This window comes from Asterias rubens, chromosome 1 (genome assembly GCF_902459465.1).
Source record: "Asterias rubens chromosome 1, eAstRub1.3, whole genome shotgun sequence".
Classification (NCBI taxonomy): Eukaryota; Metazoa; Echinodermata; class Asteroidea; order Forcipulatida; family Asteriidae; genus Asterias; species Asterias rubens.
The window spans coordinates 3,844,733-3,916,821 of record NC_047062.1 but is presented as its reverse complement, the minus strand read 5'-3'; the positions used below and the strand labels follow the sequence as shown (position 1 = coordinate 3,916,821).

At 37.2% G+C, this 72,089-nt stretch overlaps 1 protein-coding gene across 1 annotated transcript; it reads left to right on the top strand.

Annotated features, from left to right (window-relative positions):
- The first annotated feature begins 27,622 nt into the window (after positions 1 to 27,622).
- LOC117293909 (DNA repair protein RAD51 homolog 2-like) lies at positions 27,623 to 66,889 on the top strand. The gene is made up of 6 exons (XM_033776391.1): positions 27,623 to 27,687; positions 35,781 to 35,838; positions 40,828 to 40,921; positions 45,301 to 45,413; positions 64,641 to 64,719; positions 66,837 to 66,889. The coding sequence occupies exons 1-6, from the start codon at positions 27,623 to 27,625 to the stop codon at positions 66,887 to 66,889; spliced, it is 462 nt and encodes a 153-aa protein (XP_033632282.1).
- Positions 66,890 to 72,089: the final 5,200 nt, after the last annotated feature.

Here is a 72,089-nt window from a genome sequence, read left to right as displayed (position 1 = left end):
ATGTGATATATTTGAGTAGTGTTATGTTATCATGTTGAAGCAGATTTAGCAAGAAAAATTGCAATATTAACTGATAAAGAATATGTTAAATATTAAGATGCCATAAACCCATTTTCTGTAAGCCCGATTGAATGTTATTTGGCAGAAAATTTTATTTAAAAGCCGGTTCGATAAAAAGTCATCTTAAAACTGATAACATTTAGTTTCTCAAAAGCCACCTTTTGAAGTTTTATGTTTTCTTTGAAGTTAAAATTAGAAGCTAAGTTCCAGGGTCCAATTTCATTGAGCTGCTTAAAGACACTGGGCACCTTTGGTAATTGTCAAAGACCAGTCTTCTCACTTGCTGTATCTCAACATTGTGCATAAAATAACAAACCTGTGACAACGTAGCTCAACTGGTCGTCGAAGTTGCGAGATAATAATGAAAGAAAAAACACCTTGTCGCACGTAGTTGTGTGCTTTTTTGGATGCTTGATTTGGAGACCTTAAATTCTAAATCTGGAGGTCTCGAAATCATAAGTGGAAAACTACGTTACTTAAGAGGGAGCCGTTTCTCACAATGATTTATACTGTCAACAGCTCCCCATTACTCCTAACCAAAGTAAGGTTCTATGCTGATAATTATGTGGAGTAATTACCAATAGTGTCCTCTGCTTTTAAAGGTACTCAAGTGCATCATTTTGGGCTGTTTAGATACAAAATAAACCCAAACATGACACCGAAGGTTTCCAGAAGTAGAGCCCGTTTCATAAAAGAAACCAATAAACTTTTCCATTTTGAGACAAAACAAATAAAAATTGAGGTCACATAATTTATCCAAACCAGAATTTTTGTTTCTGATAGATTTTCTGATCTTTGGAACTATTTTTTTCCTTTTTTAAATTTTTTACCGCCTTTTGGTTTTTCTTTCTTTGTGGTGTTTTTTGGATGATCATTGCATGTTGAAGGACTGTTCACCATGGCATTGGGCTGTTATAGCTCTCTTGCATGGCTATACAAACCTGATAAAAAAGAGCGCCGTAACAGCCCAATATCCAATAAAGTGGGCTAACCTTCGCTGGACAAAAGAAAAATCGCTTTGTATAGATTGGACTGATGTGTGTATATGGTGGTTGTTTATACATGACTTTCTGCTGGATGGATATTTGCAGACTGGATCATTATACCTCGCCATAGTTATAATATTTACATTTAAACAAAGCACCAGTCTACTTGCATCATTGTGCAACATTGCCTTGTAAATGTGACCCTCGCAAACAGATGGTCAAGCGTACATGTTGACCTTTGCTTTTGTTGTTTCGAACATCTCTCATTTTATGATTTATTTTTTATTTTTTACAAAAACCATCTAAAAATTATTGTCTTTGATTCTGCATCACTAAATTATGTAAACGTTAAATCGGTATGCTCCTTCAAGCAGCAAATACTGCTTAACAATATTTACTTAATGAAATATTAGCAGGATACCAGTCGCAATGTGGTATTTTCTCAGGTAACCTTATTCTGGTAAGCAAAATGTTTTTGTTCTTAGCTATAATTTGTTGTGCCTGAAGCGACTCTATCCTATTAAAGACGCTAGACACTATTGGTAATTGTCAAAGACCAGTCTTCTCACTTGCTGTATCTCAACATATGCATTAAATAACAAACCTGTGAAAATTTGAACTCAATCGGTCATCGAAGTTGCGAGATATTAAATATAGAAAAAACACCCTTGTCATACGAAGTTGTGCGCATTCAGATTCTTGATTTCGAGACCTCAAATTCTAAATCTGAGGTCTTGAAATCAAATTCAATGAAAATTACTTCTCTCTCGAAAACTACGTTACTTCAGAGGGAGCCGTTTCTCACAATGTTTTATACTATCAACCTCTCCCCATTACTCGTTACAAAGTAATGTTTTGTGCTATTAATTATTTTGAGTAATTACCAATAGTGTCCACTGCCTTTAAATTGGGCCCAGAAACTGAAAAGAGTATATCTTAACACAAAAATCTTTGTCCATCCGCTGGTAGTCCGCTGCACTTTATATTTCCTCGCTACTTTAAAAAACTGGGAAATGTTTTTTCTCAAAGCACTATATGGTGTCCAACGTTCATTACACGATGCTACTCCTGTTGCCAGTAAGTTGTGTGCTTCAATTGGAATTTAATTAAAACGAGCTCCCAAGCAGAGTAATGAAATTGCTACCCAGCTTGATTAATGCAAATTGCCCTTGACTTTCATTGACTATGTACATATTCAGAGATTTAATGGAGAATCCATATATATTTGATCTGTATGTAATCTTTGAATGCAAACTAGGACTCCTGCATTCCTCTGACATCAACATGGAATGCAAATCCGGAAGGATTTGCTCTCCGCTTTTTTTTTGTTTTCCTTTCTCAGAAGAAATAAATCTGAATTAAGGAATGCATTTAAGGAAGATATGCCATGTAGTTTTATAGTAGTTGTACATGTATGTGTATGTGTGTACATGTACCTATATTTTCTATTTAAAAATAACTGAAATGTTACTGTATTATTTGCCGGTATGCCATGAAATATGTCATGTCCTATGTCTTTAATGTGAAGCTAAATGGTACATAAAAACTCTTTATGCCGGAGTATGAACGGAATTTCAACATACTTTGGAATGTTTGGAACCTGCATCAGTATTAAAAGCAGATTTTTTACTAGTTTCGGATGACTGCATAGGGAAACTACTTTTATTACCATGTTGCTCTCACATGCTGGTTTCAGTGTCACAATAATAAAATGGATACAAAACTACAATATCAAAAGATGTTACAATGACACAAGTTAATTAAAGTTGCATTGTCAGATTTTTGGCCGATTTACCCGCAAATTTTGATTTAAATTTCGAATAGCTATTTTAAAAGATTATAAAAAGTTCTTAACTTTCATTTGATGTATTGCACGAAAAAATCCACCAATGATTATTGATAGTTAATTAAAAACTAAAATGAATTATTGTCGGGATCCCGACAATAATTCATGTCACTGCTGAAAAATGCATTATTCATAAGAAAAGTTAGTTGTTATGCATATTCATAAGTTGCAGTGTATGTACTATAATACATGTACATATGTACATTTGATAAGCCCACGCCATTATGTACGCGCGTTGAATATGAAACACACGTTGGTGTTTGTGTTTATTGAACGCTACGCGATGCTGTTTTGTTCAACTTACAAAATGCCAGTTTTGTCAACTAAGAAAATGGCCGCCTGCGCGCATGCCGGAGCGTGTTTATAGGCCAGTGCGCCCTCTAGTTCTTATATATAACTCTATGGTGTATATCGCGATCGCTGTGTGTCATGTGAAAAATGAGTATTCATCATGAATATTCATTAACATGCTTATCCTTCTGATTGGCCGCCAGATTTGCCAGCAGTCAGCCAATCAGAATGAAGTCCTCGGAATGCAGAATTTAAAAGTGTTATTACTATCGTTCCTAACGTCACAAATCTTCACTTTTTATATTTTTCGTTACACAAATATATATCCTTTCTAAATTCGTTCACTATTCAAAATTGATTTTTGACTCCAAGTCGGCAAAAAATCTGACAATGCAACTTTAAACAAGCTAATCAATATGTATATATTTTCAAGGGTTTTTGCGCAAACCCTTTCTACAGCCCTGGCCTCAATATTTTGAATCAGCAAGTCAAAGTAAAGAATTGTATTTGACAATTTCAGGAATTACATCACCGAATTCTAAAGGAGGTGTACTGTTTTAATGAGACTCAAAAGAGTTACGCAAAACCAATCCAAGGACACGTCTGCTCATTGAAGTGGAAACAAAATTAAAATAACGGAAAGGTACCCTCATATTTTTGTCACCAGCAAGTCATTTTTTATATGCTTTTTAATGTATTCTCGAAAGAATTTTTGACATAAAGCACTACAGTATTTGCTAATAACTCTCATTCGTCCTTCTGTGACCTTGTCCATATGTTTTTCATGTATAGATGTACTGGTTCTGTACATGTGGGTATACACTTGTTTACTGTCTTTCATTGCTGTTTATTTGTTGTATATAAAAACAAGTGTTTGTATATAAGTGGAAATACATGCTGGATTCTATTGCTGCGTTATTTATTCTGTATAAAATAAACCTTATATCGGTTTCGATGAGAAGTATTCTCATTCAGACATGCCCGACAAAGACGCAAACCAATTGTACCTTTAATACTAACACGGGAACCGTGGTCTTATTTTGCTTGCCTTGTATGCCTAAGTTACAAATCTAAGGGGGAACTTAAAAGCAATGTTTTGTCAAAGTAACTTAGGTCTTTAGCGCAGTACTTGATTAAAGCCAGTACTGGCCTTTAGATTACTAAAGAAGTCTCGGTTTCTGATGGGGTTCATCACTAAACCTATACCTCATCTTCAAGACACCAGTCCTACTATAACTGACTCCACAAGCATCTGAAAACATACCTCATGAAGGAATCCAGCGATTAACTGTCATTTCCATACTTGTCATTATTTCGCTAATTACTGTTTCTAGTGTTTTTTTTTTTTTTTTTTTGCACCTTGGGTGCCATTTTAGGGCAGATACGTGCGCTTTATAAATCTCGAATTATTATTATTATTACTCCAACTGACTATTCAAATGTAATAGCTGTTTGTGTCTTCTTATGTCTTCATTTTCTCTTGGATGGAGCACAGACACTATGGCCCTTTTTGAAACCTTGGCTTTGGATTTGGCTTCAGGCTTCGTCCTCTCATCTGAAGCCTGCAATTGTCAACCGAAAAAGGCCATAGTTTGAATTTTTAATGTACAGCTGCTGCTATAAGAAGACATTAGCACTGAGATGTAAGGGACGACTTTTATGAAGCTCAACAATCAACGAGCTGATGGAATAAACTTCATGGCAATCATGCCGCAATGGGAATGGTATGTTTCAAGGGTCACTAGTAGGTGTCAAGGGTCACGAGCGAGTGTCAAGGTTCTGAATTTCCAGAGTGTTTGGGATTTTCCTTTAATACTGCAATCATGTATTTAGTATTACATGTACATGTAGATGTCGATGCCAACCTGTGGGTGCCAACATTGAGTGAGGGGTTTGGTTGGAAATGGTCAGACGGTCCCATAACAACCTTCCTTGAGCATTTAATGCATGGGATTTGATTTCACATTTGAATGTTGCAGTGGCTATGATGTCGTTTTTAAATTTTTTGAAAAAATCATAACTTTTACTGTTTATTCAAACTAAAATTTTACAACCCTAACTTCTTAATGACCTCAATGACCTTAATGTTATGACCTATTTGAACTGACACGATGACGATCAAGTACATTCCTGTATCACGGGTCCTCGGTTTTAGTGTAATTTCACTGCGGCCATGAACCAATCCTATAGATCATCACTGGCTCACTCACACCGTACAACAGCTGGACAGAAAAATTAATTCAACAGAAACATCTTTAAGATCTAGGAAAGGTCAGAAACTTGCTATACAGAGCATCAAAATACGTCAAATTTCGCCTCCTAAATAGACAGGTTCCGTTGACAAGGAGAGCCACAAAAATAACATCACCCTAGCGGTTGAATTCATGAATAGTTTTACTGCTTCCAATACATGAAGCTAGAATTGACTACATGAATGAATGCAAAGCCAAACATGATTAACATGAATCTATTAAACCCCATCGATTTACAACAACAATGTGGTATACATTGAATGGATGTAGGCTAATCCTGTCAGTGGATAAGGATTTTATTATGGGGGGTGATGAAAAGGGTATTTTAAAAACAGTTTGGATCAGTCTGGTTCCATATTATAGCTCTCTGCCCATATGGCATTACAGAAGTCAGGTTAGCAGAAAATGTTATGTTTGCGTTAGATGCTGGGCGAGGACTTTTAAGTAACCAAGGGTTGGCTGCTTAAAGATGCTATGTCAGATTTTTGGCCCCAAACATTAAAACAAAATTTTGTTTTGGAGTGGACGGTATTTCAAAGAGTATCACCCGCTCTAACGAAAAAAAGTTTAACTTTTACTTTTAATGGTCAGGAACCATGACAAAACGTTTCTTATAAACACATAAGATATGGTCACGTGATATATTGTCGGGATCCCGACAAGAACTTATTTTGAGCACTTTATTTCACTGCTACTAATAATTGCAGACTTTTTCGAGCAATGGCTAAAATGAAAGCTTGTAACTTTCTCGACCCCCATCAAAATACCTGTTGAATTTTAAATCAAAATTTTTGGGTCAAATCGGCCAAAAAACTGACATAGCATCTTTAATGTGGCTTGTGCACTTATTTTAAGGAGATGGTTTTGTAAGAAGGAAAATACAGATGTCAGATTATGTGAATTGTGATCCAAATGGGTTGATTGAAAAACAACACTGAAAATTATCCTCTTTTTATTTGTGTTCAAAGTTTGCTGCATATAAATTACCTGGCATAATAATAGTAATTGGTACCCAATCGCAATCACCTTGGTAAACACATGCACACTGGTTACCGAGTCCTGTTTTAATAGGGTTTGTCACACTGCATTGTTGCTATGTGACATGTTGTTAGAAAAGAATAATCGTGACAAGCTTGTGTTTACACACTGTGTGCATACAAAATATGCCCGAATCCTCGTAACATATTCAGATAAATGAGTGAGACTGGTGCATGTTTGGGTTGTCGAGGATCAATTTGTGTCATTGCGGAAGTACTTGACTTCCTGCAAGAACTCACGGTCATCTGTGTCAGGGAAAGGAAGGTTATCTTGAATGGCCGTAATTGGAGGAAGAAACCAATGTCCTCCTTCGGACGTCCTTTGGAGAGGACTGGTCCTTGTGTTGTCCCTTTGTTTCTAAATTATGATTGAGGACAATTTTTGAAATGGGGCAGATGAAATTGGCTTGTTAACAAATATTGATCATCCATTTGCGTGTCTTGGCCGAGCGGTCAAGTGCACTAGAGCTTTGGTGTTTCTGATAAGCAGAGCGTGGGTTCGAGTCCCTACAGGGGTAGAGGTCTTGATAATTGTGTCCTTAAGCGAGAGGCACTTTACCATCATTGCTTCGTCTGGTGGATGGGATGTAAAAGCGTAGGTCTCGTGTGTTGTGTAGTGCCCGTTAATAAAAATAGTTACACTTTTTGCTCAGTTTATGGCAGTGGGGGGTTGAGTGCACCGCAGCACCTTGAAGACATTTATAATCGATCTCATGATTCAAAAGTTCAAAGATCTGTCTTAAACATATTTCTCTTTGTTCCAGTACTTTGAGAACATTTTTGTTAGATGCGCTATATCCATATCCGGTATCATTTAAAGGACTTTTGTCTTTTACCTCCAGTCTTACTTAAATTTACATTTTGTGTATACAGATCCCAAACTCTGGTTTGTATAGACCATGTAACCTTATTTACAAAAAGAGTGAACTTGTACATTCCTGGTCCTTTTTGGTAGGCGAGATACAACACTGGTCATATTATAGTTTCCACATAAATTCAACAGGTAAAAAACAACAACAGGTGAACAAGTTTTGAGTTTCTCTGTCTTCATAAAAAAAATTTGATACAAATCTTCGTAAAAAATATATACAAATTTTCAATGTTTTCTGCAGGAAGTCCAGGCTGTATGTCACAGCTTTTTAAGGCCTATAACAGTCATTGTTTCCTGAATTAAGGTGTGAAAATATGTGTCATGTTTTGATGTTATTTTATATTTGTAATATATTTTGTGTCTAGACTGGTGGGGATGGGTTGAATAGATTAAATGGCCACAAGCAATGTTGGGGTCAAGGGTCCAGACCCCAAGAACAACATCCTATTCCTCTCGTCTCCTCCAAGCACTGGACTCATGGTCAAAAAGGTTCATTGTCGAGAATTGATGCTGTTTTACATCTGCAGTTTACAATTACAATTGAAACCTTTTGGGGGCAAGAGCAGGGGAGGGGGATATTTTGTATCAAAAGCGACGATTAATGGAGACTGACTTGTATTAAAGAAAGAACACACAATTGAAAACTGACAAACGGTGTTACCATAAATGCTAAAATTGCTCTTTTAAAGTCCAAATCTGCTTGTAACCTTGAGGATGTGAAATGACACTCTTATCAACAGTTATAATCTTGGAGAAATTCTCTTGGGGAAGGTAAAAAATGAATCTCCATTAGTACATGGTATTAAACACACCTGTATAATTACGAACCAGGTTCAAGGCCAGTATAGGCAATGGGTGTTCACCCCAACCTGCAACCTTTATTTGCATAAATATGCATACAAAACATAATTATGCTTGGATTAACATGATATGCATAATTATGCAAATATATGCATAATTACACCAGATTATGCTAATAAATGAGCACAATGTAAATGATGACAATCACTCTCAACCCATAAAAAGTCCCATTAAATATCAATGAGCCATAATTTAACTCGAGCAAATTCATGTAATTTATGCTAATTTCAAAAGTTCAAAATCGGCGTCTGCTAGCTAGGAAACTGGCATACGATCTGAATCGTCTAATGGCAAGAACATCATCGTTAAATACAAGGCAGAAAATATCATGTCTAGTATAATAAGCTGTCTATAGTTTAATATCATATGTCTGACAATTTTAATAACACCCAGAAAAAACTGAAAAATTTCACATTTTTTGTATTAATTGTTTTTTAAACATTACTAATAGTACTTTGTTCAATAATTCACTGAGAAAATTGTCTTAAAGCAAGTAACAACGTACATATTATCATAAAATGAAAAACAAACTAAAAATTGCACAATGATATTTTTTTTTACCTTTTTTTGTTTTTCTCGTTCTTACCAAATCTCACCCAAAGAGTTAAAAAAAAATATATATGAAAAAAATAAAAAAAATAAATAAATAAATAAATAAACAAACAAAAAGAGAGATGGCTGCATTCTTTTTATACAGTTTTTGCATGCGGGGGGTGGTAAAAAAAGGAATAGTAACTGCAACCTTATTAACTAGTCCTGAACTCAACTTTGAACTAAAGCACTCGCTATACTTCAGCTATTTGGCATTTCCAGTTAAAATTTAACCGAACAACAATAATGGACGATGTTTTATTCTTCAGTTGGCTGGATAAAGTTTGTATAGTTCCTTTTCAAATTATGTGTTGACTTTTCTTAATATTTAATTGAAGTAATTATCTGGTGACATTTACCACTTGAAAATCACATGTGGACGGGAATGGGAAATTTAATGTACACACTTTTGGTAAATACTATACAATATCTGATAAAATATTTATGTTTAGATTTAAAAAAAATATTTGTTGAGGCAGTGTGAAAAAAAACAATGCTAACCAGGGCACAATGCATTCACTGACTGACTCATGAACAAAATTTCATGCGTGGTAATTATGTATTTTTGTACACAATTATGTTCTCTTTCTGTTACTTTTTCCACCTGGCTGAAAATTTTACATTTGAGTTTGTAAACTGGACTTGAGAGTAAGAACTGAAACATATTGCAAGGTTGCACCATAGAATTATTAGTCTTTAGCAATATGCCTAATTTGTATAGGCTCTACCTGCAATTATTCTCTTTGTCTTTTTGTGTGGCATAATTAGGAGTCTCAGTAGCATGTAAGAGGATGACTAGTGTCCAGCTAACAATTTACTCACACAAAAATTATACTAATGCTGGAAAATTGTCACATCAAACATTTTGTGTAAAGATTTTATGTCTCCCCTAAAAGAAAATAATAAATAATAAAAATGCTTGACAATGATATGAGTTTGTTTCAAATCGTTGTCTTGCAGGGAAAATAGATATTGCAGTGTGTATCTCTGTCGTGGTGAAAGCCTTGTCATGATAACGTTATGTATACACGTTATGCTTGCGGCTCCTACATAGTTAGTTGTATTATGCACGATCAGTGCCCTATGGTTCAGTACCCAATCTAGCCGCTTCTGCTTACCAATTATCAGGAATTTTCAGACGTGAAGTATCTTTGAAAAAACAAAAAAAAATAATACAAAATTGAGATCCCTCGCCTTCTGGTTGTAAAGGCTTATTACAGAGTCACGTATTCACCAGGCCACAGAGCGGTCATGCGTGACAAGAAAATTATTTGTTTTTATTTTATGTGGAGGGTAATCCCTTGATTCGTTTTTAATCAGAGTTGATTAATCATGTAAACGAGTCTCATATCGCCATCAATTTTCCTCTTTATTTGTTTTGGATTATAAAGCATTGTGTATTGACTGGATGGGTCCATCATGCTCTTGTTTTTTGTTTCCAGTTCCCAAACAAAAAGTAACTTGTAGGCTTTTTTTTTGTATAATCATGAAATCCATTTTACCTCACTGAAAGTAAAAAAACCTTAATAATACTTTGCTTCTCTACTTTTGTGGAATCTTTAAGAACTTTTGTTTAGCCAGGAACAAAAAAAAGCGACAACATGATTTTGGAAAGAAGTGTTGACTAATGTTGTGTCACCTCACTGCTTTTATTATCTCTTCCAACAGAATAAGAATCTTTGTAGTGGTTTAAATTAATTTGAAAAGGAACCAATCAATCGAGTTTCAAATACAACTCATGGAGGAACTTTTGACTGTTGTTGGGTTTATGCCACATCAATTAGCCTTTTTCTTGTGTATATGGTTAAGAATAAAAGGACAGCACTGTTTGGTTTGGGTGTATACAGACAGATTTACCCAAACCATAGTGCCATCCTTGAATGTGTCCACCATACCTCAAGATGGCTAATTGAGTTAGCTGAAATATAGAGAGGGCTAGGTTGTCATAGTGACAGTTAATTTGTAACAAGAGGTCAAACACAATATTCTCTGATGCATGGCATCATGGAAAGTTAAGGGTTTGGGTTTTTCTTTTAAATGTGAAAAGTTTTGGCTTCTCTCAGTAAAACACTCTATCTACAATGAAATTCAAGCGAAGTTCGACAATCACCAATTCATCTGTATTTCTTTAAAATTATATCTATTAATTTTCCACATTATTATAATAAAACCATTTTTTTTGTAAATGCAAATTCTCTCAACAAGAAATATTTGAAATGTATTTTTCTTTTTCTTTTTACACATTCATATTATATGAACATACAGTGGCTATGTGTTCAGATACAGTAATTCATTAGATTTTGAACGGATGATAAAGGGACCATTTTCAGCTGCCTTTTTAATGTGAGCTTTGAATAAGGTACTGCGTCACTTAATTTACTGCATTATTTTGGGGGAGAATTTTTCTTTTAGGACAAATTTTAAATGTTGAATTTACTATGTGGAAATTATTGTTCTATGTTTCAATTGCTGTAATCTACACTTATAGTGAGACTCTTTTTTTTCAAGAGCATCCATCTAAAATGTTCTTCAGTCAAACAAATTTTCTTTTATTTTTTGAAGGGTAAAGGTGAGGGGACATTTCATTTTGTATGTAAATACAAACTTCATTGTCTACAATGTTGTTTTCCACATCTTAAATGCAGTACCTTGACTTGATGTGAAGGTGAAAAAAAAAAAAAATCAGAGAAAAACTTGAGCAGTAATGACAGGTTGACAGATACAGAGATAGTGATTGTCTTCATAGAAGTCTGAGGAATTTTGCTTTGTTTCCAAGAAAACAAAAATGTATGTACATTTTCTTGATTTATTTCATATGCACCAGAGATATTTTTCTTACACTGTTTATATGACTTGAAAGTCTTCAACCTCATTCAGCGCTATGAAAGCTGTCTTGCTTTGGATGATATTTTATGGCCGTTTTCAAAATAGCGGCTGTGGCTGGATCACCACGTCCACATGCATGAATCATTGGGCAGCTCTAGCCAGTTCCATAGCAATAGCCACAGCCGTTAATACACCTTTATCAAGTAGCTACCATCTTGGTCATGTTCCCTGTATCCAATAAGCAGTATAGTATTCACTGCATACAAAAAAGAACCAAACTATTTTTCTTCCAGCCTTGGTTTGGTCACACTGATTGGGATTGGAGAAAAATCAAGATGGCTGCACCGTAATCATGCACAGCCCATGTCGAAAAAGTCTGACAAGATAGGTGCTGCCTCGGCTTGAAGCACATCTTAGTGATTATTTATCCCGCGATCAGGGTCCCAGACAAATCAATTTGGTGTGGATTTGAAGAAGAAGAAAAAAGGACCTTGCCTTGGCTAAGTTATAAGGCATGGGCTCCATCGGCTCTTTTAAATTACTTTGACATGGAGGGTTTTAAAATGCCTGACGGGGGTCAGAGCTGAACCTATATATTTGAAAATGTCCCAAAGTCCTCTATCAACGAGGCATCGAGGAATCTGAGGTTGTGCATAGAATGGAAGAAGACTGTTGGAGGGCATCATACACACATCATAGGTGTATACATTAAATGCGTATCTAGCCATATTGCAACTAAGACTCACCATTCATATGGTTTTTATTTCAATGATTTTTGTATGTAGTTCAGGAAGCTGAAGGGTTAAGGTCATTATCATGTGCTTTCTCCCCAGTTTTCAGGGGAGTTAATAGATTTGTGTATAAATAGCCACTCTCTGAAGCTACAATTTGATTGGAGGAACTATTGCTTTTGGAGATGATTTCCAAAAATCTCACCATCCTTATTTTGCTGAAATAATGGACAAATATTTCACTTTTTTATAAGATGGGAAAAGTGATACCCAGGAAATTTTGTTGTCAAGAAAAGAAATAAATTTCTAGATCTTATTGAAGAGGATCATTTATTTTATTTTGGCCAATCTTATACACAGACAACCTTTGATTAGCTGTGTTTGCTGGTGGTGTGGTTTGAACAGAACTGCGGTGCATAGCATAATGCTCAGTGCTAGGCCGTTTTTATTTATTTTATTCATTTTATTTTTTAATTCTTCGGACAAAACAGAAAAACAAGCACAGGCCGTCCAGGGAAGGGCAAAAAAAAAAAAAAAAAAAAAACTGTCATCAAAAAAGATGTGCCTTGGACACGCTTTTCCAATACTATTTTGAAAAACATTGGCACACACACACAGCATACATATACCATGAGCAATCATTGTAATTCATGCGAAATGATTGGGGACTGTGTGGGAGTGTGATAAAACACTTGCTTATACCCAACACAAACAATATTTTGTTAATCTATCGATTTGTCTTTCATAGAAATATAATACAAAACTATAACTCTGAATGCACTTTTAGATACTGACATTTAGATACAATGATGATGACCTTTTAAGTGTCAAGTTTGTTTTTGACCACATTGAAATGAAAGTGTGTATGATTGGGTCCTTGATTCTTGTTTAAATCGCTGATACATGAACTATGTTTTATTGAATTAGATTTAACATCGCACAAAGCAAAATTCCTCAGATGAGTGCAGTAAGACATGAAGGGTTTTTTTCCCTTTCAAAAGTCAAACATATTTTGGCAGATAGACCTAAGAGAAGTGATTACTGGGTTTTTTCTGAGTCGCCAATTTTCGTGAAATTACTTGTATTAGAGATCGGGATCAGGTTAGCTTTTTTCAAAGTACATCTTGATGTTATACAAAACTACTTACACATCGTCTCGTGATATTGCTAGTTTGTTTCTCCCTTCTCTGTTGTTGTATACATGTCAACAGCTCAGTACAAATTTTGGTACAAAAATTAAATTGTAGCAAGTAAATATCAAAATTAATAAATTGGAAGTTAGATAATCACATTTAATGAGGAACTCAGAATAAATTTATTTTGGGTGATGAGTAAGCAGGGGTAGTATACAATTTCCACCCACCAGGGGTGGGTAAGTTTGCCAACTTTCTGGTTAAACTGAATTTGACCTGGCTTGCAGGTTACATATTATTACGTTGAAGCAATGGTTATCTTTTAAAAACCTTTCATTCTGGCCGCACTGGGACAGATCAACTTTTTTTAACAAGTAAAAGTCCAGTTTAAGAAAAAAAGAAAAACACAGACTTGTCCATGCTCCATTAATCTCTTAAAAAAAATGAATAACAAGTAAGGGAAAAATGTTTAATAAATTAGGGTTGATAAAGGAAGTGTATACTATCAGTAAATATTTGTAAAATGTAGTCCTGATTTTTGACAATTTCATGTTTTAATATTTTAAAACCAAGCCTTTGGGATGTTATTTTGCAGAAGTGTTTGTTTGTCTGTTCATCCCAATGGTGTATGCAACCATAACTCATAAATATTTGTGCATTTCTCGTTTGATTTTGTTTCATTGAAGTAGGTCTTTGAGTTTGACAAACTTTTCAAAGCGGTAGATACATCCCTGAATTGCTATCAAAGAAAGCCTTTTTGAATTTGTCTTCTTTTCGTTACATGAAATATGCCACAATATGAGAACACGTTTAATCAGGAATTTATTTATGGTACAATATCCTAAATAATTTGAAGAGTTATGTGATAATTCCAACACATTATATATTTCAAATTCGAAGAGATAAAAAGACATCACTATACTCTTGATTGTTTTATGAATATAAATAATCAAACAAAATGGGAAGAATTTGTAGAGAGAAAGATGCCATAAAATGACCTTGAATTTTAAAGATAAGGTCAGATTGTAAAAAAAAAAAACATCTTTTTACAAGGCTTTATAAAAAGGGAACAGTATTATTGTAAGTCTACATGGAAACAAAGTTTACCAAAGCATTCGAGTATTGCAAGATTTCTCCATCATAGAAAAAATTCCAACTACTAATGAAGAAGAAAAATCTTAAGTGATTTTTTTTGTTTTAGGCAGGTAATTTTTTTTATGTTCAGAGCACTTTTTTAAAAGTGCAAGAAATTGTACGGGGGGAAAAAGCAGACTACTTATTTAAGCAATTTGTAAGAAGTCTAAGCAATGCAAATCCTATACACCCAATAAGCATGCTGTAAATGGACATGTCTACACAAGATTGACTGTAGACCCAAACATCATTTGAAGAAACCTTTTTTTTTAAAATGTTATTGGGGAGAACATCGTTGATTCTTCAATTGATGTTTGGTGATCCTGTTTAACAATCCGACATGGTCGATTGAGAGCATGCGCAGTTATACACTATATGAGGAAAAAAAAAATCATATATACAGTACGCTGATGAACTCAACCCTTATTAGCTACTCTGGAAAGCTTGACCGTTGCGGCTCATAAATTTCTCTTGTCTAGTTTTTTTTTTCACGTTGCCTAAATTTTCAACATGCAGAAAAATCAACTGATTTTACTCCCCCTGTATAATTTAGTTGCAGCAGCATACATAACACTCTCATTTTTGTTAATACTTTTTGTTATTTAGCCGAATTTTTGAACCAGTGAATTTTGAGTTTAAAGTAAGTTGTATCTAAAATTTATTTTGAAGATATGCATGGTCGACAACGGTCAAACTTAAAACAGAATGCTAGTTAAATACTATGAAGGTCACGGCATTCCAGCATCTATTTCAAAATTCATTTTGGAAGTCCAACATTAATAATTTAATAAGCAACTCCATATTGAAAGGGATTTAATATTATTATGGTTGTAAACAGCTATAGTACTTCATCTCGTCTGTATGTAAATACTTGCATATACTGCTTCTTTGTTTCAGTTTATTTCATTTTTTTTTTTTTTTTTTTTTTTCTCTTCCTTTTTTTTTAATCGTAGGTTGTTCTCTCCGGCACTGTTAAATACACATGGTGTATCGCGATTTACTATACAGCCGGATCAAACAGTCAGAACAGTTTTCTTGTTATGTGTTTGTATTAAGTCAAATCTTTCGTGGTTCAGTTTTGTTTGTATCTCAAGTTGTTTCGGAAGGTTCTGTCGGGTTTGTACTTTGGCTGTTTGCGCATCGTACAGGTTATTGCTTACGGAACCTAGAAAATATCTATGTCATGTTACCCTGTCAACAGTAACAATGGAGTCATCAGAACTGTACCTTAATTCATCCACAGCTTTGGGGATGAAATCTGGTCGTAGCTCCCAAGGATCCCCAAACTCCTGCTGATGTTGTTGTTGCAGGACATAGTGATCCACACGACCCACACTCGCTTTACACTTTCCTTTGCACGACCGGCTTCGGCTAGGGTTGTCCTGTCTGTTGTTGGTGCTCGCCTCGGCGGGCGGACACTCACAGTTGTGTCCGCCCTCCGCGCCAGTCAGGACCTGTCGCTCTAACCTCTCCATGGTGTGTCGTTGCTTAGATAGCGGGGATATTCCCGTCGGCATTGGAAGTCCATACGCATCCATCTCGTCCCGTGCTTGCCGAAGCATCTCGCACAGTTTTAAAAAGTCGTGGAAATCTACCTTTTCTAACTCTAGTGTCATGGCCTCCTTGTAGTAGTGGTATCTTAAATCCAGAGGTGAGTTGTCTGCTAACTTATCCAGAGTCCGACAGGTATCTTCAAAATTAAGCAATGCATCTTCATCTTGATCGTGATTGATGAACTCTATGCGGAACTCTGCAATGTTTGCAGCGTTCCAATGTGGGTACTCACGTGTGAGTTCGTCAAAATCAACCTTCTCTAAATGCTGTCTGGGTACCAGAAACGTTCGTCTGGCCTCCAGCATATCTCCATATATATTCTCATGGATGCGGTGGAATGATGTTGCATGACACCGCACTACCAGCTCCTGGTTATTCACGACACGGCGTTTACCGGTGCTCGAGAAGAACTCCGAGGGCTCAAAGGAAACAGGCTCCATTTCGATGGGGAAGCTAGGTGCTAGGCCCATCTTCAGCCGGGAGCCAGGGTGACTGTCACAGAATAGCCCGAATACCATCAGAGCGAGTCTTAGCACACGCCATGCTCTGATCCAGACATCACATGGCAGCCTCCCACCATCACTAGCCAGTAAATCCACACATTATGGTAACAGCTTCGGCAACATCATGATACTCCCTTTACATCCTGGTGGTCTCACATAAGCAGAGAGGACATCTTTTCTGTAGTTCTGTACATAAAAATATCACAATGGTAAGAGGATGAATGAAAAGCCTTCACATTGTCACCGGGCCGACAACGTTTAGAGCTAGACAACAGCACACAGCACACACACAGTGGTGTTCATCATAATTTAACACAGCGATAATTTTGCTTGGTGATTATTACATCCAAGTAATGACAGACCGTGCATGCGTGTTTGCCATGCACACGGAGGCTTGCCTCTTTGCAATATCCTTTCCACCGCGACACAAACACACTCTTTCCCTCACACTCCCTGTATGATCACTGCCTCGCTTGGCCAGCTCAGCACGTCATGCAGATCTGACCTCTGACACCGGGTAAGACAGGAATTCTAAAATGCCTGAGTCACATGACAGGGCTGGCAATCTGACTGACAATAATGCATGGAGCAATTGGTCATCCGGGTTATGCAACACAGCAGCTGTACCGGGGCTCACACAGAAAATCAACCGCGCTTTCGGAATCACAAGTACGAAGAATTCTCTGTCAACTCATCTCTTTTTCTCGACACTCAGTGTATGTTACTATAGTGTCTGTACTACTACTGGTATTGTGCCTAACACAGAATGGAGGCATAGCCCTAAATCATGTAAATTAATTGCATGTCATATGGGATTTCAATGGGAAATGTCTGGAGCTAACCATTCTACCTAGAAACAGGGGGTTTGCAAGGCATTCAACACAAAAATCCAATTAATTTCTCATGTACATGGAGCTGATATTGCCATCAACCATGCTGGTTGAAAAATTCAGTGTGTTTTGTGCGTGCATGTCTTATATAAACAGATGCAATAATCAACTCACTGCCAACTTATCCAAATATGACTGTATGAAATATAAAGGTCAGTTCCAATATTATCTCCTTCATTTTTGATGGTATGTTCACACCACAGAGGGAAGAGGATAATTTGTAACTAGCCGTGTATTATCAAGTAAACTAGCCATGTAGCAATAATAGCTGATGGAAAGTCACCAGCGTCAACAATGAATCTACCCTTGACCTAAAAATGGAAGGTTCCTTATAATTCCATCTCTGCATATTTTGCAGTTATCTTTGGCGTCCATAGGCTGTTTCATTTAGCTGAAGTAAATCAAACAAATTAATGGTTTGTATTGAGAGAATGGAAAATTGTACTTGTGTGTCCCGCACACATGTATCGTTATACGGGCCATTTTTAATCAACGGTGACAAAATGAACACAGATTTTGTTCTCAATTTCAAGATGAAGTTTGCGGTTTACGACATGGAATGCAGCAGATATTTTGATGGGAATTCTCACGGGATTGGTCTAACCCACATGAAATTGGTCTGTCCATTGGTATGCATGGTGAGGAGAGCGCCAGGGCGAAATAGCTCGTATCACATCCCATGTATTATGAGGCAGTCGTCAAGTAATAGCAATCTCGTGTTCATTATGTCCTTGTTGTATTATAACACACTTTCCTCCCATAGGCGAATACATAATACGGACTATAACGGGGGGTTCGGCAGCTGCAAGGATATTGCTTAAACAATGCGCACTGTGTCAGGCCCTTTTGTGAAATATTAATTTGAAGCTGTTTTCCCCCCGTCGGCATTATGTGTGGAGAGATGAGAGAAATGAAAGAATTCTAAAATTGCTCGGATATTATGTAGGGAGCAAAACCAAACGCATCTTGGGTTTTCTGAAAACATGCCTTTCAATTATCAGTTAAAAGAACGTTACAGAATTGGTACCCCAAAAAAAACTGTGAAGATCACAGATTTACATCAAAATTGCATGGTCTAATGATGATGATAGTAGAATATTTTCCTCTGAAATGTCATATTTAATGAGATGCAATGCAAAATTTGTAATCGGTTTTTCACTATTCTCTCGTGACCCAGATGGCTGATCGATCTCAAACTTCTACAGGTTTGTCAGTTTATGTATATGGTGGATTACATAAAGTGCTTACACTGCCAGCAACTGTTTTGATAGCAAAAACCAATTCTGTAATGTTCCTTTAAAAAGTGGGAGCCAGTATAAAACGGACATTATACTATTGAGATTTCCTAGAGTGACCCGTGATAGTCGGAATTTTGACTGTATTGAATTTATATGTTTTGTTTGATTGTTTTATCAAGTATGAACCCCAATTGTTTTATTCTTCATGATATAGACCGGGTGTGCAAATTGCTTGTTGCCGCCTGAAGTGAAATTCTTTGATAAAATCTCACTTTAAATAAACGCATCAGTTTTGAGGCTGGCTGATTCTAGGTAAAGTATGAATGGGAAGGGAAAGAATGGAAATATTAAGATGGTTCTTTTTAAATCTCTCTGTCTTCTGTTCTGAACCTCCTTATTTTTGTTGGCCATTCATCTCTTGACTTTCCTCACCTGGGGCTGAAACAGGAGTGCGATAACAATGGTAATTGTGTTTGTAAGTTAGCCTGCATCATAATATAATATTTTTTCCTCAAAACATATTTTTTAAGGATTCCTTTAGAATTCTTATAGATTTGTTGTCACTTCTTTGATTCCTATATAAGATTGTGTAGTCTTTTGTGTGGAAGGGTTAACAAGATACAATTTAAAGTTTTGTTAACTAATGAAAAAATAGTATTTGATGACAGGTTGGAAATGCTTTCAATTTAGGGGATCCCCCCCCCCCAAAAAAAAAACCTAAAACCCACACACACACACACACACCCATGTTTATGGTGCAGACCGAGGACTTCTCTTTGTTTGGACAAAGTTTCTTTTTTAGACATCCCCATTGGTTTTGTACACAAAATCTACCAAGGACTGTCCCCGATGTGACTTTTTCCTGGATCCCTTTTGTTAAAGTCCTCGGTTATCAATAGTAGACATGCCCACACACTCACACACCAATATTCCATCATATTTTCTCATTACAGGCAGACCCTCCACTGCCTCCTTCCCCCGTACACATAACATCAGTGTGCAAAGTTGAAGAAGAAAAAAAAAACGAGGTCTTTGAAAAAGAAAATATGTAATCAGTTTCATATTATGACATATTTATGAATGCACCAAGGTAGCAATTCAAATGTAATTTTGTCTCCACAGGGACAAATTATTCTAAGTGATTAGTTCTTCTCCGTTTCTTTTGAAATTAGAGTATTTTTCATTATTAAGGGCTGTCTCTCACTGAATTCAAAGACAAGATGTACCCTAAGGGAAACAGTGCATGTCAAGGAGAAATGATTATCATTGTTATTAGTGTTCCTCCAAATAACAGATGTGGCCCTATTATCCTTTTTTTTTTTAAGGTGGGGTCATAGTTTTGTAAGTTTTCCAAAAAATAATAACCATACGCAGTTGAGAAAGGATTCCTTTGGAAGCAATATGGTTTGGATAATTTGAGAAACGGTTCATGCATGATTTGTTTTTTCCGATTTCTGAGGGGTGGTGTCCAAAACATTTGAATCTCCAAAGGTCCCAAAAGAAATTGTGGAAAAGCGTTCACCTCAAGTAAATGTAATCTGAGAAACGATTTATGCATTAATCATTTCTCAAGTTTCTGACGGGCGTCGTCCAAAACATTTAAACTCTCCAAAGATATTTTGGATAAATTCTCTACCTCAAGGTTTTTGAATCTGGTACACAATTCCTGCATGAAGTGTTTTTCAGATTTTAGAGAGGGTTGTTGTTTAACAACAACAAAAATCCCCCAAAGATTTCCCACAGGTTTGGAAATGTCCATGGTGTTTGTTTGATTTACTGCCCTCAATACAGCCAGGGATGCAGTTGGTACCTGCTGTCACCTCATCAAACATGGATAGGTTTCATATTAGAGTTTTTGCTGTTTTTCAGCAAGCATACACTGTCTTCAGCTTAAGTTTACACATTGCTGTACAGTAACTACAAATAATCACAAATTGTATCTTTCTCTATGATTTTGCCTTTAAATTATCATTACATTGCCAGAAATTAATCCAGGACCCTACCTTTAAAATCTGTTTGGCATATTTGTATTTAAGCTTCAATTTGGGTTTTTTTCCCCTGACAACATGGTAGTAACGAGGAAAGAATCAAATGAGTAGAATTTCAATATTTGAAAGTGTTTGGGATGAAGAATATGATCATGTGACAATCGAGCTACAGCCACATTTGCTAATTTGGACACTGCAGCCTAACTAAGGGCTTTTTCCCAAATCTTGACTTAGGTTCTATCTTTGGCTCTGGGCTACATTTGGGGATAGAAACATCGCACAATTTTGTGTTTACACTGCTCGAAAATTTGTGATGTAGCTTAAGCCAGAGCTCTTGATGGAGCCCAATGCTGGAGCACAAGCTCAAGCCATGGTTTAGCAAAGGCCCACAATCAGGGCTGGAGGGACAGAATGTCAAAGGAATAGTTGTACCCCAAACAAAATTATAAAATAGGAATTGGCCTTCATTTTGTTTGGTTCTTGATTTCAGTCCTAACTTCCTATATAAAATAACAACCTTCCTCATCCCATAGAGCAAGGACTCCATGTTCAACCTAATAAGAAAACTGGAATTTAAAATCAGGACGAGTTATTTCATCATTTCGTCCACTCGAGTAATGTGTTAGTTTAAAATGTTACAATTGATCACAAGGAAATGTTGCCATACGTTTACAAAATCATTGGTTCGACTGTAATGAAGTGTGGAAATGAATGTGTGCGTGGCATGGGGCCCAGCCATGAACTAATTTGGGATTAAATTACTTTAACACCCATGATTCAGACAAAGTCCCCCCTCGAAAAAAAGAAAGAAGAAGATGACATAGGGGCTTTGAAATTAATAAAGCACAGAACCATGCATTTCTCAGCTCACACTTAGGAAATGCACTTACAATATCCACTAGGATGGTCTCTGCCGTCGTTGTCGCACGGAGTTGTCAAATTTAGAATTCTTGAACAGACCTTCTTATTAAATCTTCCCACGTCACCCGGCAATGATGACGTAGTTCCACCTTATTGGGATAATGGGGAACATGCAGACATAAATTATGCATTTCCCATAAGTGAACCATTATTGTTACTGTGATGTTCATAGAATAATTATCCTTATTTAGATCTGAGTATAAAAATACACTTTAATGGCCATGAAAAAGGGTCCCTTTTTTATGGTGAATTTAATTTGTCATCGTTATAAATGTTTAGTTAGGAATGATTTTCAAGAATTATTTCCAGCTTTTAAAGGCAGACACATTTGCCATTGCAATTTAAAATTGTTTAAATTGTTTAAGTGTACACCACTTAATCTTAAACTGTAAGTTTTAATGGTTAGTCTACTGGGCCAGCACATTTCGGGAAACCAACAAAACAGAATTGTAGTTTTTGTAATCAAATGCTTTATTTTCAATCCTGTTACCTAACAAATATTGAAAACCTTTCTGAGAATGGTGTTCTTTTTTTCCCCTGAAGAGAGTATGTTAAGAACAGTTCAAAGGCCCACTTATTACATGAAATAGGGTTAAATGGTCTGTATATATTCGGGTAATGACGTTTGTGGTATAAAGTACAACAGCTTTGGTTAGTATAATACATTTTGAGAACATTTCACTTCAAAAGTATGGGATTCTGGAAAACTATATATCCCTTTTAATCCCCCCAAATTTTTAATACAACAAGTGTTACTTCTGTGTAGCCCTATTATGGATTATTCTTCCTGTGTTCCTTGATATCTCAAAAATTCAACCACTATGGGTAAGTTTAATTGTATCGGTATATATCTACATTTATATAGGATTGGAAAATTTGAAGGGTTCGAAAACCAAACATATACAGCAGACCTACCAAGTCTCACGCATTAGGCGTGAGACTCACTCATTTGGGCTCTGTCTCACGCTCACACGCACAGCAAACATTTTCTCACGCATTGGGGCCAGACCAGAGCTTTGAAAAATCTCACGCATAGCTGGCCTCTGGACTTGGCATCTCTGATACAGACCCTTTAACTTAAAGGAAAGGTGCCCGTTTAGTAATTGTCAAAGACCAGTCGTCTCACTTGGTGTATCCCAACATAAGCATAAAATAACAAGCCTGTGAAAATTTGAGCTAAATTGGTCATTGAACTTGCGAGAAAATGATGAGAGAGAAAACACCCTTATTGGATGAATTTGTGTGCTTTCAGATAGGAATAAAAGACTTCTGGTTAGAATTCTTTTATTATTTTAGTGATAAATTACCTCTTTCTCAAAATCTATTACTTTAGAGGGAGCTGTTTCTCACAATGTTTTATATTATCAACAGCTCTCCATAGCTCTTTACCAAGTCAGTTTTTAAGATAAATATTGTTTTGAGTAATTACCAAAAGTGTTCAGTTAACATGCACAAATGACACTGAAATGGAAGATACTGACTGTAACAGATAACCTGCATGATCTTGCAGATTTGTCTGACATTATTTTTAAAATATTTGGTTTCCCCCTCCCTTTATGGATTAAGCACTGTATACTTACTTTCCTGAGGTCTTTGAAAACAAATCCACAGGCATATTACTTGGGTTGGATAGACCTTATGCATTGACGTCATCCAGCGGCCATCTTAGTGGAAAAACGGTGACGAAACAATCAAAACGCTCAGATTTGTACGCGCGACGCACAGGATTGGCCAATGAACAACCTCCTTTTGACCTCTAGGTGAGGGCGCCCTACTGAAATGACGTCATGTGCATAAGGTCTATTGGAACCCATGACCTTTGCATTGCTTGAACAGATATTTTAAGGCCAGACCACCGAGCTAAACCAGTGGCTAGAGGTAGTTTGAATACTATAATTCAGAAGTGGGTACCACAATGATATAAAAGTATACAAATATTGACTGCTTTGATGGTTAAAACTTTGACTCCGGAGGTGATCCCCGGAGCGTTCTATCACCGAGGGAGTCAGAGTTTTAAAGGCAGTGTACACTATTGGTAATTACTCAAATCATTTATTAGCATAAAACCTTTGTTGGTGACGAGTAATGGGGAGAGGTTGATGGTATAAAACATTGTGAGAAACGGCTCCCTCTGAGGTGCCATAGTTTTCGAGAAAGAAGTCATTTTCAACGAGTTTGATTTCGAGACCTCAAGTTTAGAACTTGAGGTCTCAAAATCAACCATCTAAACGCAAACAACTTCGTGTGACTAGGGTGTTTTCTTCTTTCATTATTATCTCGCAACTTTGATGACCGATTGAGCTCAAACTTTCACAGGTTAGTTATTTTATGCATATGTTGAGATACACCAACTGTGAAGGCTAGTCTTTGACAATTACCAATTGTGTCCACCGCCTTTAATATATGTTAATATTGCATAGGGATGAAGAATATTTTTATTTTTTTCCCATTACACCAATATTTACTTAGCACCATAAACCCAATACTTTCCCGAGTCCTGTGAAAAAAGTCCACAGGCACATTACTCGCAAAGATTTATGAAAAATTAATGTGAATGTACAATCTCAAACAAATCTCCCCGTAATACATTTTAATAATAAAGTTTAAAAAAAAAGAGTTGAATGTAGTTTGCTATATGGAAACTTTTGTTTTCAAAATCACTGAAGATTATCTCATCAGAAGAAGTTTCACCAGTAGCGTGAAGTGTTTTACGCTGTGTAAGAGGCAACCACATCTGGATGTTTAGGGGGTCCTGCCTTTTCCATCATCGCACCTAGGATGTGGAGTCTTCTTTTTCAGAAAAAAGACAATCTCCTTCAGTAACCATTTTCAAAACTTTACTTTAGCCCCATATTTTTTGGAGAGCTTACTGCAGGCAATATGAACAATGACAAGTTGCATTGGCACTTTTATAAATTTAACGATTGATTGCTGGATTGATTGGATGGTCCATTGATTGGTTAGTTGATTTATTGATTGATTTATTGATTGGTATGTTGATTGATTGATTGATTGATTGGTTGGTTGGTTGGTTTATTGGTTGATTGATTGGTTGATAATGATTGGATGGTCCAGTGATTGGTATGTTGATTGATTGAGTGTTTGATTGGTTGGTTGATTTGGTGATTTATTGGTTGTTTTATTATAGTTGATTGACTGATTGATTGTTTGGTTGGTTGATCGACCAATTTATTAATTGATTGATTTATTGACTGACTAAAGTTTGTTAAGGTAAGCATTTTCACACTTTGATTTGTAAGTGTACAGCACTTAACATTATATTACAATGTCATTGTTTCTTTACCACCATTATTAGTTTGTCTGTCAATCACGCGCTTGTATGCTTTGTCTGTTCGGGTTCATTTTTACATTTAAATTTTAGGGAAGTGTTCAGACTCACGTTGGGTCTGATTCTAGGCAAGATGTAACCCCACAAATAGCCAAAAAGACTGAAACAAGATCTTGAGATACAAATTAAGCCGAAGACCCACTTGTCTGCAAATAGATTGTGCAGATTTGGATTCACAGTGTTGCATAGAATTCCTTCTAATATCCACCCACGGTAGCTCCAGTCCTCGACGACCAATCTCATCGTAATCCTATATATCATGTATTTATCTCTTTATTTGTACCCACTGCGTACGTGTCCATAGACTCGACAGTACCACCCAGGTTAAGATACAATAATATAATTTCTCTCCCTCCCGACCATCATGGGGACAAAAAGTAAATCCCATTTTCCGAGTTAAAGACTCGCTAGTGACGTCCTGCCCAATAAGTAGGGGGCTGACGTAGACGAGGGGTCGGTCGTTGTTGTGTAAGTTCATGACATTAGCGCCATTTGAGGAAGAGAAGGACTGGCACCATAGTAGTGTGTCTGTATACACTCACCCTCACTTACAAGACTGATATTACGCTGGAGGCAGCAACAGCCGTTAACATCCTCGCTGACACGTCTTCATCATCTTCTCTTGAAAGCATTTTCCAGTTCCCAGTTACTCTCTTCTCTCCGTGAGCCTCCAGGGTGGCAATATATTGCCGTGAAAGAACACAACCAGCACTTAGCTTTAATAAATAAAAAAAGCCATAGTTACCCATTTTTCTGCCTCACGGCAAGGTTTCCTATAGACTCAAGTTCGACAAATACTTTGTATTCTTTAATTTATTTTCTTATAGTTTTTTTTCTTGTTTACCACAAACTCTTTTTCGCTAGATCATTGGTGCATTAATTTGTTTGTCTTCATACAGTGTCTTATAAGAGGAGACTCCAAACTGAAAGGGAACTCATTTATTTCAAATCCTTTGGAGGAAAGAAATACCATCGTTGACATACATCAAGTGTAGGGACCTTCACGGTCGGTCATTTATGGGAGTCAAAATTTTGAATCCCATAAATGGCCGACCGTGTTAGTCGACAGGGTAAAAAGAAAACCACGCAATTTCGAGGCATATTTGTGTAGATCATTGTATTCTACTTTTACAATATCTTTCTAACCATATACATTTTACAACAAACGGTTACAGAACGCTTTTCAAAGACCAACTCGACCGATCCAAGGCAACGTGTTCCTTTAAAGGATACAAGAATATTTTTTAGTGACCCCTCACATCAGCGTGTGATAAGCTTTGGTGCAACAGCAATAATCAAAAGAGCATGCAATCTATGTGTTTTTGTTTTAGCTTTAACCATTTGGGCAATGACAAATATGAGCAAAGACTGATTGACTTTCATTACCCTCCTAAAGGTAGGGTCATCATTTGGTTTTTGTCAACATACTGCTGATTTATAGGTAAAATTACCAAGAAATATACAGTAAAAGTCAAATGTGAAAGTTTCAGTTAGAACTTAGTTTTTCAGACTACACTGTGCCCTACCTATTGAGAAAACAGCAAAACAAGATTCGCTGTATTTTAATCTAGAACATTGGATCCAACAACGTTCAGTTAGACAACGGAAATTCTGAAGGTCACCTCCAGGGGATTTTGAGATATAACTGTTTTTGAAATACTTCTAACCAATGAGGGCGCTTCAGATGAAACTGTACTACAAGATGCTTATGACCAATACCCTCTTTATCACAAGTAGGCTTTTGGGTCAAAATTACACAATTTCTTTTCAGGGCCATTACCAAAGCACATGACCCTGTACCTTTAAAAAGATGTTTTGGCTGCTAAGTGGTACTCTGATGATGGTATAACATTTGGCTGGAAGCAAGATTCGGTTTGTCGATAAGAAACGAGAAATAATGGCAGCAGTTTTGAGGCAACACATGCAACCCCTTAATCCCTAAAATAATAAATATTACACAACGGGAGGAGAACACTATTTAGGAAAATGTTTTGGGGGTTTTAGTGATTGTTTGTAGTATTTTTAACTGTTTCATAAAGCTGGTCTGGCCTCATTTTTTAATTATTTGTTTTGGGCTTTAATTTGGGAGACCTTAAATTCTAAATCTGGAGGTCTGAAAATCAAATTTCGCGAAAAATTACTTTTCTTCTGTCTCAAAAACTAGGGAGCCGTTTCTCACAATGTTTTATAGCATCAACCTCTCCCCATTTTTCGTTACCAAGTAAGGTTTTATGCTGATAATTAATTTGAGTAATTACCAAGAGTGTCCACTGCCTTTAAGGGATAATGTGAGAATGTTTGGGATTTGTTCACATTCTGTTAGTCATACAATGTACATCAAAGTAATATAAATTTCACCTCTTATGTTTGCATCAATATTAGAACGCTTTATCCAAGTATACATGATTAATCAAGCGAGTAAGTCATTTACTTCTCTCTAGTCCGCTTACCCTTGGACTACCACTGTCCCTGTCAACACATGTCGTAAATTGCTCAGTTAATTACAATCTAAAAAAATGACAACATAAAAGGAGGCAATCACCACATCCTTAACTCGATAATGAAAGCCACCAAGCTCAAACTACCTGATATTGTGTCGTCACCTGTTATTAGTGACGCTCTAGAGTAGAGGGTCCATCATTTTGTTTTCTTCAGGCATAGTACCACCTGAACTCTTTTACTCTCAGCCCCTTTTCCGGGAAAAGAAACGTCTATTAAAAAATATATATTGTCAAGTAATAAACCACCAGGGAAACTGACTGGGTTAATTTTAGATGATCTTCGATTGAACAAAGATAAACTGACTAGAGTGGGATTTGAACCTGCGACTTCCGGATTAACGTGCTGGTGCACTGCCATATTGTTGCGGTCTCCATTTTGTCAACATGTTTGTTCATCAGTCGGAAGCCATTTAACCTGTAACAGCTGTATAGCCGAGGATCACACCAAACTTTATGATATAACCTGGGAGGCAAGTTTTAACTGTATTAGTAGCAACATTTACTCTTCATGAGGTCAAGTTGTCTTTACACAAAAACAGTGTAATAAAAGGTTGTCAATGTAGGGTTTAGGGACAGCTTTATTCTGAGAAATGTGATGATAAGGACAGAAAGCTTGACGTTGGTTAATTTACTTGAGCTTTTAATATTAAAACTAATTGAGCGCTCGTGACCACATATAAATCGTGACCTTTAGAGATATGTGTCAGCTTGTTCCAAGGTCCTACTGTAGAGAAATCAGTTTATCATTTCTTTGAAATGTCCAGGCTCTCAGAAACTCAAAACAAAACAACAAAAATTGTTTTGCGTTCTCTCATCTGCTTACTGGTGTACAGATGGGACTGTCATCATATAGTGTGAAGGGGCATTACCTTTAACAGCAGAGGAAAATTAGTTTTGGTGAGGGACCCACCAACCATAAAATCAGTAAGGCAGTGAAACTGCGAACATGACTGTAATTGATGTGGGTCTGGTGTGAAAGCGATATGTGCGCCTAGCCGACCCAGGGAACGAAGTACGTTTGCCTTTCCGGAATGATCCATCTGCGTCGGCGCCGGTAACATTTGGTGAACAAGTTTGGGTTGATTGGAAGACAGTCCCATCTGTGGGTCAATGCAGTAAAAGGGCCCTTTTCTTACTCCATTCTTACAGTAGAAACTTTTGATTTTTCTTCTCATGTTTCCCTCATGTAAAAAAATACAAGAATAGACAAGAAGACACAACACAAACGTAATGTTTGGTGAACATTGGAATGGACGAGCTGCTCGCCTCACATATTATTTGAGAGCGATTGCTAGGCTTGAAATGCCCCGGTTTAAAGGGAGAATGTGAAAGAAAACCTTAATTATCATTGCACGCTGCGCTGCACCTGTCGAGCAATAACGTAAGGAAAGTTAACTCCTTTTTGAGGTCTTCAAATTGCATGTTATCATTTTTTTGTCTTTCAGATTCTGATTAACAAGTGGATAAGCAAAGAAAGAATATGTGTTATTTCCAATGTTTGCATTTATTATATATTTTTATTTTGCAAAGAACATTTCACACATTATTATCATAATAACAAAAGTAAATCACGTGAAATAGATATAACAATACAAGTTTCCTGTCAAAATAAAAATATTTGGCTATTAGAGCTATGATCCTCTTAAAAGGACCAATATTTGATTGGCTTTATCCATCTCAAGTAGATGTTACGTTAACTCTTAAATCAAGTGGCAGCACCAGCCATTTTGAACAGCGCATTTCCTGTCGCTGGAGATATGTTACAGTTGCATCTGATTTGCATAACCATTACACTGCCGGCATGTTCCTAGGTAACCTCACACTGGCCAAGTTATACCCCTCTATTCCTCCCACGCACCAAGCTGCGGGGTGCAAGACAAAATTGGACATTTCCATCTAAAGATGGAATCCCGACCCCAAGGCCTGGCTGATTCTTGAACACCCAACCAGCGTCAAGCAGTCATACAACCAGTTAAGCCCTTACTGCTGGATTTCGTCTTCCCTTCGTAACGGCTGGAGGGATGGCACATAACCGAATACCAGGCAGTCAGCCATTCTGAAACTTGAGACCTATTCAAATTTGCCCCAGAATAAAAACGTGCCTGGGGCACCCTGCGGCAGTCCTGGGGGATTTTAAATCTCGCAGACGCCTCTTGGTGGATGCTGTCGTCATCACCATAAAAAATCTGTACAATGACATCAGCAGATCGGACATAATTAATGACCTGTCTTCGTCACTGGGTCATTATCAGCATGTCTACTGGCCACTATGGGCTTGGAATAGAAACAGCCAGGCTATGCAATTTGTCCTCCTCCAGATAATTTGTCCTCCAGGCTAGGTAATCAGTGCTTTTTAGTCCAATGCACTATTTTGGGAAGCTCTAAAAATAAGCCTGGACACGCCCTCTGTGTGCGTAATCGCAATGTAGCACGGTCTGCTCTTGTTAGGATCAGGCTTGGTGAGTGGGGTTTCTTGCGGGCATAGGAGGGAGGAGAATCCAAGGCAAAAAAAGAAATTACATGACTGCTAAAGAATATACTAGTAAGAATGAAAGAGGGGGGAGACTGTGTTTTAATGGAGTGTATCTGACAATGGTAAATTTTGCATCATACTGAAGAGAAATCAATTTTTTCTCACTGAATGGAAATAAAATTTAGGGCATTAGGAGAATTCTGGCAAGCAGCCATGTTTTATGATAGACATGGATTGTTTCAGTTTATAAAGGCACGGTGCGAGTTGCTTTTGCTTTTGCTTGGCTCCTTTCAAAGGATCAGCAGTAACAAAATGCATTGGTCGACTCTTCCATCAACATTTTTACTGATCTCGGTAATCCCTATAAATATACCTATCACCACCACAGCTTTGTCTGCGTTCACGTTTAACCACCCTGTAAAGGAAATATCAAGAGTGTCAGTTAAAAAAATGCCTCCAAGAAATTTGGTCTCGAAGCAAAATACTTGAAGAGATTCAAGATATCCCCTCTCACCCTTCGGGAAACAAACTCCTCAGCCTTGGCAAGCATTAGACCTAATCATGTTATACATTCTCCAAACCACTTAAAACATAACAAAATTGGCTGTTTTATTTCCCAGAAAGTACCCGTGGTTATGATTATTGTTTCCATCAATTTTGAAAGGCCACCATAATGTGTTAAATAGCCTCACTGGCGTATTAGTTCTCGCTAGCCCCCTCCCCCCCCCCCTCGCCGACTATCCTTTAATGACGCTAATAGTAATTCTCATCAGTGAGGAATCCCTGCATTGTTTATTGTACAAATATTAAGGCGAGATGGAGGGATATGTGCTCTGGACGGAATGCCACAGGGCAAATGTCCTTTGGATCTGATGATCATTAGAATGCAAGTATGTGAGCCATCTCTCCTAGACCTGATATCTGGAGACCATTCTTAATGCATCATTAAAGGGATTGGTTGGGACGGTGTGTGGCTGTCGGGAAGAATGGGAGACTTTCTGGGACGATAGAGGGCAGCAGACTTACCGGGTAAATCCATTGTTCTCAGAATTATGCGCATGTTCAGAACTACGTAAACAATGGAAATTTACCCGGTATGTCTGCTGCCACCTAGCGTTGGAAAGTCTCCTATTGACTTGTTCAGGGTTCTCTATCACATTCAGAGAGTAGTCTAATGGCCCGATTTGTGCAAGTGGGCCAATACACCCGAATTGTGTGCCAATATGCGTGAATTGTGTGCCAATAAGCGGGATTTGTGTGCCAATAGGGTAAATTGTGGCCAGTACACACATACAAAAATGCTGCAGGTCCCATGGAAACAAGTTCATACTGATTTGCCTCTAATAGACCAGACCGTATTGAATAACCCCTTTGCTGCTATGAAAAGTCGCCATCTTGTAGGGCAAACCGTTACGCGTCCAAACTCGTACATCATCGAAGCACGCAGCACGCAACATTCCCGGTTTGATTTCTACGGCACATGCACGCACACAAACACACACAGACGCCATCTTGTAGGTCAGATATTTAAGCCGCGTGACGTCAGATTCAATACGGTCTATAAAGGAAATCTATTTTTCAAAACTGGTCCCTCTGTGTCGCAACTCTCTCAGTACACAGCTCCGCCAAAATACCTTCCCTTTAAAAAAGCGTTTGGATTCATAGCATGTTTTTGTCTTCAGAATGAAGAGGTTTAAAGTGGCTATCAAGAGATGATCAGTTTACATTGGTTGTCTTCTTGTGTCACTTCTTCACTCTCTTTGTTGACAGAGGTCAACTTAAATCATTTTTGAGGGAGATTTTATACTTTTCTGATTGAATATCTTATTTAAAATAGAACTGGTTCATTTCTTTTCAGGGCCCAATTTCATAAAGCTGTTAAGCAGAAAATGCTGCTGGAGGGACACCAGTCGCAACATTGTAAACTTATAATGTAATTTTGGCTGTTAACCTGTTTCTGTTAAGCCATACTTTCCTTTGCTTAGCAAGTTTTTGTGTTTACAGGCTTTTTGAAATTGGGACCTGTACACTCAATATGAAACAAGACTTTTTATTATTTACTGTTGGGAGTTTTTTTAATTCATACCTGTACTTTAGATTTCAAGAAACACAACTCATAAAACAGGGAAATGTTTCATTTGGTAATCATGTTTTCAAATACATAATTCCTATCAGTTCATATTTTTTAGGCATGCAAATGTTCATTTCTCAGCTGTGCCATTGGAAATTGTAAATCATGCTCAGTCTTGCTGTGCATGGACGATCGATTGGACTTGCCTGTAGTTGCATGCATAAGGGTGCCATGGCCAAGTGGATTAGAGCATCAAAGTATTAAGGTGGTTCAGCCATCGGAGTATGGGTTCGGATCCTGGTCATGACAATACTGTGTCCTTGACCAAGATGTGTTTCTATTATTGCTTCTCTTAATCCAGTGGTATAAACGGGTACCTGTGAGGGTAGAGATTGATATTATGTATGAAAAAGCCACTGGAGTGCAACTGCAGCTCGGAGGTGTACACTCCCCCAGGGAGCTGAGAAAGATTAAAAAGGGGATGTTGTTGGCATAATGACAAGGGCACTAATGTAAAGCGCGTTGACACATTATTGTGAAATGTGCTGTATAGGAACTAGTTATTACTATATTATTATTATTAACAGTCAGGCAAGGTGTTAATCCTACTTATCTGATATCCAAAGAAAAAAATTGCCCAGGACCAATCTGAAAAGTTGTTGTTAGAATAGCCTTAAAAGTCTATTTAAATCTTCCATTCTACTTTTACTTTTATAGAAATAGGGTTTCATATTCACAACTGTAAAATATCAGCACCCATCAGTAACAACAGATACCAGTGCTTTATAAGGTTTCATCATAATAATTTGGCAATTATATTGTTGCAGGGATTTGATGCACTTTAATATTGTACTCTTTTTGGATATGGCATATATCAACATAAGAACTAAACAAATTTGTCACAAAATAATTTTTTTCTGGTAAAGTAACGCTGATATAAAGTTAAGAAAAACCTAAGCTTTCCTAGTACAAACTTTTTAATTACTTTTTTTTATTATCACCATTTATATTAACAATTTTTACCAATATCAGGCATGTGAGACTTCCTCTTTTCAGCTGATTTCCGCTCTTTTGGTTTTTATTTGCCTCTTTTTTTCTTCACTTTCTGTGTAAAAAAAGTAAAGGAATATTATATTTTCCTTTTTTTTTCTTGCCCGGTTTTCTCTTTTCCTCTTTTTTTCATGGATAGTTACTCACATGCCTGCAATTTAATGTATGAATAAAACTGTCCCTAGAAACTACCAGGCAATCTCAGGGGTCTACAGTGGTAAAACATCCACTCCAGACTGGAAAAGGTTGTGGGTTCGAATCCCACCCGAGTAATATGCCTGTGGATTTTTTCACATGACTCAGGAAAGTAGTGTCCTTATTGAACATCTTTGTATGGTAAAACACAAATAATCCCTTACAAAAATAGTCCTATCTATACCTAAATACCTATAGAATCCTATAGGATTTATATAGGATAAATATATAATTCCTATAGATTTTTCTTCACTTCTTTGATTCCTATACGATTCCTATAGGATTCTTATAGGTTTTCGTCACTTCTTTAATTCCTATAAGATTCCTATAAGATTCCTATAAGATTCCTATAAGATTTTTGTAGGTTTTTTTTGTAAGGGATATTCAACTATTTGTGGTATCATAAATTGAAAACCACTGAAAGACATTGCTTATTTATTATTATATTTTTATGAAAAGTATTAAATCTGAGAGCGTACTGTGTGGAAAGCTCTTTAGGTCCGATCAACCTTAGACTGAAAAACCACTCTGAAAAATGCCCATCTTCAAGAAAATAAAATTAAAATACGGCTGAGATCTTAAATTTTAACAACTTGTCACACAATTTTTATACAAGCATTTCCAATTTATGCTTGAAAAACAGTAAGTTTGTTATTTTTAATGAAGCAATTTCTAAATCAGTAATCTATTTTTTTAATGATATATGGTACCTTTAAACTTAAACTTTTAAACTCAAACTTCCAAATAATGAACCATCAAGTAATTTGGTTTTCATTATAAAATTTGTGACTCAAACAAACTGATTGGAAATCAAATGAAAATGTTATCACCTGATGAATAAGACAAACACAAGAATTTTAAAGTTCGGAATGAGTTAACAATTACACTGAAAGCATTCCATGACTTTTTGTAATCCAAAAATAGGTGCATCTTGAATAGGGTGTGTAAAATTACAGCGATTATTTTGTGTCTTTACACGTAAAATGCCAGAGTTCACGATCGACAAAGGCGCCGTGGTTCCAAGTTCACATCTCCGTAAAAATATCCCATTGACATAGTCACATGTCGCACAAAATAGCATTTGTAACGATTCTTAACGACTCATGGATATCATTCAACACTTCACATAACTAGACTGTGAATAGTCCGGCCACGGAATCCAAAAATAAATGTCAAGTGATGGAATATAATGCATTTCCCTCCTGCTGAATTCAATGGACCAGTGTCTTCTATTTTGTAAAAAGTTGTGTCGTTCATATATTTAGCCACAGTATGAAACGATTTCTTTATGCGATTGCTCCTATAGTAATGTAGGTTTATTTTTAGGAATCGGCTTGTACCGGTGTAATAGTGAGCCTTATATTTAATTTAAGCCTATCTGAAAGAATGCTCCACTACCGCGTGAGAGAACTGACAAGCAATAAAGGACATTCAATTTAATTGTCACTAACAGTACCACTATACTCCCCCCCCCCCCTTGCTCATTCAGCATTATGTTATGATTAGTAGTTGAATATGATATTCATTTCCAATATCCGCTTCGTGTTCCATGATGTTCTTTGTTCGTGCCAAAGCCAACTTTAGCAGCATTTTAGGATTAGGAATGTAGATCATTACTGTTGTCATTGTCAGTTTTATATCAATTGTTAGATTAGTTGGGGCATATATCCTGTGTTTGCCCTTTTTGAAAGGTGTATACAATGCTGTCCTTACTTTGAAAGCTGATTTCAAACTACACATACCTCAACTTAAAGAAGTGGGTTTTAAGTGACTTAAAGGGACACGTTGCCTTGGATCGGACGAGTTGGTAACAAAGCGTTTGTAACCGTTTGTTATAAAATGCATATGGGTAGAAAGATGTTGTAAAAGTAGAATACAATGATCCACACAAATACGCCTCGAAAATGCGTGGTTTTCATTTCAAACCGTCGACTAACACCGTCGGCCATCATAAATGGCCGACTGTGTTAGTTCGCAAAGTAAAAGGAAACCACGCAATTTCGAGGCATATTTGTGTAGATCATTGTATTCTACTTTTACAACATCTTTCTAACCATATGCATTTTATAACAAACGATTTTTATAGACCATCTCATCTGATCCAAGGCAATGTGTCACTTTAACACTGATAAACCCATGTGGTCCGTTAATGTTATTGGTGTTTTTGTCGGTGTCCTTGTGAAACTAAGGGTACCCTCAAGAGTGACTATAGATGTGTAACTCGCAAGCAATACATGGCACAATATCATAGAGCTGCTTAGGCACAAAGAGTAGCTTAAGCACAACCAAATTATGCTTACCAGATAAGGGTTATTACCAGCCAAAACACAATGTCACATATATAATTTGTGACTGGTATCCTGCTCATTTCTACTTGCTGCTGAAGCAACTCTATGAAATAGGGCCCTGTATAAAGGAATCGATGAAGAAATGTCAGTTTTAGACGTGAAGACAAAAACCCAACTGGGGAACACCCACGCAATCAGGTATAGGGACTGAAAAAAAACAATTCACATGCAAGGCTCCCCCATCTGGAATTCAAAACAGGTCACAGAGGTGACAGGCATGGAAGCAGCGACTGAGCCAACTGCACTGAAAAAGTCACATGTTTTTCTTACATATTTCGCAGGATTTCTTTTGGGGGATGCAACTATTATAATTTTTGTTATCCTTTTTTTTTTCTTCTTTTTTCTGGAAAATTAGCTGTTGTAAACTGCTCACCAACCAAAATGACCTGTAAAACACAAGTGGTAAATGGTCACATGAGCCAACCCCTAGAGCAGAGTCTTTCTTAAAGGCTGTGTACATTTTTAAACCAAACTCTTTCAAGAAAAGTTTAATTGAAAAGAAACAAAGTTTTATTTTCATTTGTTTTTCATTTTCCTTATATCCAATTCAAACGAAGTAAAAAAACAAAAAACAAAAGATAGCTTATCAAGCGGAACATTATTCTAAGGACAATATCATAATATTCCTCTATCCATGTCAGTAAATCACAGCAGGTCTGGAGTTACATGCAGGCCACGAAGGCCATGCCCTCTGTTGCCTGGTCTTAGCCTTGGTGCCCCTGCAAAAGTTTCCCCTTGACTTTAAGATTTCAATGGAAATTTCCATTGTCAAAATAAAAAATGGCCTTGCCCTTTCAAAGATGAAATTCCAGGCCTGTCACAGCCTTCAAACTCTATCCCTACTCGCCATGAAAAAAAACTATCTTTGAAAGTGCACCTTCAGGTTTTTATCCACCGAAAGAAAAGACAGTCAAGGGTCGCTTCTAAATAAAGACGGCACAGTCTGAAAGTGTCGTGTCACCTTACTCGCCTTCTCATTAGAAGGGACAATCCAGATTTATTTTGGTGCTCATCCTTACATGGGAATCCTTAAAAACGTCAGATTGTACGTGCGACCCGCTTTGATTGGCAGCCGTTATTAATACACTTGTGAGTTAGCGCTGAGTATTTGTTTAAGTTAATTGAGGTGATATTTTGCATACTTAGTCAGCGGTCGGTCGGCGCTGAGGGCGTATAACAAACCTTCACATTTTTTGTGCAGCTCTGAAAGTTCAAAGTTCAACAATACATGTGTTTGTTGATTTGTAAAACAATGTGTTTGACTTTTGTTTCTGTAATGAAGAATTGGCAAGCAGGATATTCTTTCTACTTGAGTCTGATTTCTGATTATTTTGCGCTAGGGAAAAAAACCCAGAAAAAGTTGTGATTAAATAGTCTGAAAAGTCTATTAACGCCTTCACCACAGGCATTTGTAGGGCAGCCCCTGTCCTACTTATTTTCTGAGGGGCAAGTATCTTGCCTTATGTTGAGGCCATTTCGTTTGTGTTTATAATTAATTGCACACTGAATGTGGTATTAATGTGGTCAGCAAGTCACAAGCCTGTGTGTATAAGTTAAAAGAGTCCTAGTCTTTGCGATAAGTTAACCCAATTTTGTTTCTATAATAAAGACACCTCTCCTAGACTGCTGTTTCTGTTGTGGAGTCTCCACATTGTTACATCATGGAGTGTTACACCTGACTTTTTTCATCACATCACCCCTGCGTCGTCATGTCAAGTTATTTTTGCTCCCTGGCTCAGGCGAATTCTTCTGATAGTTGCCTTCGCCGGGGCAATCTTCAAAAATACCATATTTCAATATGGATGTAGTGCGTGGAGTTATGTGTTTTCTGAAGTACAGCTGAAGGTGAATTAAAGGGGACATGGGTTTTTTTATGGCATGCTTTCTAAACAAATATGTATGTTCTTGTGATGGGTGACAATCTGGAAAAACTGTAAGAATAACTGTAAATAACTGTAGTACAACCTTGTAATAATTATCTTTTGAGGGAGTTGGCTCTGAAAAGAGCCGGTTTGGTCTTGCAGTTCCAACAGTTAGTCTGTTCGTCTTCAGGAGAAAAGAGACAAACTTTATTCAACGAATGAATATTTCACTCAACTTGTCGGAGTTGTACTTAGAAACCTCATTCCTTGGGTCTGAGTTTAAGTCAAGTTTGAGATCAAGTTCTGAATCATTTGTGCTGAGTCTGAGTCACAAGTCACAACGGTCAAGTCCAAAACTGAGTAGGAGGAGTCATGAGTATGAGTTACTTCAATCAAAGGGGTAAAATGCAACATAAATGCTAAGGTTGGAAGTTTACTTTTGAAACTCCTATAATGTCAGTGAGCCAAACATTGTCTTCCAAAAATAAAAAAAGGGTGTATTTGGTTTACTTTTCTTTACCTGTATTTTTTGCTCTTCAACTATTTTAAGCTGGGATCTGAAGAACTCCAATCTCAAAACGTTTAATGCAAGCCATGATCTGCATTATTTGACATGACCACAGTAAATGGGCCCAACTTCATAGAGCTGCTTTGAGCAAAATAAAACTGGCAACGATTCACTTTGATAAAAATATATAATTAAAAAAAAAAACTGTTTTTTTAAAAGAAATGTTTCTTTGAATAGAAAATTATTTAATTGTTCATAATTTTATACATTGTTGGGATTGCCATAGTCGTTATTTTTCCCCCAAGCATGTCAGATGTTTTACAAATGAGATTGCCAGGGTGGGAATTGATACAAGTTGCGACTACCTTGAACCTTATGTTATTACTGGGTTAATTTGTCCCATTTGATTTGGTTTATTGCTTATAAAAAAAACATGCATAATAAATATGCAAGGCATGTTGTCATTAATGCTATATCGTTAAAGCCAGTTTAAAGTTTGACACAAAATAATGTGTTTGTTATTTTAATGACTCCATTATGACATTACATTATTTTAGTACCTATGTTCAGGCCTCTCACTTCTCTGCATGCTCTAGAATGCACATGTCATATGTGGATTTTGAGGACCACAGTGAAAGCAATGAGTGCAGTTAAAGACACTAGACACTATTGGTAATTGTCAAAGACCAGTATTTTCACTCGGTGTATCTCAACATATGCATAAAATAACAAACTTGTGAAAATTTGAGCTCAATCGGTCGTTGAAGTTGCGAGATAATAATTAAAGAAAAAACACCCTTGTCACACTAAGTTGTGTGCTTTCAGATGGTTGATTTTGAGACCTCAAATTCTAAATATGAGGTCTCAAAATCAAATTTGTGGAAAATTACTTCTTTCTCGAAAACTACGTTACTTCAGAGGGAGCCCTTTCTCACAATGTTTTATATTATATAACTGACATACAGATCCTTGTCATTTGATTGGTGGAACTTACTTCACGCGACATTCACTATTACCTTTTTCGCCCATGGGGAATAGCATTTCCCATTCAACAGTTAGGATCATCATTGTTCCCAATGTTTGTGCGCAGTACAGCGCCGCCGCACCTCTGCTCAAACAACAGAGCACCTGTGCAAAAGGTTGTGATCCGATATTTTGTGCATTGTTGCTGTTACGCGGCGCTATATGATTTTTGGTTGTCAGTCATTTGTGTGATTTTTCATAATGTTATACTTTTAAAATACATCAGATGACAAGGATCTATATGTCAGTTATATAAAACAAATATTGAGTGGCTTTAATTCGTGGAATGGAAGGAATATTATCGCTCGGTCAAATTTGAACTGTTCCATTTCACTGGGCTTCGCCTCGTGAAATGGAACAGTCCAAATTTTACCTTGCGATATTATTCCCCCCATTCAACTCTGGGCCACTCAATATTTGTATACTATCAACCTCTCCCCATTACTTGTTACCAATTGGTTTTTTACTACTAATTATTTTGAGTAATTACCAATAGTGTCCACTGCCTTTAAGTAGTACTTTATAGTTTTATACCAGGTGTTGAGTGTAACTGCAACTAGTTTGTTTGTTGTCTTAATGCAATGTTTCCGGAGGTTGCAGGTTCAAATCCTGTTCTATTCAAATTTGTTTCTTGTTCAACCCCCCCCCCCCCCCAAAAAAAAAATAAATAAAATAAAAAATGATTCACAAACATTACGTATTACTTACATTCACAGAGAGAGGTTTTCATCCTTGGGAAACTCATCCATGTTTTGTTTATGAATAATGCTATATTATTTTTAATGTTTTAAATGTTGTGCACCACTGATTTAAAAAAAGATCACATGCCTTTTAAGCCATCTAGTTTTCGTCAGATATATTTTTAAATCGCTAATTCAACCGCGCCGGCTGAATAGCTAAGAATGGATGAGATTATTCACTATCTTTTTACATTATTTTATTTATCGTTCATACAAAACCCTTCCCCTGATGAAGGCTAAAAGAATTGTCTTTTTGTCAGGCTACTCTTCATGAGTGTATTATTTGAAATCTGATGTAAAAAGTTGAATCCCCTTAAAAATTGAGGTGATCCCCAGGCTACCCCTTCTCACAGGTTGTGATCGTTGGCCCACCCTGCAGTTAACGGTTGCATGGCTTACGACTGGCACTCCTTAAAGGCAGTGGACACTATTGGTAATTACTCAAAATAATTTTTAGCATAAAACCTTTCTTGGTGACGAGTAATGTGGAGAGGTTGATGGTATAAAACATTGTGAGAAACGGCTCCCTCTGAAGTGCCATAGTTTTTGAGAAAGAGGTAATTTTCCACGAATTTGATTTCGAGACCTCAGATTTAGAACTTGAGGCCTCGAAATCAACCATCTAAACGCACACAACTTCGTGTGACATGGGTGTTTTTTTCTTTCATTATTATCTCGCAAGTTCGATGACCGATTGAGCTCAAATTTTTACAGGTTTGTTATTTTATGCGTATGTTGAGATACACCAACTGTGAAGGCTAGTCTTTGACAATTACCAATGGTGTCCACTGCCTTTAACAAAGATTTCTACAAAATATAGACACCAGCAACGTTAGAGCTAGATAGCCAAGTTGGTTGAGCGCCGACTTGTTAATCTTGAGGTAGCAGGTTCTAATCCCACTCAAGTCAATGTGTCTGTAGACCGATTTCTTCATAAGTGTGTGTGATGTATTTATTTTTTTCAAAATTTGTTTCTTGTTTTTGTTTTTCTAAGGTTATTGTGACCAATCAAGTCACTACATGGATTGGAGCTCAGAGGGCGTCACTGCAAGATCCTGCTGTTGATAAAGGATCCGCTGGCACAGTAGGTAAGGATGTGGTCAGAAACTTGTCATTTACCCTAGTCTTGGTCCAAGATGTTTCCAATCTGTATTACACAATCCATCCTTATCCCAGTTTGCCACCTGTAGAGGGCAAATTTTCACAGGTTTGTTATTTTATGCATATGTTGAGATACAGCAAGTGAGAAGACTGGTCTTTGAAAATTACCAATAGTGTCCAGTGCCTTAAACAAAGATATTGACAAGGACGACCACCAACATTAGGGCCGAACAGGCTTTGATTAGTACCGACATAGATGTAGATGTAATAATAATAATAATAACCCGTTTTTATATAGCGCTTTTCACACCCGGGGGCGTCCCAAAGCGCTTCACATTATTACCCCTGGTCACTGGGCCTTAATTCACTCCTTAAACCATCTCAGCTCCCTGGTGGGGAGTATGCAGCCTGTGCAACATTAATATGCGCTACTCGGCTAAATCAATCACAAGAACCATCTCTGCCCTCACAGGTACCCATTTACCCCTGGGTGGAGAGAAGCAATTATAGTTAAGTGTCTTGCTCAGGGACACAAGTGTCACGACCGGGATTCGAACCCACACTCTGCTGAACAGAAGCATCAGAGCTTGAATTCGGTGCTCTTATCCGCTCGGCCACGACACCCCATGTAGATGTAGATAGCTCAGTTGGTAGAGTGCCAGTGCGTTAATCTGGAGGTCGCAGGTTGAAATTTGTCTTAATTCAACCCAAAATTTAAGTAAACTTTTTCAGTCAGTTTCCCATGTGATTTATTTCTTGAAAAACAATGAGAGAAACTCAAATATATTGTTTTGTTTTAGAATTGTAGTTTCTATGTTAATTTGGAAAAAAAAAAAAAATCAAATTTAGAAAATAATTTTAATGTTTTGTTGATTGAAAAAAGGCAAGATCTTGGCACAATTGCGTAGATAGGGAGACTGGTATTGCAAATTTGTGCACCTCATACAAACATTTCAGAATGGGCTGAAAAGGATAATGCCATTATCTTCCTGTGCGTAGAAATTTACATGAGTTACATCGACATACACCCTGTACAGTTTGGAAATATCCTGCCATATGGTTATCTTAGCTATCAAACAAAATAAACATTTATGGATTTACCGCCAAAAACCACTGTTTATTGACAAGTTCTCAGCACTCTGAAAAACTCTTGACTTTAGAATTCTGAATTCTGTGTGCCAGAGAATTGGATTATTGATTTCCTTGCTCTAATTTCCACCACCCTTAAATCAATTATCAGTTGATGCGATATCAATTCGAGCTCATTTCCCCACCCCCCACCCTCCTGCCGGCTGACCCACTTAGAGACATGTTTGTCTAACACAATTTTAGTGTTCTTTTCTCGCTAAACGCGAGTAAATCTGAGCATGTGTTGATGTTGGCAGGCCCTGTGTAAACTGCATCGGTTTCTTTTTCCTTGCTTACTTTTTTTTCCTTTTTCTTAGCCGTTTCTTTTTTAATGCCGGCAATGGAGGGTGGCCCGGAGAAATCAGGCAATCCCTTTATAGAATCAGCAGTTTTGGATTCTTACCGAGCCAAGGGTTCCCGTGGGGGCCCAGATCTGATTTCTGGTTAGCTCTGACTCATGATACTGACTGTTGAAGAGAGCAAACTGACATTTTCTTTAGCTTGTCGACTATTGATCGCACTCTTTGAGCAGCAAACCTCAGTCAAGTTGTTGAAAGTTTCTTGAACTGAAGATCTCTGTCAAACCAAAGTTTTCTGTATATAACTATACCCTGTTTGAATTATAGTGGTAAAAACCTCAACCCATCACTGCACCAAGATACAGGGTTTTGATTGGTAATTTGGGGTAGTGTTTGCAGTCGGTGGACTCACTTCACCAGGAGCGGGTGACAACCTGTTTCGTCGTATTTCAGACAATAATAGCCACCCGCTTCATGGCGAACTTACTGATCATATTATTCCAAGAAGTGGTAGGATGAGACTGCCGGCTGCTCGCACTAACCGTCATCTTCGCTCTTTGTCCCCATGGGTATTACGCTTTTTACCGCTTTGTATAAAAGAGGTTCACAATTTTTGCATGTTTTTAACAAAAGTTATTCTCTATATTTTTATACTGTTGTGTATACATGGCCTGTCGGGGCATATATGTTTTATTTAAATTTTTTAATCCTTGTGCAATGTATCTCGTGCTTTTTTTGTATCTGCCGGTTGCTACATTTTCAAATTTGGTGTGTTTAAAAAAAAAACACTTGTGTGAGCAAAGCAATTTCTTCTTTTCGAGATCAATAAAGTTTTCTTAGACTTATGTCTTATGTCTTATGACAAAATATTTGGCTGCATGAGGGCGCTTTAAGTTCAATGGCAAGTTTCCTTGCATCACACTTTTACAGTTTTGTCCTGTTTTGACTGCCTGTATGTTGTTTACTTGTATCAATGGCAAAATAAATAATAATAATGATAACAATAAAAAGTTGTTAATTTGACTAATTGTGCATCTAGAAAATTTGGTCCAAACATGCCCTCGAACAGTAAAAAATACTGAATTATAAAGTATAGGACTTGGAACCAGGTTTTTCTTGTAAACTTGAATGTTGAGAAAATAGGGAGTAGGGCTTGATAACTCAGGTCGCAGGTTCAAGTTCCACTTTAGTCAATTTTTTGTTTTCAACCAAGTATTATTTAGTATTTCGATTTTACTCAGTTTCCCTTGTAGTAGATTACTGGACGCAAGTTCAGGTGGATGGTATTCATGTTGTGCTTGACCGCGAGTGGAGTCTTCTGGTTAATTGTTTTTGCACTTTTGGGGGTTTTTCAGTAGTTGGCTGGACAGTGGCTGGAAGAGTCGTGGAGGAGTTGGCCAAATTTTCATGGCTTTGCAAATTTTCGCATACTTGAATAAGGTTACTGGCCAAATTACCATGTCACAGTGTACATATTGTGGCTGGTATCCGGCTCATTTCTGCTATGCAGAAAATTGTCAAGCAATATTTTTTGTTGAAGCAGCTCTATGAAATTGGGCTGAGGACCTAATTCCACGGCGCTGGTTACCGTGGAATTCTGCGCATATTGGTCACCATTCGCCACCTACAGAGTTAGCACACCTTTCTGCACAAGCAGTAACAAGATTAGGTAGACCATGGATGGAGCAAGGGCAAGGACTTTGCTGTTACCAATTACCATAAACAGCAATTTGATTTCTATTAAGGTAAGGGGAGCCATAAAATACAGCCCAGAGGTCTGCTCAATATACGGTGATCTTATACATAGAGAACAACATTGATATCTGGAGATAAACGTGTCAGCGATTACATCTCTAGACATGATCTCCGATGATGTTGAAAAGGAAAAAAACAGGATGCTACATTCCAATCATGTTTCCCATGATCCTGACCTTATGACGTGCGTTGATTTTTGCACATCTGTGTTCATCACATGCACTCAACGGTAGCCTTTACCTTCCTCAACGGTAGCCTTTACCTTCCTCAACGGTAGCCTTTACCTTAATGAACGGTAGCCTTTACCTTCCTTAACGGTAGCGTTTACCTTCCTCAACGGTAGCCTTTAACTTCCTTAACGGTAGCCTTTACCTTCCTCAAGGGTAGCTTACCTTCCTTAACGGTAGCCTTTACCTTCCTCAATGCCTCAACGGTAGCCTTTACCTTCCTTAACGGTAGCCTTCCTCCTTTCCTCACCTCGTTTTCAGCTTCAGCACAGGCGTTGGTCCTATCAGTAATATCGGTTATTTGGAAAGCATGCACAGAGCTGATTTTATACTTTGTTGTGGTTGAAACCACAACAAAGTATCTAAGCTATACAAAATTACCAGAATAAGACGACCAGCCAAAATACCATGTCACATGTACCATTTCTGATCGGTATTCTGCAAAGGTTTGCTAAGCACAACATTTGTATGCAGCTCTATGAATTGGGGCCTAGGGCTTCAAAAAGACAGAGAGCCTAAGCCGGAGCCCAAGTCAAAGCCAGAGCGTTGGTTTCGAAGCGGGACATAGTTTTGAATCCCACAGTTGTTTTTTCTAGTCTAAATAGTAAGATTATAAATCCAAATGAAGTCTCCTGCAACATTTTAAAGATAGCAAGATTATTAGACTTGCCATGGAGTTTAAAAACTTTCCATTTCATAAACGTCTTCATAAATGTTTTCATACTTTCATTCTCTTCTCGAGAGATTAAAGTGCTCATGGATAGATATAAGCTTCAGCCTCATGTGTATAACCTCCATTGTGTCTAAATTCCTGTTATTATTTTGTATTACTCTGTGCTTATGAAATATGGAAATCAATGGAAGAAGAAAAAATGTTCTCAAAATGTTTATCCCTGGTGAATTCATGAATTTGTTAGCAAAGCTCGCTTGACTGGGTGATTTTGTTTGATATCGCAGATGACTGCCGAGGAGATGGTGGTTCCTATGTTATGGCAGCTCTTGGAAACACATGGAGTCACAGTGTCAATACACGCCTGATTCTCCAGTACCTTGATGAATCCAGACGAGAGGTAAGTTTTGTAATACCCCCTCGACACCACGCCATTCTCTGAGGGGCTAAAGTCCCCGGGTGTAGAGATGGAACAAAATGAGTTGTCACACATGGAGAGACACCTCCACTAAACAACATTTTCCTCATCACACCTGATGTGGGATTAAAGAGAGTGTGTTCAACATTCAGTACAAGCTTATGTGTAGTTTTATACAAACAAAAAGTTTGGCAGAAAATACTGCGTTGCAAAATATATTTCAATATAAACCACAAGGGAAACTGACTGGGTAAATTTGGAAATGATTTTTGGGGTGGACATAGAATTGACTAGAGTGGGATTCGAACCAACGACCTCCGGATTAATGTGCCGGATTAACTGGCACCCCCGAACAAAGATATTGACAAAATAGGGACACCGCCAACATAGGGCTAGATAGCTCAGTTGGTAGAGTGCCGGCACGTTAATCCGGAGGTCGTTGGTTCGAATCCCACTCTAGTCAATTCTTTGTTCAACCCCAAAAATCATTGCAAAATAAATTTATAAATTTTTGTTTTACCCTTAACGATGTGTGTTTAAGCACTGTATACGCAGTACTTTCTCAAGTTCTATGAACAAAATCACAGGCATATTTCTCCAGTGGGATTTGATTGCAACGGCTAATTCTATTTTTGCAAAAGAAATTTATAACAAAGAACAGCTCTGTCTGGGCGTGGCCATTCATACATATATGAATGATCTCTAAACGGTTAACATGCACAAACCCTGCAATTCTTTTGCAACACTGGAAACTTATTTTAGTATACAAGGGTGACCCAACAGACCTTTGTTGGTAATCGATAATCTTCTTGGAAGCTTGTGGGTGAGAATGGATCAATAGTTCACTCCACAGTTTTTGTTTCTATAAAGGAGGTCGAGTCAGGAAGCTGTTTTTTAATTTGTCAATAATTGCAAATGTCTGGTTAATGTAGCAACCTTGAACATGAACATTGATGAAAATGCAGTCTGTTTTGAAAGACGGTTTCTTTTGAGTAGACTACATTAACTACACCCGTCATTGCACTGACCAGCAGGACTTGCACTTGAGCTTTTTGTTAAGGAGCCAACCTTGACTGGGTTAATAAACTGTGTAATTGACTTGCCCCATGGAAGTTTTAGTAGCCCACATATTAAAGGCAGTGGACACTATTGGTAATTACTCAAAATAATTATTAGCATAAAACCTTACTTGGTAACGAGTAATGGGGAGCTGTTGATGGTATAAAACATTGTAAGAAACGGCTCCCCCTGAATTAATGTAGTTTTCGCATAAGAAGTAATTTTCCACGAATTTGATTTCATAACCTGAGGTTTAGAATTTGAGGTCTCGAAATCAAGCATCTGAAAGCACACAACTTCGTATGACAATGGTGTTTTTTCTTTCATTATTTTCTTGCAACTTCGACGACCAATTAAGTTTAAATTTTCACAGGTTTGTTATTTTGTGCATATGTTGAGATACACCAAGTGAGAAGACTGTTCTTTAACAATGTTCTTTAACAATTACCAATAGTGTCTAGTGTCTTTAAACATGTTTCGTCACTACGATTATGTAGTGACAGCAATCACTTTATTAGTAAAATGAGTTACATTATTAACAAGCTCAAAGATAACTTAACAATTTCACCAGCCAGATACCGAAAATATCCATGTAGGTTGAAAAAGAAGTCTTTACAACATCCTTTCTATCAGTTTCATTTTGTATGTTGTAATGTTATGGGTTGTACAGCAACAAAGTATTTGTTTAGGCAAATTCATTAGAAGTACCAGATCACATTGTATTTTGAAGGTTGAAAAATATGTTCTTAAAATATTCTTCCGGTTCCCGCTTGTCCTTTGAAATGTAACGTTGGTTATTTTCTATTTCACTACAATTTCTTTTAAAGCCATTGGACCCTTTCGGTTCAGAAAACAAAAATAAAAGTTCACAGATTTACAAATAATTTACAGGGTTTACAGTAGGTAATGGTGAAAGACATCTCTTGAAATATTAGTCCATGAAATGCTTTACTTTTTGAGAAAACAGTAAAACAATATAAATTCTCGTTAGCGAGAATTACGGATTTATTTTAAACACATGTTATGACACGTCGAAACGCGCGGAAACAAGAGTGGGTTTTCCCGATATTTTCTCCCGACTCCGATGACCGATTGAGCCTAAATTTTCACAGGTTTGTTATTTTTTATATAAGTTGTGATACACGAAGTGTGGGACTTGGACAATGCTGTTTACCGAAAGTGTATAATGGCTTTAATCAAACGTGAAATCTTTAAAATGCAAACTATTGAAATTTCACTGTACTGTAAATAGAACGTCAAGAACATGCAAACATCTTACAGTCGTCACCTGCCGTTAAACATTTAATATCACTTTGTTGTAGTTCTTTTAAGGACTTCAGGAAAAAAAGATTAAGTACACTTGCTTGCCTTTAACATGTTCATTGAACAACTGAGATACATTCTAAACAAATTAAAAGAGAATCCTCCCACGAGTTCATGAAAACTTAATGGCGAGAAATTGTTTAATGTAACAGCTTAAGTCAAGGGAGTGAGAACTACCCTCTCAAAGTGAAGGTCAGCACAGTAGCTTGAGCGTCCAAACAGAATGACGATACACACTCATGATGAACCAGAGAGTCTGTGTGTGATGCCGTCAGAAAATGAAGACATAGTGTGAGCACGACGTGTCTAGGTGTTGAGGCGAAATCGTGCTTGGAGTGTGAACTGTTCATTTGTCCTTGGTCCGGGAAGCTTCTTTTTTTTTTTTTTTTTTGTCGGCTGCTTGAACCAGTGAAGATGAGAAAAAAATGATGAAAGGGAGTTTGAGGTAGGATGGTTGTGGGAGAGGTGTGGAAGGTGTAGGGAGGAATGAGGCAGGAAACTAGTGGGAGAAACAATGAGGAATGTACTCTGATTTAATAGTTTAAGAAATTCATCTGTTAAATTTTTGGGGGGAGGGGAAAGGACTGTAGGACCAGGGAGTAATCCAAAATATTTTGTTTAATTGCCAGGATTGGTCATAACTGCTTTCTTTGAGTATAAATCAAATTTCAAATTCAGTTGAGAAATTTTATGTTGTTAACGCAAGAGCTATGCATTTCAAATTCAGTTGAGAAATTTTATGTTGTTAACGCAAGAGCTATGCATTTGTGCACAAATGCAATCATGGCTAGTTAATTTTTTTTGGGCTGCTTAAAGTTGAGGAAGTAATGATGAAAGTGAATTGGCGGTAGGTTGGTTGGGGGAAAGGTGTTGAAGGTGTAGGAAGGAAACTAGTGGGAGAAACGATGAAGAATGTCCTCTGTAACAGTTTCAGAAATTCATCTGTTAATTTTTTTTAGGGAGGGGGGAAAGGATTTTGGAACCAGGAGCGTATAGAATTATCCAGAAACTTACCAGAAAATGAAATGTAGGCAATATACACTCAATGCCAATGTGAATCATCCAACCACAATGTGACTGCTTGAGTGCCGTCATATGCAGACCGTAATTTGAATACAATTTCTGCATGGTGTTCAGTCATAGACTAGCCATGGTAGGATGCCAGTCTCTGTTGTACTGCACTGTCATCCCGTGTTTAAACCTTTTCCACAATGCGAATAAAATTTTAACTAATACTTGATTCATATTTTTACTTGATTAAGAAGCTGAAATTTGTTGCATACATTCTCTGTTTCCTTTATACACACTTTTTCTGGGTACACAATTATAACAAATGTACTAGTGTGTGATATTATTCCCTGAAAAAATTGCAGGTTTATGCTTACCAAATTGCTGATTGACGTGCAAGCACATGTGTGCATGCGCGAGATGCGAAGCAACTCCTTTAACTTTGGAAAACATTTTAGTGTTTGTATGATATCAATTCAATTCAATTTAATTCAATTCAAAAAACTTTAATCATCCTCTGCAGGCAATTACAACTGTAGACCAGCTCCATATAAAAATATTAAGAGAAATATACAATATACAATAATTAAAAAATATAAACATTACTTGACAAAATGACAAGGCAGATATGTACAAATGGTTGAAACCACAGCAATTATATACAAGTGAATACATATTTTTTTTCGATACTATATTATTTATTTATGAATGTGGTGATACTGCAGTTGGTGGTTTGACTTGAATTATTGTAAATAACCGATATGCACTTGTTACTTGTTACTGAGCTTGCATGAAAGAAGCAGGAACAAGTTTGATCATCTTGCTCTCAATATTGTGGGCGCGTGAGTGTAAGTTTTCACGTATGGAGACAGTACAGAAAGTTAAAACAGAGATGTCAATTTTGATTTAACTTTCAAAAATAATATCACACAAGAATAAAATCAACAATGCTGAACCCAGCAGACTTGGAATTTCGGACATATGGAATATGCGAGCGAAGCTTCAGCTTCCTCCATCACATATCAAATACACAAATATTTTGTTTTAGAACGGTTTGCAATGGTATGGGACCTTCATACTCTGGACTCCATCACGTACGTTGCATGCTATTGTAACCCGGAAAATGGGTACACTTAGAAAAAGAATGAATAAAGCTAAATAAAAATGCTAACTATGGGGGCACTCGCTTGAACAAATGAGAAAAACCAAGATCGGATAGGGCTAAGACGCGAGGAGATGCAAAAAAATAGAAACAGTGACTCAAAGTGTAGGTTTCTCAACAAAATAATAAAAAAAAATAACTTTATTGACTATAAATCAATCAACAAAAGCAGTATTAAACAATAAAAATCTCTAGACCAAACTCAGGATCTAAACTTTCTTCCTTATAAACCTTAAATTAAACCTGTCAAACCTAAACCAAGATATTAAACTGAGACTCAAAAACCAAAACTAAAATACAAAACACAATTAAACCCGATTAAAACTAAAACTGAGAACACAGTTAAACCAGATTAAAACTTAAACACAGTTAAACCCGATTAAAACTAAAACACAGTGTCAAAGAAAAGTTACAAATTAAAATCAAAATGGCTTTAGGATACCGAGTCCAAAACAGCAGAAAATACTTGAAGATGGCAAATTAATCGTAGAAGTTAAAACTTGTGATGAGAGAACACATAAGTGTGCAGTGTTCCTCTTTCGCTGCCAGGCTGCTATCTGATTATAATTATATACAATGCACTGGATGGGTGACTACACTACCAAAGGATTAAGAAACTGTTTACCAACATGTAACAAAAGACTTCTAAGAAATAACAACGTACATGTACAGGGGTGCAATAAAACAGCTGACGGGACAATGTAAACAGGAAAAGCAATTAACTAGAACCTGGAATTAACTAACTTGAATAATAACACAATGCATTTTCTACCCCTACTACACTATGAAGGAGTCCTACCTGGGCTAAGTAATAGACGGGAGATGCCCAAAGCTTGTTTTATTACTCACTGAAATGGTATGTGTTGCGGCCGAGTGGTTTAGAGCATCGAATTCAAGTCCTGGTGCTAAGTCACCGGAGTGTGGGTTCGAATCCCGGTCGTGACACGTGTGTCCTTGAGCAAGATACTTTACTACAATTGCTTCTCTTCACCCAGGGGTATAAATGGGTACCTGCGAGGGTAGAGGTTGATATTGTGAATGAAAAGCTTTCGGAGCGCCACGGCAGCTCGGGGCTGTATACTCCCTATTGGGAGCTGAGAAAGATTAAAGGGATGTTTATTGGCCCAATGACCAGGGGACTAATGTAAAGCGCATTGATACGGTTTATTGTGAAATGTGCTATATAAGAATTTGTTATTATCATAAGTGCTTATAAAGTACAAGCAATTCTGATAAAAGTACTGCAATAATCAAACACAGCCAAACCTGCATGTTAACTATAACACTGGTACCCTGAGTTGGAGCATCTGCTTCCAAGTCAAAACAGGTGAAATCAAAATTGACATTTGTCACGCTTTCAAAGTAAAAACATGTGAATGAGTTGGAACACGCTTATTTGAAATGTGCATGCGATATCCACTGCTAAGTGTTAACACAATGTGAGGCTGAAGACCTTTTTAGAACACCATACATCTGTCAATTGTATTAAGAGAGACTTTTGAATGCCATGTGCCAAAAGATGGATGGAGCATACTGTTCATTGGAGATGTCAAGGTTTTTTTAATTTTTATTTGACAAACAATGCCAATCACCTTTGTTTATTGATGCCATCAGTTAAAGCCATTATATACACTATCGGAACAGGAAAAAAAAATTAAAGTTCACAGATTTACAAATAATTTACAGGGTTTACATAAGGTAATGGTGAAAGACTTCTCTTGAAATATTAATCCATGAAATGCTTTACTTTTTGAGAAAACATTAAAACAATTATCAGTTCTCGCTAACGAGAATTACGGATTTATTTTAAACACATGTCATGTGCGGAAACAAGGTATGGGTTTTCCCGTTATTTTCTCCCGACTCCGATGACCGATTGAGCCTTAATTTTCACAGGTTTGTTATTTTATATGTATGTTGTGATGCACGAAGTGTGGGCCTTTGGACAATGCTGTTTACCTAAAGTGTCCAATGGCTTTAAGTGTTGGATTATAAAGTCGGCTCACTTGACTATAAGGTCTTTAGTGCAGTTTGTATGGATTTCAAAAAATTGCTTTCACATATTTTGGAGGTCCCTGGTATAGACCAAATAAACATTAAGTTTCTAAGAACAACATGTACTTGTGGATTTTGATTTGTTTTTTCGAACTTATTATTAGAATTAAATTGCAATTGATGACCTCATTAATGACCTTATATGCACTGAGCTGTGTCTGCCGTGACATTACCTTGCCTCATTTGGACAAACGGGTTGGGAACTATTATTTTGGAGGAAAATGCTGCAAAGTGTCTAATAATTATCCATATTTGACAGTCACCTGTCCAATATTAACTTCTAGAGCATCACGTCAGTAAATACATGGATGACGTGTGCTGCATATTCTGCCAATCATATGACAAGGATCTGTGTGTGTGCCGTGCGGTATACAAAGTCACTTGATAAGCATGTGATCTTCTCCCAGCGTCTGAACTTATATACTCTTTCTATACCTGATCCCAACAATAAGTGAAATCCGATCTGTGAGCATCTCCAATACAACCTGCCAATGAAAAGGGAGAAAAAAATGCTAAAGTAACACTTTGTAAAAGAAGAGTCCTTGACAAAATTTTGAATATTTCTCAAAACTCTCAAATCTCTTTATTCAATGCACAGAAAAGAGTAAGTTGATACATATTGGATGCTCAGATTTATTGAATATTTCCCTGAACTAGATTTGGATATTGGAAAACATCCGTCTTTCAAGGAAAAACCAAATTATGCCGGAAAGAAATTGCAGTCTTGTCCAAGAAGTACAACAGGTTCATTCGTTTTGATGTATTGAATGCCCCACGATGGTGTACCAATGTAGGATCTAAAGCTTTTGCTGCAACTGGGCCAAAATGCTGGAATCGTCTTCCTCAATTTGTTCGGTTAACCAATTCCCTGAGTTCCTTCAAATCCCAATTAAAAACCCACCTCTATGCTAAGTTACTCTAAACTGCTCACAAAAAGTAAGGAAACTTTTTTCAATACAGTATATTTGTTATTATTTAATACTCTCTTTGTATATGGTATATATCAATGGAAAGCTGAACTGTTCCTCTTTAAAATGATACCACATGTGCAATGATAACATGTTGCTGAACTTGGCTACACGAATAACAATGAGGCAAAGTCACAAATCAAATGTGCCAAAATTACCGTTGTCTGTGAATGGTCAATAGGTAATGCTCAATAATCGAACCGATCAAGCTTTTCAGAACCATTAATGGTTTACACGATGATTTGCACCAGTGAGCTCATCGGACACAATTAACCCTCATCTCATGAAAAACACCTTGTTTGATGGGTATTTGCAAGACGATATTCTACAGCCGAATGCAGTCCAATACTTGCAGACTCTTGGACCAAATGCCATCTTCCAAGATGACAACCCTCGCCCCCATTGAGCCCGACTGGTGACTGACTACCTGAACAATGTTGGGGTGCACCGGATGGATTGGCCTGCTAACAGTCCAGACCTGAATCCCATGGAACATCTGTGGGACCAGCTTGGCCTCACTGTCCGCGCCAGAACCACCAACACATCAACTGTGGCTGACCTAACCAGGTTCCTTAATAAAGAATGGAACGCCATCCCTCATCATAAGCGCATCACAAGACTTGTGTGCAGCATGAGAAGAAGGTGCCAGGCTGTCATCAACGCCTTCGGATCATCCACTTGTTACTGAACTTTTTGTATCAATAAAGTGTATTAAGATCAGTAAGTTGTCTTGCTCTATACCAAACTTCTTGTCTCAATAAAGTGGACTAAGATCAGTAAGTTGTCTTGCTTGTTTGAATTACATTGTCAATTTTATTGTTCACACAGTAACACAAAATTGCAAATTTTGGCACATTTGATTTGTGACTTTGTCTCATTCTTATTAACGTGGTCAAGTCCAGCAACATGTAATCATTGCAACTGTGGTATAATTTTAAAGAGGAACAGTTCAGCTTTGCATTGATATATACCATATACAAAGAGAGTATTAAATAATAACAAATATACTGGATTGAAAAAAGTTTCCTTACTTTTTGTGAGCAGTTTAGATTGTATCATTGTTAGTTGCATTCTTTTGTTTGTAAAACATGTAGTTTTGTACTCTTTTTGTTTGGTTGCTTTTGTATTTCTTAAAGCACTTTAAGGTTCTGATAATGTGTAAGAAGCTTGGAGTGGGATGCTGGTTTTCATTTACTTTTTTCATTTGCTCCTTATTTCCTGTGGCACTGTAAAGCCACAAACCATAACACCCTTATATGAAGAAACTTTAAATAAATACTAAACTTGTAGGTACACCCCAGATTAAATCTCTTTTGTGTGAGTGTTCCTCTGAGAAGAGCCAGTTTGGTCTGAACGATTCGAACAGTATACTCTGCTCCTCTTCAGGGGCCAATTTCATAGAGCTGCTTAGCACGAAAATTACTAGCTTATTTAACACATGTTACTGGCCAAAATTTCATGCCATATAGATTGCTTGTGACTGGTATTTAGCTGTTGTTTACTTTAGCATAACAATTGAGGGGAGTCTTGGCCAGTAATCTGATTTTACTAAGCAAGGATTTTTTTGCTTAAGCAAAATTTTGTGCTTAAAGGCAGTGGACACTATTGGTAATTACTCAAAACAATTATTGGCATAAAACCTCACTTGGTAACGAGTTATAGGGAGAGGGTGATAGTGCAAAACATTGCGAGAAACGGCTCCCTCTGAAGTGACGTAGTTTTCGAGAAAGAAGAAATTTGCCACGAATTTGATTTCGAGACCTCAGGTTTAGAATTTGAGGTCTCGAAATCAAGCACCTAAAAGCACACAACTTCGTGTGAAAAGGGTGTTTTTTCTTTCATTAAAATCTCGCAACTTCGACGACCAATTGAGCTCAAATGGTCACAGGTTTGTTATTTTATGCATATGTTGAGATACACCAAGTGAGAAGACTGGTCTTTGTCAATTACTAATAGTGTCCATTGTCTTTAAGCAGCTCTATGAAATTGGGCCCAGGAGTTTAAAGTAAGTCTGTCAACACGTTTGGTTTCCATCAAGAATGAAGCTTTTGGATAAGAACCTAAAATCAGTTAGAGACTTTTAGGAAAGATTGGAGACAGTAGGCTTACCAGGTAAATCCATTGTCCTCATTAGAATGCACATGAACTACTTTACAAATACTTGTGCGCACATGTTAGCCGTGAAATGAGGCGCATGTTGATCAGTCCACAGCTTTTGCACGCATAATAAGTATTATCAAAGGTTTTTATGCTCAGAATTTACCTGGTTTGTCTGCAGCTACCATCTAGAAAGTCCTAGAAATCCTCCATTGATTTGTTATTTTTGTTACAACTTCCAGGAAATGTTACAATGTATTGGTGTACATTGTTTCATTCATTGTTCTCTTGTTGTCTCACAAGATGATTCTTGAAAGCAGAACAATGTGGCTGGGCTGGTTTAACGTCATTTTACGTTTATAGACGAGTGAGTGCCTGGGTGTCACTGCACGCAGATAGTTGATGCAGTCGCGTAGGGCCAGGTGCTATCACCATACATGTGGCTCCTTGCCAAAACGATAAACAGTCTTCCCAAGAGTCATTGTTGGCAAGAGGAAACCATATCCCATTGACCTTTTTGCAGAGCCCTGCACTAGCCTCATCATCTGGTGTTGGCCTGTAAACCGCTTCAGTCATCCTATTATACCAGCATGGCCAGTCATCCTATAGACAAACCTGCGTCACCACTCTGGACCCGGCCAGCCTACGTCACTCCCCATTATACACAGGGATCTTAATGCCTCATAATTTTTCCAATTGTGTTGGCAGATTGTATCGGGTGGACTGAATATTGGGTGAAATTGTATCGTTTTTGATAGCCGCTCACTGACGTCAGCGAATGGTGTGTCACATTGTGATCTGGTGTGAAGGGATGTATGAGTCAGTGTTAACGACAGGGTTGTTTTATGGGATTAAACGCACACTTGATTTAATTGGATATGAACTGTACAGATTGATGGAGATTAGAAAGACGTCAATAATCCACACCTTTTTCCTATAGTGTCAGGTTTTACTCACTGCATTGATTATTTGCTGAGATGTACAGCCATAGTTTTAACTGTGACTGTCTGTCAGTATAAAGGCAACCAAGGGTCAAGCACCAATTTCCTTGAAGTTCAAGTGCAGATATTTGATGAGCAAACAAATGTAAAAAAAAGGTTTACTCATGTAAAAAAAAAAAAAATGTTGTCATTGTCTCTAACTTGTTTCACTCTGAATTAAGGAGGGGCTCCATTTCGGTCAGATTAAGGTTTCTTATTGGATCCATTTTCAAATAGATTTAGTCCTCATGAAAATTGAAATAAATAGAAAAGTCTATAAAACCTCATGTTAAAATGGTACAAATTTGAAACAAGACAACAACGAATATAAATACATGTAACAAATGAGTCTGCAAAATAAGAAAGTTTGCAGTAGTCAAAAGATGAAATTTAATACGTTTGATCAAATATCAACAAAATTCAGGAATTAACCAAAAACAATTTTGTTTTCAAACTGTACAGACCCACGTACTTGAAATTTATGTGAAATCATTTAATGTTGTAGGATGTTGACAAAATTTACACTGAAAGGAAAATGACTACATTGGCATTTGACACCGTTTTAACGCGAGGTTAGAGACTTATAATTGATTTTGTTCTTTCCACTTTTATAAGGACTCTATCTATTGAAAAATGAGTGCATTCGAGTGTTGTATTCGACCTCGGAGCCTTTCTTTTATGTATGATGTGTTTCCGTCTCAGGTTAACGATGTTGGGTCCTTTGGGTTAAAAAAACTTTTTCTTTTTCGCCAACATTTATTTTAGAAAAGGTGTTACGGTTTTGTGGAAAAAGCAATTTGTCAATATTAAATCATTATCATTTCTTTTAGGTATCAGTTTTGTATGCATTGAAGCCTACGTTTCTGTCTTCATCAGATGTTACATTCTTAAACCTGAAAGATTTCCTTTTTTTGATTTTGGCTATTCTGGGGTCCGTTTAAAGGCACTGGACACTATTGGTAAATACTCAATATAGTTGTTAGCATTAAAACTTACTTGGTAACAAGCCACCATGGAGAGCAGTTGGGAGCTGTTGGTGGTATAAAACATTGTGAGGAAGGCCCTTTGAAGTAACATAGTTTTTTTGAGAAAGAAGAAACTTCTAACTAAAATATTTGAATTGAATTCATGCATCTGAAAGCACACACAGCTTGTTTGACAAATTGAGTTCAAATTTTCACAGGTTTGTTATTTTATGCATAGTTCAAATTTTCACAGGTTTGTTATTTTATGCATATTTTGAGACATACCAAGTGAGAATACTGGGCCCAATTTCATAGAGCTGCTAAGCACAAAAAAAATTGTTTAGCGTGAAATTTGTGCCGTGATAAAAATAGGATTACCAACCAAATTTCCATGTGATTTCCAGGATAAGCAAACAACAGCTGAATACCTGGAACAAGCAATATGCAACACATGGACATTTGGTTGGCAATCCTGTTTTTATCAAGGAAGAAATGTCATGCCAAGTAAATTTTTATGCTAAGCAGCTCTATGAAATTGAGCCCAGGTCTTTAACAATTACCAATAGTGTCCAATACCTTTAAAGTTGCCAAGTCAAATAGATTCGCAACAAATACAAAATGCACATTTGCTTAGTGCAACACTTCAACCTGGTTGAAACTAGTTATGCATTCAATACATGACTAAACCACTGTCAAGATTTAATGATGATTCTTTCATTTGTCAATTGAAATTGTTCTACTTCTTCAAATAAGGTTCCCCCCACCACCTTCTTTTCTCGCATGACTGTGCTTTGGTCAGTGAGTGACATTCACCTCAGCAGCGCTATAAGCCACTGCATCTTTTACCCTGTTGTGGGAGTGGTACATCAAATTTAGTAAAATTTTGTCTGCGTATTAATAAAGCTAGTCAAAAAATTTGCTCATCCACATGTCAAGGGAGAGGACAACAGTTTAGTCAGTTCTTGTGTCTACGAGGGGTTGCTGTATTCTACTCTTAGCCATTGAAATATGATATATAATTGTCGAATTAAAGCTGGGTAAAGCTTGTATAGTAGTATGGTATTTTTTGGAAGCAGGTGAAGTGGGGGGGGGGGGGGGTAATGTGATGTGTCTGCCAGCTTTTCAATTTTTCTTTTTTTAAGATGAGAACAGTTTTTTAAACAAAATTTGTGAAATTTTTCTTTTTACTCTAGCTGTAGTTTTAGTTGTTAGTAGTTTTAATTTTTTTTTCCACAGGGGAATAAGAGATTGTTGACAGCCTTTGAAATTGCTTTGTTAGTAAAAAAAAAAATAATAACGGTCGGAAGTGAGACCTCTTTATACACAAAGTGTTCTGACTGTTTTAGTCCTTTCAGAGTGTTTCATTTCCACTGTTTGACCTCTCACAAGTACAGTAATGTATCAGTTCAGTTGCAAACTAAGAGACAAGAATCATTTGCGCAACAACCTTTGTGTCAATCACGGCTGTGGAAAAATGTGTTGAATTGCCTTTTTGCTGGAATGGTACCATACCTACTGTTATTTCAAGTGTGTTTATCAGCTATCCTGGATACTCAAGAAGATTGCAAAGACAAATGAATTTCCAGGGAGGATTAAAATCTAACCGTATACGCCAGCTTTAACAACTCCCCGATTCATCAAAATAGCTCCCCAGGTTACACAAAAATGTCTTTCTTGTGTGTTCATAGTGTTCCATAATTTAGCCCTCAATCGAGGACAATGCCTGAGCTCCACATCCCAATAACAGCCCTCTCAGATCTCACATATTCTCCCTCGGCAGTCTGACAGCTATAGAAATGCGCCATACAAATTTCATATCTTTCCTTTCAACCGGGTCCACGGGCCCGTATCAGCATGACGTCAATTCTCTTTTCAATTTCTTGCCGTTTCATCGGAGCCGTCCTGTTCGGCAGACATTTGTGGGAGTGAGATCTTATAATGGTCAAAATGAAATATACAGCTGCACTGTGAGATGTTTCTTTAATGAAATAACTATACTATTTAAACCGGTAGTCAACTTGTGTTTGTGCTTTCGGGTTCATCATCTGGAATTTATGTTATCTTTATCTTTTATTTATTGATGGTGTTGCTTCGTTTAACAGTTCGTCAGTAATAATAATTTAATGAATTTATATTGCGCTCTCTCCAGTTAAAATGGCATAAGAAAATTACACAGAAAAAAGTTTAGTAAAAATAAGCAAACTAGAAAGCAAAAACAAAAAGTGAATGTCATGAACAGTATAATAAATAAAGCAGTTAAGTTTACAGGGTATTGCTTATTCTTTGGTTGAGCTTAGCACAATCAAATACCACCAGTAACAAGCAATGACGATAGATAACCTGGCATTTTTTGCTAGTAGTGTCTTTCTTAGCAAGATTTTTAACTGGTAGTGTTCAATCAAATTTTAACCGAGGACTTTAAAAAAGAGATCTATAAGTTCGTTTTTTTTGACAGAGTGATGATGACAATGCTTTGCTTTTGTGTACAGAACCAATGGAGATGACGCACAAAAACTACATTCAAAACAAAGCAACCTAAAACAAACAAACAAACAAACAAACAAAGCTAAGTCCAAACAATGGGAGAACAAAGAGAAGTCCTTGATATGTTGTGTTGGCAATTATGTCTCTATGTCTTTGTGTACATTTGAACATGAACTTTACATATACCGCACCTACTTTATGGGTATCTATTAGTAACAACAACTTCTTTGCCTTCATCTTCCGTCCATAAGATCCCATCTTCTCACCTCCTCTTTTTCTTTCGTCGTTTTCCGTCAATAGCAATTTTTACTTGAGTTTTATGTAGAAAATGAAAACCTAGAGTAAAACATCAACACGTAATGGTTTATATATAATCGTTTTGTAACTTGAAATTTATTAGCCTGCAAGAAGTCCTGAACGAGAGGACAGTCTCAAATGAGAGCCAGTCTAGATGTATTTATCAAAAATTCATATATTTCTCAGCAGTTTTGAGGAATGGTTTTGACCCAGTCCCCTGTGGGTTGTTCATGGCAGCTGCGTGTAGAAGTCAATAACCTCTTAAAGACTATCGGCTTCCCCAATCACAAGTACAAGTTTATCAATGAAAGAAAATGATGTCTCAAAATATTTATTACTCAATCAATCTGATCAATTCCAGTACCCGCTGCTGAAACATAGGATTGGAACTGCCTCTAGCCACCGGGCAATCTCGGTGGTCTAGTTGGTATGACACTGCTCTAGAGTTGCAAAGATCGTGGGTTCGAATCTCACTCGAGTAGTACGCCTGTGTCTTTTTTTTTACAGAATCGTGAAAGTGCTGAGTACCGTACTAACAAACATAGATGTATTTGGGTAAAAAACCAAAATGATTTCATATTTCCTCCTTTTTTTGTTTTCTTCTCTATAATAGTAATAATAATCAGTTTTTATAAAGCTTCTTTACACCCAAAGGGCGTCTCAAAGCTCTTTCAATATTAGTACCACTGGGTCATTTAATTCATTCTCGGCTCCCTGGGGAGAAATGACTCAAGAAAATTTCTTTCCTGCTTCTGCAACAGACCAATATCACAGTGCAGCCATCTTGAATATCTCCCCTTGATATCGATGTTACAAAGCCGAGGCTGGAAGAACAAAATAGTCTGGTTCTTAATTGCAAAATGATTATTAGCATTCATTATTGTTATTGGATACGAGGAACATGACCAAGATGGAGGTAGCAGGATAAAGGTCTATAGTTCTTCTTTACTACTGCTTCTTCTTTCGGGACCGTAGGAATTTACTGTTTAGGATAGTTCTTCTATTCCACACCACAGGGAAACTTAACTAATCTTTTTCAGGAGATTTTGTAATTTGTTTCAATACCAACCTGGTTTTTTAAATAAGGGAATCAATGTGTGGTGAAGAGGTTTTCAACTAGTGGTTTAAACCACTAGTTGAAAACCGATTCAACACACTTTGATTCCCATTCGTAAATACCTTTTCGGTCAAAAAACATCAACACTTTTTGGTCAAAAACTAAAATATATGCAAAAATATAACTGTTCAATGATTTCTTTCAACGCAACACCCCTCCAGCTATGAAATGGTAAGGCCCTCGGGTAAACAACTCCTTATAAGGGAATGCTGTGGACCCGATCTCTAGAGTGTGTCTGATCAGCAGAGTGTGGGTTCGAGTCCCGGTCGTGGCACTTGTATCCTTGAGATATGTCCCGTATACTAGGATTTGTAGTGCACGTAAAAGGATCAAGAGCACTTATCATAGGGGTTATGTTTCTGGTTCACGTAGCAAGCATCCTTGTTAAAGGCAGTGGACACTATTGGTAATTGTCAAAGACTAGCCTTCACAGTTGGTGTATCTCAACATATGCATAAAATAACAAACCTGTGAAAATTTGAGCTCAATCGGTCATCGCAGTTGCGAGATAATAATGTAAGAAAAATAACCCATGTCACACGAAGTTATGTGCATTTAGATGGTTGATTTCGAGACCTCAAGTTCTAAATCTGAGGTCTCGAATATTCGTGGAAAATTACTTCTTTCTCGAAAAGTACGTTACTTCAGAGGGAGCCGTTTCTCACAAGGTTTTATACTATCAACCTCTCCCCATTACTCGTCACCAAGAAAAGTGTTATGCCAATAATTATTTTGAGTAATTACCAATAGTGTCCACTGCCTTTAAAAGGTTTCCTCAGCTACAGTGATTAAGTTCACTCATGAGGCATCCTTGGTTTTATTACCAGAAACACTTAATAATTATAGTATGAATAGCAAGCTGCCTCCAACATAAAGGAGAATTAACATTGTGTTTTTCAACATTGGAACTATTAATTTTGGTTTTACCCATATACATCGATGTGTGTAAGCACTGTATACTCTGTACTATCCCGAGTCCTGTGAAAACAAATCACAGTCATCGGATTCGAACCCACGACCTTTGCAGTTCTAGAGCAGTGTCATACCAACTAGACCACCCAGATTGACCACCAAAATGTGAACTAGTATACCATTTCTGACTCCTGTTGGGATAAAGCTTTGAAGAGATATGGAGCTGAAACTCTGGCATGATATTCTTCCTTCTGATTTCTGATTTTTTTTTTGGGGGGGGCCCTCACAAAAATCAGCAAAATTATCATATTGACGGCACTAAAGTCTATTAAAGCCTAAAGTATGTATGTGTGCCCTTGTACTCAATCAAATGTCCATCTTTTTTCCAAGAGCCAACTATCATGGCTGTACTCCGAGAGTTTCGCAACCAACAATATTGTGGATTGTTTTATTGGTGAGCAGGGCTTTTGGTTTTTTTCTCTTAACTTATATGATGATAAAGATGTGCCAGATAACAATACGGCCATGTTTTTTATACGACATACATACTAAACACAAATTCAGTGTTATATCCCCATATTTCACATGTTTCACAGCCAAGTTCCTTAGCTAGCGATATCCACTTATTTATATTGCTCTTGCAATAATAATCGTAACATTTTTAGTTTTGGCATGTGGTTTTCAAGGATAAAGGATCTTTTATGAATTCCAACAGCAGGCTGTTATTATAAATAAAACTGCTCAGTCTGCCAAAAGCCTGTTTAATGACGACAGACCTTTCCCCCTCTTTATCAATTAAAATGCATTACAAATCATCATTTGTGACTGCCATTCTTTTAGCCATTGTATTAAGGAGACAGTCAGAAAGGTTGCAACAAAGGATTCAATTGTGACTTATCTTGACGTCACGCGTGATGTATGTTTTTTAACCTTGGAGGTGTTTTTCTTTTACCCATTTTTTTTTCTTCTTTTCATTAAGTTGAATGGTCTGTAGTTCGTGTAGAGAAGGATACAGCAAATCGTTAAAGATGTCTTCACTGTTTGTTATCTGCCAGGGAAAATATTGTCAGGCTTTAAAGGGTCTATGTAACTTTTGTAGGACAAAAAACACAATGTCCACAGATTTACACTAAAATTACACAGTTTGAAGTTAATGATAGTAGAAAGCTTCCCTGAAAATACTACGTGCTGAGGTGCTGTAGTTTTGGGGAAATCGGTAGAACAATGTCATGAAAATAGTTTTCGTCTCATGAGACGAAAATTATTTTAATCATACAAACTTATTTTCATGACATTGTTTTACTCATTTCTCAAAAACTACAGCACCTCAGTAAGTAAGATTTGAAGGGAAGCTTTCCACTGTCATTATCTTCAAACCCTGTAAGTTTAATGTAAATCTATGGACATTTTGAAAAAGTACCCAAATCCTTTAAATGTGGATTGTACCAATCTGACCCAAAAGTGCTTATTTTGTGGGGATGGGGGTGGGGTTGTGTTCTTGTTTAAACTTATAAACGCTACATACCAAGTGTGGACCTGAGAACAAAAGAAGTCCACATAATTTAGGGTCTTGAAACACTATGTGGACTTACCTACGTGTACAGAGCAAAGAAATGTCCACACAGTGACAGCAACACAGAGCTGTGTGTGTCTGTATAATGTTTCCTGTTCTTTACTTCTTTCTTTTGTTCATGGTGCTCAAAAAACTAAACAAAGGTCCAGCAAGCCCTTGCAAAAAGCTACAATAAAAAATATAAAAATTGTGGTTTCAAAATATTGTTATCTCCTGATTTCAATCAAAAGCTTCTTCAATCTCAGTGAAGCATTTCTGCCTAGCTGACGCGTTGTCTTTTTTTTAGAGAAATTATTTAATGAACTTATAAAGAATTGTTATAAAAAGATACTAGTGAACATGACAGTTCCTTTCAATGTAATTTGTAACTTTACCCTTGATGACTTAATGAAGTAAACTGATGCCCTCCACAGGTTAATATCTTGATTTCAGCATCGGCTAATTTGCAATCCATCTGCAAACAGAATAGATTGACACACATGGTCTTATTTGTGGCGTTTACTCCAGTCCTCTCGTTTTGACAAGATAAAACTTATTAAATTTCATCAGGATGGTGGACCCTAAGCCCTAGGCAAACAGCACCATCTCATGACAAGTTTTAAAATGTACTAATTTGCTGATTTCTTTTTTACAAATTCAAAATAGACCTAAAATAAAAAGTTGCATCCCCTTAAGGTGATCCCCTGGCTGCCGCTTTCCAGGTTGTGTCATAAGTTTGTTGTGATCCCTGGCAACATGACAGTTACAGGTTGTGTGGCCTCTGACTAGCACCCCTGAAGAAAGATATTGATAAAATAGGGGCATCGCCAACATAGGGCTAGTTCGCTCAGTTGGTAGAGCATTGGCACGTTAATCCAAAGTTTTTTTGTTAAAAATCTCGCTCTAGTAATTTTTCTTTGTTCAAACCCCAATATACAAATTAGCTTAAAACTAGCACAAACTGCAATCTGAGTGTCTAGATAAGAAATTAGCATTGCTGTCAAAGACTGCAATAAAATAGAGAAATAGCTGGCCGGCCTCTGTTCACCGGTTAAGCTCAGTGGTGGTCTGCTCTAGAATAGCAATGGTCATTGGTTCGAATCCAACCTAATTAATATGCCTGGGAATATTTTTTCCCAATAGGACTCATGAAAGTACTGAGTAATCAATGCCAACATGCATCAGTATTAGGTAAAGCACAAATAAATTGAATGTTTTTTCTTCCGATAGGTTTTGGTTGCCAAGTCTCCTATTGCTCCATTCGTTAGTCTTGTCTACACCATCCAAGACAAAGGAATCCAACTCGAGGGTAAGTCAAATCATCTTTATTTTCACAAAAATAGGAAATGAACGTGAAAGTTTGATAGATTTTCTGCCATTCATAAGTCATAGTAGTCACAAGTTTTTGTTACTCATTGTTATAAAAAATGTAACAGCTGTTAGGATCCATTTTTTTGCTACCAACCTTCTGTGCCTGGAAAAAAATGTTCTTAATCTCTAATTCTAGTCAAGACAGTGTGCTGGATGGTCCTAAAATTATGGCTCTCAAAAATCTGTGAAGTTAACTCACAGGTTAGCGAGGAATGTCTGTTTGTGTACTTCAGTAGTAGGCCTTTTCTTCGCTTACAAATTGGTGCTTAGCCTGTTAGCGGGGAATGGTGTCTGTCAGCGCAGAATTCTTTTCGGGAATCAGAGCACTGAATTGGTCCCTGGTCCCACTGGTCCCAATTTGAATGGAAAAAATTGCTTACTACATTTTGCTAGGAAAGGAATGATTCATAAACAAACATACATCACATGGCATTCTGGCTGGTAAAGTAGTTACCAGAATCTGCTAAGTACAAACTCTGAAGGGACCATATTAGATTTACAGAGCCCAAATTAAAAATGCACCACACTGGCTGTCACACTGCATTGTCACTTGACCATGTGAGAAACCAAAACATAACTCATTTGTTCAAAGATTTATTTATTTGTTTTAATTTGAAACACTCCTTTTTAGCTGCTTCTGCCCTTTCTCCAGTAAACTTCATTGTGCCCTTGCTTTGGGTACACAAGGCTTTTTTTATTTTGTGTTGAAAAAAAAAAAGTTTAGAAAACATCATCTGATAATTTAATTTAATTCTATTGCATACTTGCTTTTAATACATGGAGCAGAAAGGTACCCGACAACAAAATTTGAAGCTCCAAAGCACATCAAACAAAAAATGGACTCCCAGAAAGTGTGTTTGAACCGTCAAGCAAAGTGCACATTTAATCCTAGTGACATAATGGAATGTCCATACATTATGTTGTAAATTCCCCCTTTCACAAACAAATCTGTCAGGTGTGCTAGCTAAAGCAGAACCAGCAATTAACCAAATATTGATTTGACCAGAAGCTGTCCTGGTATTATTTTTGTCGGACGATTATTTTTTATCTTTGCGATCTTATTTTCTGCCTGAATACCTTTTTACTCCTGTATGCACACACCTTCTACCGAGCCTTGACTAATTTGAATAAATACATTGTTTATGTTTCATAGGATATAGAATGGAACATCTGTTACATTACGTGGGTAATTATCACGCAGAACAATTTTGAAATGCTTGGATTCTCAAAAATGAGGATGAATAGTGTGCAGTTTAAGCACTTTTCTGGTGTTTTTTTTTTTTTTTTTTCTTCTCTTGAGACAAGTTGTGCAACTCCATTAATTACAGCCTCCCAAAAAATGTAAATGACAAGTTACTCTGTAGGGAACAGCTTGCCATTAAATACCATTGATTAGTTAAAATTGATTAGGTAATGTATATAATCTATATAATTGAAGAGACAAGTGTGACATGAAGTAAACTAAAGTAACAAATCAACAAAATCATCAGGTTTTAAGGGGGAGCTCAGTAATAGAAATGAAGCGTAATAGTTAATAATAATAATAATAATAATAATAATAATAATAATCTAAGCATTTATATAGCGTTCTTACACAAAAAGGTACCACAACGCTTTACAACAAAATTAAGAATACAAATAACAATGCCAGAAAAGTTAACAATGTGCGAATGGGAAGCTAATACAATGAATTAAATGATTGCTTTGTCATTGAGATGATAAATGTATAACACTGTAGTTTGGGACAAAGAGAAGGTACCAAGTGCATTGGTTGTGTGGGTTTCTCACACAAGTAATAAAAAAGACTTCTGGCCTGAAGTCTTTTTAAGGCATCTGTAAGGGCATAAATTGTTTGTGCAAACAGGGTGATTTTTCTTTTATTATTCTCTTGCAACTGCGGTGACCAATTGAGTTCAAATTTTATGCATTTGGAGAATACTGGTCTTTGTGTGCAGTGCCTGTAAAACAGATGCTGAGAAGGTTTTCTAATAATATCTAACTAGGGCATATAAGGTAAATTTGTTCTCAACATAGAATGTGTAATTGATGTTTCAGTTGTCTTGATAACCCTCCAGCTAGGGACCCGTTCGGTTGCAACGCCACCGTGATACCTTGTCAGCACATGCTGAAAAGCTTTTCCAATAGGTTAAAAGGTTTTGTTTTGTGTTTTAGTCAACAATTTGCCGTGGTTCATTTAAGCTTATTTGTTCGCTAAGTTAATAAGTCAAGTTTAATTATTTGGTCTCATCCACCACGCACAATGGACATACCATTTTCGTCCAAAAAAGATGCTGGCAGAGTTTTTGTCCTGCCCCCTCCTATACCAAAGCACTGACCCTTGTTGATTGACACCCCCTTTAGGATGCGTGGCATGATCCAGCTTAGGATAGCATGGCATATGAGCTGACCATTTTGTATGACGTGGGTAACACAATGGAAATGTTAAATTATGTCGGCATGTGCTGACAGTAGGGTTTTCGTGCCACTGCACTATTTTTGAGACGTGCCTGTTTTTTTGCGTGGGATGGGAGTCACATATATTGATACACTGATAACAAACAATTTATTTAATCTTCCTTGTGATTTGGGGCAGGATTTTCTCGAGAAAGAGATTAGGAATTTGACAGTTGACAACTTATTCTGGTTCTGTCTCAATTGCGGTTGACTGCCCAAGTCACAAAAGTCATCAATAGAAAGCACCCCCTCTTGTGTTTAGTGATAATGAAATCACAAGTCAAAAAATCATTGCTGGTCTTCCAAACACTGCCCTCTTGTGAGCTGTGTTTTACTAAGAGGATTTTCTGTTACAGAATTCTCAAATCTTTTTCCCCTTATGTAACTTTGTTAAGAGGATAGAACGATTAAAGATTTTGAAAAGATTTACTTCTGCAGTGGTTTTGGGCGGTGTTTTTTTTTTGCAGGAATGGAGTCATTGTTTGGAATAATTCTACTAGAGGTGTTACTGTTGGTGCGTCCAGCACTAATGAGAGACTAACAAAGTAATTAATTTTATTACTTGAGTGACCCAACTCACCTGAGGTTTTCACCATGGTATGTCTTGTTTGCACCATTACAGGAGTCGAAATTCCTGTAAGTTACTGTGCAGTGTGAGTTTTAGGTTACGTACAAGTCATGAGACCTGCATCTCTACATGCAGAGTGACTCTAACAAATGGCAGATCATGACAGTGGAGTGAGGGATCTATAGTTTGACTTTTGTGTTTATTTCAGAAACATAAAATAGATTCTGAAGGGAGTGTCTCATGAGCTGATTCATGTGAAAAGCTTGTTGCACCGATTTTCACAGAGCTGTTCAAATAAGGGAATAAAAGGGTAGCGACGAGTTATTTAACGGCCGTTTAAAACCGGCAGGGTCTTTGCCGTGTGATAAAGGCCCGCGCTGAAGGCGCGGGCCTTTATCGCCTGGCAACGATCCTGCAAGGTTTTAAACGGACGTTTAAGAATGTTCAGGCTAACCTTAGGGTGTCTCAAAGCACTCAATATTTTTGCTACAAAGGTATTTGGAGCTTTAATCTAAATATAAGACCCATTTACATGTATTTACATACTGGGTTACCATTTCAGAGTGCTATGGCACAATCTGTAGCCAACCAAACACTGGGGCGAATCCCCTTCTTAGTGTACTTTGTTCTTGTATATGTGCTTTACACAACACACAGGACCTACGGCCTTACATCCCATCCAAAGGACAAAGCAATAATGGTTAAGTTGTCTTGCTCAAGGACACAAGCATCAAGACCGGGACTCAAACCCACAGATCAGAGACACCAGAGCTTGTGTTAAGTGCACTTGACTGCTCAGCCATGCTAAAAAAAAACATGAGGTCAGTCACAAAAAGTACACATCAAGTGATAGTTTGACTGTTAACCTGCTTTCCATAATACTTGTATACTCTTAACAACAAGTGTTAATTAACTTTCTCAAAACTTCACCATGATTGTAAAATATATTTTTGTAAATTGCTCTTTTGGCTTGGACGTGTATAGACGAGGTGACCTCTGACGTCACTCGAAAACCATAACACGATTCGCGCACATACCACCGGGCAAAACCTTTGTGTTTTGGCAGCCAGCTAGAAAGTGTATGCAATCTTACCATGACTACGCGTCTTTTTGCCGGCGAAACATGACGTATACAGTGTTTTGTCAACAGAGGGCGGTTTGAATGTAAACATGGGTCCATCGTCTATACCAAAGCAGTGCAGCAGAAAAGTCAAATTAGCAAATTCTATTTATAAATATGGTTTTCTTCTGCATCTACTTTGATATACATGTCCCAGCCTAAAGATCAATTTATTTGGAGAGAAAGCTGCATCATTAAATAGATGTTCAGTAGAATCTGTGAATTCATTCCCATTCAGCTTTTGACCAATAAGGCTCATTCAACAAAACGCCAATCTCACAGTGCTGCTCGTTTAAATTTACTCAAGCGTCAAAGAATAACCCCAATTATGTCAATAACCTTTGTGTTATAATCACATCTTGCCATTCCCTACATCTCAAGGAGCCCTTTATCCTATTTTGGCCATCGCAATTCATCTCTTTCAGTTTCTTTAGATACTCTTTATTTGTTGAAGTGTTTTGAGCAGGTCCTAAAAGCAGAGCGTCTCACCAAGCTTGTTTTATCAGATCTACCAGTCTACCTCAGAAAAAAAAACACTCTTTTTCAGACACTCTTCAAAGAGCTTTTATCCCTCCCCTCATAAAATCGTATTGAAGTGCCCCACAAACCCATTTTGTTCAGGCGGCCGCTGGTTCGGAGGAGGGAATTCCGGCCCTAGGACCTGCAAATGATCCCCCCTGCTTTGTGTGGCAAGTGTGCAGTGTGTAAAGCCAGTAGAGATTATCAGAACAATCTACCCAGTGCCACGAGGATTTAAAACCGATGCCCCTGTGTTGATCATGGCATTAACCAAAGAACTAGGTTGCCCTGGCCGATCAGGAATGCCAACAACTCTGGTCCAAAGGAGGATTTGCAAATGATTGAATTTTTCCAGAAATTATTCTGACCACTGAAAGTTTTTTTTTAGCTTGCTGGGGATCAGCAGATCCAGGGGCAGAAATTGCTTCACTGACAGTTTCTAAATGTACTTCTGTTCCATTTTTAAGGGAGGTATGGGCTCTTTTCTGAGGTATTTTTATTTGTAGAGCAGATTGGAAGATTTCTTTAATCTGTTTGCTGATAAATCTGTGTAAGGTTCGTTGTCTGAACAATGCAGGGAGAGTCGTTAATAATTTTGTTGATTGGGCGTTGGATGTAACTATATTGTTCACCTGATGACCTTTAGGGTATTGAGGGGACAGGCTACCTTGTTTAGCAGAAGTTAAAATGTAGCACAAAGCAGGATCTACAAAGTCTGTACATCAATGTCAAAGTACTCTTTGCTCCTAACTTTGCTAAACATGCAAGTCTTGCATTCTCGCATATGAAATGTTGGCTTCAGCCAAGAGAAAAAGCAAGAATTGTAGCCAGTTTTTGGTTTTGGTCTTGACTCGAAAGGTTGGAAAGCACTGTATTGTCTCTAGTCAGTGCTCTATAAGTCAGCATGGATAGGACAAAACCTACAGGCAATGGCAAACTAAACATTTATCTCTAATTCAAGAATAACATTATGCCATGTCCCTTTACATTTAAGTTTTTTGTCTGCTACTTAAAAAATCTTGAGATGTTTGTCTTGATGAGCACGACATTTTTTACAGTGAATAGTAATCTGAGCCATCAACTGTTTATCCTACCAACTGGGGATGGAATGATACGGCAGTTCCTTATCGCTTTATTCTACGCCCCCCCCCCCCCCCCACCACCACCTTAGGTCCCTAACTGTCATGGCTACCTATATCCCTCATCAATAATCCCTACCTGCTCTCAGAATTACCGTCAATAAACAAAACAGAACGATTGAGCAGTAAAGCTGAACCAGGCTTCTTTTTTTCTTCGTGTCCTTTCTTTAGCCTGTTGGGAAAAAAAAAGAAAAAAGAAAATGGGAATTAAACTAACCCAGCAAGCATCAGCCAATTACTAAGCCTGCCCAGGGAGCCTATTTTCCACTCTGTGGATCCTGACACACTGTTGACGTCATTGCGGCAGCTATCCGGGGCTTGCCATCACTTTCAGACAGCGCTGTGTTGCAGATATATAAGGTTCACATGTATTGCAAATCTGCGTATCCAGTGCAGTAATAGACTAATATTATCAACGATGCATGAATCGGCGATGCTCTGGATTTTCTTCATAAGCTTCGTTAGACTTGTACTGAACAGGGGCACTGTACTTTGTCACTTGAGTCACTGAAGGCTACTGCCTGCATAAAGATGCACTCTTAATAAAATGAAATGACTTGTTGCCCCCTCCCAAGTCTTCTTATACATGAAGTTTGTGAAATCTTGAGAATGTAAACGCACCGCTTACAGGTATTTAATTGTTCAAGATTATTCGCAGTAATTTGTTTCAATCTAAAATCTCACTTATTTTTAAGATCATACTGGTACCAATCCTTCACAGAAACGTTTCTGTCTGAAAGATATTGTCATACTTAAGAATAATTCATTTTAAAACAACACAACAACAACAACAACAACAAAAACAACAACAACAACAACAATAATGCTTATACTTTAATTGAAAAAAAAAATGTTTATTTCCCTATCCTTCTCGCTTTCTCTCTCTAGCTCTAAATTTGATTACATTTTAAAAAGTTTTCTGTGTGTTTATTGAAAACTGGAGTATGGGATTTAATTTATTTTCCAATAATTATCCCTGTAAACTGTTGTGGGGTAGCAGCTGCTACAACTACAGGATTGGAAATGGTCTCCAGTCACCTGGCACACTCAGTGGTCTAGTGGTAAAAGATATCTGCTCTAGAATGCAGGGGCCTGGGTTCGAATCTTACTTAAGTTGACAGCCTGTGCAATATTTTTCTGCTGGAGTTGGGAAGCACCAAGTATACAGTGCTTGAGTAGGGTAAACAACATTTTAAAATATTACTAATAATGAATTAAAGGCAGTGGACACTATTGGTAATTACTCAAAAAAATTATAAGCATAATACCTTACTTGGTAAGAAGTAATGGGGAGTGGTTGAGATAAAAAACATTCTGAAGTGCTGTAGTTTTTGAGAAAGAAGTAATTTTCCTACGAATTTGATTTTGAGACCTTATATTTTGAGGTCTCAAAATTAAGCATCTGAAAGCACATACACAACTTCGTCTGACAATTATGTTTTTTCTTTCATAGTTATCTCGCAACTTCGATGACCAATTGAACTCAAATTTTCACAGGTTTGTTATTT

Bases quoted from the DNA above. Each gene is read 5' to 3' on its own strand.
- LOC117293909 (XM_033776391.1), top strand. From the start codon at position 27,623: ATGAAAGCCACCAAGCTCAAACTACCTGATATTGTGTCGTCACCTGTT. The intron at 27,688-35,780 runs GTAGAGGGTCCA...GAATCGATGAAG, and splicing joins GTTATTAGTGACGCTCTAGA to AAATGTCAGTTTTAGACGTG. The intron at 64,720-66,836 runs GTAAGTCAAATC...TTGATGTTTCAG, and splicing joins CAAAGGAATCCAACTCGAGG to TTGTCTTGATAACCCTCCAG.